The 71,602-nt window shown below is 48.2% G+C and overlaps 2 protein-coding genes across 2 annotated transcripts; one reads left to right on the top strand and one right to left on the bottom strand.

Annotated features, from left to right (window-relative positions):
• Nucleotides 1-33,694: 33,694 nt before the first annotated feature.
• On the top strand, nucleotides 33,695-39,522 carry LOC149354483 (uncharacterized). Its single transcript, XM_089577510.1, has 3 exons — nucleotides 33,695-34,837; nucleotides 36,477-36,706; nucleotides 39,165-39,522. The coding sequence occupies exons 1-3, from the start codon at nucleotides 33,695-33,697 to the stop codon at nucleotides 39,520-39,522; spliced, it is 1,731 nt and encodes a 576-aa protein (XP_089433636.1).
• A 6,322-nt stretch (nucleotides 39,523-45,844) lies between these two features.
• On the bottom strand, nucleotides 45,845-62,188 carry LOC149354482 (endothelin-converting enzyme 1-like). The gene is made up of 3 exons (XM_089575986.1): nucleotides 61,864-62,188; nucleotides 54,664-54,833; nucleotides 45,845-47,917 (listed from the first exon to the last, which is right to left on the bottom strand). The coding sequence occupies exons 1-3, from the start codon at nucleotides 62,186-62,188 to the stop codon at nucleotides 45,845-45,847; spliced, it is 2,568 nt and encodes an 855-aa protein (XP_089432112.1).
• Between the last annotated feature and the right edge of the window lie 9,414 nt (nucleotides 62,189-71,602).

Below are 71,602 nucleotides of genomic sequence, written 5' to 3'. Positions count from 1 at the left end.
CATATGCAATGGAAGCAGATGGCAACATTCAGCAGCAAGAGCTGCATTAAAAGGCAGGTTGAACACTAAGGTGGGGTGTGACCATGCATGGCAGCATTGTTCACGACTCAGTCGAAAGCAGACAAGTGCACACTCATTCAGCATAAAACTGAGAGGTTTGTGCTATCCTCCAGAGAGCGCGATTAAAGTGCGGCCAGTAGCGGCACACTTTTATGCGAGCATAGCATGCAAACAACCCAATATCAATAACCTTGCTCAGGGAACTCATGCATGAACCTCTAAACTCATTCTAGCAAAGAAGGATTTTTTTTACAACCTCATGAGCACATTTGACAGCTGTCCACTCAAAAATCATTATGCTCTCAAATAAAAAGTGTTGCAGAGTACCATTCAAATAAAAGTCTCGTGCAAGCAAGCTGTACATGAAAGGCTTCCAGGCTAGCCATATACTAAAACATTTCAGGAAGCTTAAGTTTAAAGGGAGTATTTACACTGCATTAAGGTGGATTAGTTTGTTCGGAAGCTTCATGAAATACACTGTGAGATCCAAGACACAGCATTAAAAAGAGAAAGAAAAAGAAAGGAAGAAGAAAAAAGAAAGTGCTTTCAGGCAATCGGTATGGGGAATCTCTTAATTTTAGAGCGTTCCCCAAAGCTCTTATAAAATTTGACAAAATATTTTTGCAGAAACGACTCAAAAAACCTGAGCTACTGGTGACTATTGCATGCCATACTCAGTAAAGAATGCAGGGGCTCGTTCGGTTGAATGCGAAATTTACCGTTGGTTTTATGTGCGACTATTGTTGCGTATACCTTTATGCACTCGCTGTAGTTTCTACCGGCATCTTGCTTACACCTGCGATTAATTCGATCCCGACTTTACGTATTCATTGATCACACGCGCCCTTAGGTTATTCTAAACTCAAGGTAGACACGTGCGCCGAAGCAGATGAGTAAAATTCTTTCACAATACAGCCACTGCCAGTGGCGTAGGCAGAAGTATTTTTCGGGGAGTGTTATACGTCGCTGGTGAAAAGAAAGAGACCCTGCGCTTAAACAATACCTTAGAGATTTTTCTTCTTTAATAAAGGCGAAGGGTTAGTTTTGTTCACTGCAATATCTATATAAAGATACGTATGCACACAGGATCCCGAGAACTTCATTCATAAAAAACATTTATTTTCTCACAAAAAACAACTCGTACGGAAAAACGTGGCTATTTACAATATTTTCTCATCATATACAAGAACACAAAAGCTTCTGCTCTACAACAAAGTCATCAACTGCAAACAAATGGCATTTGTCAAAACTTCTACCCCGTACATGCAAACCTGCGGGGGCCTGTGCCCATGCGGTAGCACGCTCCTTCGTTGGCTTTGAAACGCGCGCGCAATCGGCGCAGCGGCGAAACGTCAGCATGACGTCAGCCCGGACAAGATGGCGCCGAGCTTGTTTCCGGCTTCACAAAACGTCACGTGACGGCCTCTCCTCTAATTTTCCTTCCTCCATGAATCACACTTTCAACACATCTGTACACACTGCAGCAACAAGCAGTTCATGATTGTCAACCTAGACTTCACAACCAGGATCACTGAGTTACTTCGCCCACTCTTCTTTTTTTTCCGGTACTGAGTGTGTTGCTGCTCCCTCGTAATGCAGGCTTCCTTTCCTTCGTCTTAAACCGATTGTGCTTGCACAGCCGGAGGTTGCACAGCGAGGTTCGCCGCCCTTTACTGCTTCTCGGAAAGCCTATGCCTCATGTGGGAAGATATCCTTTCCTATCGCTACTTTTCATTGTAAAACCATGATGCATCATTTAGACAGGTTCATCTTCAGGGAAAAACAATGACCAATCTCCCGTCACTTCACATCTACATAATCTGGATCTATTCATGTGTGTGCGGACGTGTGTCCTACCGTTCCCCAATCGCACGCCTTTCAGAAGGTTCACCTCACCAGGGATGCGGGTCACTGTTCCTGAATCTAACGTGCCATAGTTTTCTCTACTACCGTTAAGTTCTTCTCACGCCAGCCGTTCCGTATCTGCACAAGAGGCGTGAACCGCAGGCACAATCCTTAAAATATTATCGACTTTTAAACTCCCAAAGCTGTCTAACTTTATGCTCTCAACACTTTGACCCTCTGGCTCCTTACGATAGGTGCAGAAACGACCGCTGTGGCATTTTAGCCACGTATCGTCGTTTTCCGCTTCAGTACTATAGAGTGAACGCAGATTTTGCTGCAAACGTGTGCTGTTTGAGAACTCTGCCACATTCTTAATCGACGTGGCTCTATGAACAGAATAGCGAACTCTACCTGCATCCACTTTGTTCGTGCTGACAGCTATATTCCTCAGTGCGTGGACTGGAATTTGTGTGTATGTATGAATGGGTGTCTGTGATCAAACACCAAAATTGTGAGAACTTTCTCGCGTGGCACCCTCTCGTCCTATCACCCCCTCCCCTTACCCTGTGGTACCAGAACAGTTGCCAACAACTGTCTTGAAATTGAGGGACGTTGTAATGATGTAGACTGTGCACCCAAATTCTTGGCCGATACCGCCGTGTGGGCATGTGCCATTGTATGAGTATGACAAGAACAACCTCGGAGCTAGGAGTCAAGACAGTCATGGCAGTGGGTGGCTTAATGGCGGAACGTCCTTTCTGGTGCTTGGTGTTTTCCGAGGCCAGCTTGCCTGCAGCGCCATGGCACCGAGGTCTGGGTTCTGGCTGCCCGCGCAGCACCACGCTACCCTGCTGCAAGCTGACGCATGCTTTTCTTTGGCCAGGTGGTCTCCCGACGGGCTCCTGCCTCCTGACGCTGGCCTCCCGTTAGACAGGCTGTTTCTGCAGCCCGGCTGCCTGCTGGTACCGGCATCCTGGTAGCCAGGACAATACCGCCAGCCGGTTGCCTGCGGATACCTGCCCTCGTGACCGAGCCGTACCCGCCTTCTCCTGCGCTTTGTCGCCGACAACGACCGTCAACAGAGTAGTCCACCTGTAGCACACGGTGGCAGGACGAGAGTAGCGCGAACCAAAACCCGCAGTAGGACGTTATCGTTCCTCTTGCTTAACTACTCTCTCTGTGCGTGTGTGTGCGTGTGTGTGCGTGTGTGTGTGCGTGCGGTCTAGGTATGTCTTCTGTGTCCTCGTCGCTCAAGGGGAAAAAATTGGCAGAGGCTCAGCTTGGTTAAGCCCGGAAATTGCGAAAGCAACTTCATCCCTTTCGTCAGCCCGCATCCGCCGTGTCTACCGCCGCTCTGCGTAGAATGCTGTTGTTTTTGCACCTGAGAGAAGGATGAATAGCTCACTGCTGTCTCTTACACGCATTGCGACGAGCTTTCCTAGCGGTGGCCGGCATCGTCGCGAAGCAATGTTAAGCCGCTGGTGGTTGGCACAGCTACTGCTTACTAGCGACGTGAGTTGAGCCTAATCTCTTCAGCGTAACGCCATAATTGCGCTCCTAGCGGAGAGCCCAGTGAAGGCACCGCCGCTTCCTCCTACGGCGCGAGATGGTCGCCCAGCTCTTCGGCGTGACGTCACAACACCTGTTGCGCTCCTAGCGGAGAGCGCAGGAGTTAGGCGCCGGTGAAGGCACCGCCGCTTCCGCCGACGCCGCGAGATGGTCGCCCAGCTCTTCGGCGTTACGTCACGCATGACGTCACACGAGGTTCATGGCACCGCCGCGTCACGGCAAAGGCTTGAAAGTGAAAGTAGTATTGCTTTCGCAATAAAAATGCTGAGCGCGGCCTATTTACAGCCTAGGGCTCCTGAACGGACCTGGGCCCATAACCTACATCATATACCTATACTGGCAGGCGTTGGTGTGTGTACGCCACAAGCGCGCTACTTTCGAATAACGCCAGGATGGGCCAGAATTTATTTTGCAGCAGCGCCAAGGATAATCACGTTTTCAAAATTCTCTGATGTGGCTTTGCTGAAGTCCCCCTACAAATCTGTAATCGAAACCAGGAGCCTCACTGTAATAGTTGAAAAGTTAATTGTTACAACTTACAGAAGAAGCTTGGCATAGGTAACATGATTCACTTGTACCATGACGTTAACGACCACTCGTATTACTATGCTTCAAATATACTCTTTCTAAATTTAGTGGCTGGATGCTCACAACCCGGGGCAAATCTCAGAGAGAAGGAAAAAGAAGAGCTTGGATAGCAAAGAAAAATATGGTTGACGCACTTTGTTCGGCCAATCCGCCGCAGTGGGTACGCGTCATTACCTTAAGGACCACAACAACAGCAGCAAGTAGAACACTCGACTAACAGCCGAGTCCACGTCCCTCGCTGCTGCTGGTAATTGGCTGAGGGATCAGCTGTGGTGTCTTGGGGAAGCCGCTGTACTGGGGAAGCCGCTGTACGTGTGGGGATTCGGGCAGGCCCAAGGTTAAGTCTGTAGGCTGGTTAACGTGCATTTCAGGGCGCGTTTGGCTCAGGTATGTCGGTGACCTCCCCGGGCGGAGGGTCGGCAGCCTGATTTGCCAGATTTCCGACCCAAAGCACGTCGCTGGACTCTTCGGATAAATGGAATTGACTTCATCCCTGTGGCTCTCGTACCAATCGGTGACGTCATGATCAAGATGAAAAGCTTAAAAGTTCTTCAGCAAGAGCTAAGGTCTCTCACCAACCGCTACTTACCCATCTCTGAGATGCGATCGTTCGACCATTCAAGCAATGCATGCAAGTCCTCTCACACTGCTTGCGTCACAGACCTCCTCCAGCGCAAAATTTTTTAATTATTGCCGGTGAAAGCCTTCATCCCGAAACAGCTCGCATGCTTCAAATTGTTCATGGCGTCGACCGAGCATCTTCCCCGCATGAAAGGCTGGAAGAGTTTCGGGATGCAGGTGTGGGGCTTCTTTCTGTTTACCGGTGTAGTAGAGAATTAAATGGTTTGTGTGTAGCGAGAGAATGCGTCATAACAACTTTTGCTGGCTCCTCCTGTCCTTCTGAACTCAAGGTCAGGCCTATAGTGTACCGTGTGGACCGTCTGCACCCCCGTCTTCTACAATGCACCAACTGCTGGCGGTTCGTTCACAGTGGTAAAGCGTGCAAATCGGCGACCCGCTGCCCTGTTTGGGGAGGTGGTTATTCGGCTGATCAGCCCCAGTGCTGCCTCTGCAACCAGTCAGCTGATGATCTCAACTGTTCGAAGCAAGCTGACGAACAGAGTCTGTTAGATAGAATTCAGGTGAAGCGATGCTCCAAAGCAGATACACATGCACTTCTTGACGGGAAGAATAATTCATACGCCAGCCGTGTGCGATATTCTGTTGCAGATCTGGAGTCAAGTGCGGCTGCTTCGATTGTGTCCACAGTAGAGCAGGCTCTTTCCGTGGTGGTCGAGTGAATCCTGTGCAGTTTTACAGACGCATTATCTCAGCTTGCTGCAGGCCAACCTGAGCCTTCTCAATAATTTGACCCGGCGGCGACGTCTGCATCTCTCCCAACTTGCGCTGCTAGTACTAGCCAACCTATGTTGTCTCCAGACGCATCCCAAGTCCCGCCTGCACAGCACTCCTGGCAGTGCCTCTCGCTTAGATAATTGCATCACAGATGTTTAAATCCTCTGCCCTTCCCTGAAGTGTTGAGCTTCTTCCTCACTCTCGAAGTCAATTGTTCCGCAATTCAAAACAAAGAAAGGACCCCCCAAAGTAATCCTCAGACTGATGTGCTCAAAGAGGCCGTTGCTGTCTCTTTCATCAGTCAGTAATCATGGCGGGTCTAAAAGTTCTTATGTGGAACTGCCGCCCCGTACTTTCTTCCATCCCTGATCTTAAACTTCTTCATAGACGTAATCCAGATATAGTCACATTGCAAGAAACGCGGCTCTCTCCATTCAAATCACTCTCAATGAAAAAATTCTCTGCTTTCTGAGTTGATCGCATTAACAGCAGAGGCGTCGGGTTAGTAACTATGATCTCTGCAAAAATATGTCACCGGGCATCTATGTCGCAGAACATTATGCCCCCTAACTGTGAACTGCTGGCGGTAGTCATCTCCCTTCCACAGCGCGCCAAATTAACTATTGCAGACGTCTACTTTCTTCCAGGCCTTACCAGGACAGACTTTAGATGACTTCCTGGGCGGCGCAAACACTATAGTCATCGCAGGGGTTCTTATTTCACACCGCAGTGTCTGGGGCAGTAGTTCAGACTCCTACGGCCAGCTTCTCTGGTCATGGGTGCAAGGAGCTTCTCGTTAAAAATTGGTAAATTGGTTTTTGAGGAAAGGAAATGGCGCAGTATCTGTCTCATATATATCGGCGGACACCTATATATCGTTCAGTCATAGATTTAACGTTAGCAGCTCGTGGGGTTGGGGTATCTGCATGGTCAACAGAGTACTCAGGTACATCTAGTGAGCACTATCCCTGTTTTATCCTCTCCACTCAGAAAAAGTGGTGCAACCATGAAATATGTAAGTCACATTTCGTACAAAATATTCATGCCTGCCTCACTTCCCTCTACAGTTAGCTCAAGTCAGGCAAAAGAGCTCTGCGGTCAATTTCTTTTCTGCAAGATGCAGTTGAGCCTACTGTATTCTTCGTGTGCCCTACAGTCCCTGCCAGACAGCCGTCTTCATGGTGGACGGAGGAATGTGGAAAAGCTTATCGTCGTAGAAAATCAGCCTGGAAAAGACTTTCCTATAATCAGAGCCCAGCTAAATGCACAAATTATAAGTTCTTCTCTGCATCTTTCAAAAGAACTGTCAAAAAGCAAAAGAGGAATAAAATCAAAATTTTAATACGCACATTTCTAGTCCCCAGAATAGGAAAGCTCTATATAGATTCATGCCGCACATTAAAAACTCTCTGGGCTCCAACCAAATAAACTCAATAATGTCCTCTCCTCACGTGGCTAAGCAAAACCTTGAACTTATCGCCCAGGGGCTGGCATTACGTTTTCAGATGTAGAAAACGGAACCTTTGCACGCACTCACCCCCAGCAGCTCGAACTACACTGAGGTCGACGTGTCGGAGCTCCTGCCAATTCTTTCCTCAATGCAGTCTGCTGCCCCGGGATCTGATGGGGTTTCTGTGGGCATGTTATTCCACAGATATTCTACAGTTGTCCACAGTTATTAATAACAGAATTGTTCATTTAGTTTTCGGTCATTACTCTTTATGCTCTGAATTAGAAATTTGCAACTGACGACGCCAACTATCATTTATACATGTCCGTAGGCATATGCATTGTTAAGGGGCACAGACCCTGTCAAGCTGTCTTCTTCAGGTTTTTGTCAGTGCTCCACACCTCTGTAAAGATGTCGAATAAAGATGAATGAATGAATGAAGATTTTAGTGCAATTGTTCACAACTCACCTTCTGGATATCGTAAAGGCGTCATCGGAAAAAAATGGATTCCTCACAGTTGGAAGATTGCGAAATTAATTTTGCTTTTGAAAAATGCAGAGATTAGATTTCAATTAGGCAATACATGGTCAATTTCTTTAACCTCAAATTTAGTATAATTGACAGAAAAAGTACTTTACAGTCGTCCCACAAAGTATGTTATGACGTTAACGGCCTCAGTTCCGCTCAGATTGGCTTTCGTCGCGAGTGTTTCACATGGTGCGCGCATGTGGATCTAGAAAGCCGAATCCGACTTTCAGTGCGCAAGAGGGAAGTTTCGGCCTTGGTGAACGTGATGTTGGTAAGGCTTATGACAGCGTGGAACACACGGTCCTTCTAAACAAACTTGCACAGCTACAGCCACCGCGCTACATTTATGCCTCGATTTGTGAAGTCTTAAAAGGTAGATTTTCCTCCTGCACAGACAGATCTTTTTGTTCTAAAACCTATGTTCAATTAAGAGATGTGCCGCAAGGATTTGTTCTCTCACCGCTGCTTTTTTAACATACTGGTTGGGCATGTCCCATTCATGCTAATATTACAATTTTTGTATACGCAGACGATGCAGCATTTTTCGCCTCAGCAAAAGATATTCATGCTGTTTACCAGTCTTTGCAGGCATACCTGAACTTCTTGAAGTCTGGTTTGACCAAATTAATTTATTACTTAATCTCAGCAAGTGTGGCGTCCTGGTTTTTCCGCCAGACACCCCTTTGTACATCTCGCTAGTCTACCGCTCCACTCCAATACCGCAGGTGGAGTCGGATAAATAACTAGGCGTTACTTACGACCTAAGTTAGAAGTGGCACGAGCATATTAAGAATACGGAACGTGCTATTGGCCGGTTGACACGAATAGGCAATAAAAATTTTGGCATGCGTCGCGGCACTTTACTGTTTCTGTATTTTGACTGATTCTGAAATTCGGTTGCGTCCTGTTCTCTAGTAGCGAAACTGCAAGCTGCAGCCATTAGCCTTACTAGAAAGGCATGCCCTACAGCTCTGCCTCGGGCTCCCAAAATCAGCTTCAAACGCTCTTCTTTACCTGGAAGGCCGTATCCCCGATCTATATTCCCGGTTCCAACTTTTCAAGGTGCGTACTTACCTCAGGTCCCTTGACCCTTCCCCCCTCCTCCCCCCATTGATGCTCCCATATTTCTGTCCCAACCGCACCTGGTTTTTTTTCTAATCACTGGCCACGTTATCAGCTTCCGCAAGTTAGGTTGACGCAGAACCTGTTAGCCCCGCTTCAGGTCGATGTTATCTTGCAACGAGCTGCTGAAACGCAGGCTCATGCCGTCTTCTATTGCGGCCATATTTTTCCGCCTCATGCAAAACATATGCCCCCAAATATCCTAAAAGGTCTTATTACCGAACACCTAAAAAATTTTCCTGATCATACTGTTCTCTCAACTTACGCCTCCGGGAGCTGTGAGAAGGCGGCGATTGGGATATATGCGCAGGATGTGGCTTGCAGTTATTCCATTCGTATCCTTGATGATATTCCTGCACCTTTTTCAGAGTTTTTGACTATTGATTTGGCTCTTCTCAAAATTCCGAGGCATGTAGCGCGGGTTCTTATCCTTGCAGAGTGCCTTTTAATCTCTCTCCAATCTTTTGGAAACTCTCTATTGAACCGTTCGCTAAGGTTTTTTGTTTCGCGCACAGTGAGGGAGGTCCGTTTTGTATGGGTTCCTGGTCATTAGGGTGTCTATTTTAACGAGGTGGCTGATTTATTGGCAAGGTCAGCTCTTAGTGCCCCTGTAATCTACCGGACATTAACCTCATTCCGTCGCAGACTTCCTGTTTCCAGCGGTTCGAACACAGCCACTCCAGAGACTCGCGACGCTGGCACACAGACGGTAACCGTGAATCCCACACCAGCGGAACAGCACGTAGGAATCACACCGAAAGTAGCCCCTAAACAACAAAGCCACCGCTTCACACAGACACCTACGCGATTAGTGACGCACACTAGCACCCAGATTGTCACCGACGCGGACCTCGACACCGATACCACCCCCAAACAGAAGTCCCCTAAACACACAACACCCGTCAAGAGGTCCACTCGGCACAAGCGCAGATGACTTACATCTGGCAGCACCAATCGCCCCGAACCCAAAAGACGAATTTTCCTGGTCGCCAGAAAGCTAGCCACTAAACAAACTAACTACTGATTCCACCTACACACTTACAAATCCTACTCGCAGCACAGGAGAATACCCAAAGGACTTCGAGTTAATGTAAGGTGCTCCCTCGGTGCGCTCAGGCCTGAACTCCTCGCTCGATGGGAAAAGGTTTCAAATGACGCATCCCTTTCATTCATAGCTATTTTAAAATAACATTGTCAAGAGCAGTTAAACTCCCTCGATGATCAACTTAGTAAGATAGAACTAAATTCGGACGAAAGCCAGGCACTAGCAGATTTTGTAGCCAGAAAGGAACGCAAGCTACAACAGCGTAAACAAATTAGAGATAAATTTCCGCTAGATACGAATACATCTGTACAGTTTAAGAACCGCCCGCCAATTTCGATACAGACAAAAGATACGCCTTTTCCGCCGCAGGACACTGGCAGCAACATTGTCGATATTTCCAAATCTCTAAGTGATAGCGACAAACGGATTCTGAAGCATGGCCTTACATTTTGTCCAACTAACAATAATTTTAACGAGTATGAACTTCACAGAGATCTCACAGAATTTGCGCGAAGATTGGGAATTAAGGAATTCTTTGCCGAAAAAACGAACACCCCGATTACTAACCTAGCTCTTTCCTGTAACACGTGGTCAACACGTGCTCACCCTACTGAAGTAACCAGCCTGAATCCCATCCCTCTCAAAGCCGAAAGCACGTGGACGCTGGAAGCGCAGCAGAGTCCCGAATTAGACTTGTACATTAAATCTGTCTCAAAAGAAATTATAGACCAAACAAAGCAAGCTCGAAAACGCATAAACGTCACCCCAACGGAACAGGCTACTCTGAACCACTTAGCTTCTAGAACCGATATAGTCATTAAGCCTGCAGACAAAGGAGGTAGCATAGTTATCCTGCCGGCCGAAAAATACAAAAAAGAAGCTTTTAGGCAATTCAACAACCCTTGTCATTATAGGAAATTAGATTCAGATCCCACTTCAGAGTTCTGCAAATTGATTCTGAATAAACTGGCAAACGTATTATCAAGGGAACTAATCACGCAGTCCGAGTACCACTTCTTAAATCCGCTGAACAAACAGGCAGGACGCTTTTCTCTACTTCCCAAAATCCATAAGGTTTCCGCAGAAGACTTGTTTACCGCAGATATCCCCGGCAGACCTATCGTTTCAAACAATAACACGCCCACAGAGAACTTATCAATTTTCCTGAACAACTATCTTGCAGATATTCTCACCCACTTCCCTTCCTTTGTCGAAGATACACCGCACTTTCTCCGCATAATAGAGTCTCTGAATGGCGCTTCCATTATCCCAGCAGATAGCATACTTGTCACACTTGACGTCGCCGCTTTGTACACAAATGTTCCCATAAATGAAGGTATCGACGCACTCTCCAAAATTCTAACTCAAAGTCCTCACCCGCACGAAACTGAAGTGTACTTCACGCTACTTGAATTGGTACTAACACTCAACTACTTTGAATTCGATTCTTCTTACTACCTTCAAGTATTTGGAACAATCATGGGCACTCCCTTCGCACCCACCTACGCGAACATTTTTATGGGGCTACAAAAATCTAAACTTCTAAATTCATTTCTAAAAAAACCACTTATATGCCTGCGTTACATAGACGACATTTTCATGATATGGGAGCATGGGGCTGAGACCCTGAAGGCATTCGTCACACATTTCAATTCATGCCACTCCAGCATTAAATTCACCTTCAACTCCTCGAAAACGCAAGTCAATTTCCTTGCCACTACTGTCCATTTAGAAAATAGCAAGCTCAAAACCACACTTTACAGGAAGCCCACTGACCGACAACAATACTTAGATTTCACTAGCCATCATCCAAGACACTGCAAACAAGGTATATTTGTAGGACAGGCAATGAGACTAAGAAGAATATGTAGCGACGACGACGACTACCTGAAACACCTACATTCGCTAAAAAACACACTAATCACCAGAAACCATCCACAGACAACCCTTAATAATGCGTTCCAACGAGCAACCACTTTGAAACGAGATGTAGTTCTTAAAAAACGAACAAAAGCTAACAGTCAACGACCTCCTGCACGTATAACGAAATACTCAAACGCGCTTCCAAACATAAACAATATCCTGCGGAAATACCATCCCAATTTAACTGGTAACGACCGTCTCAAGAAAATATTTCCCGACGCACCAAGGGTAACATACAGACGCAACACAAACCTGAAGGACATCCTGGTGCATGCTAGGCTCGGTAAGAAACCACCGCCGACAGTAACTTCATGCTCTCGACCTAGATGCAAGACATGCAACCATTTACAAAGGGACGTCTACGGTTAAAAGTACGGCAAGCGATTTCAGTTTCGATATAAAGACCAGTTTTGACTGCACATCGTCCAATATTATCTACATGCTCCAGTGCTCCTTCTGCCAGAAACAATATATCGGAGAAACCGGGCAAACAATGAGTGCCAGATTGAACGGGCACCGGGCTGACACAACACGGAATGAACAGAAGGCAGTGTCGACCCATTTTAATCAACGCCATCACAAATTCGACGAACTCAAATTGTTCATTCTTCAGACAGGCTTCAATCGACTAGGGACAGAAAATACAGAGAATCATTCATAATCCACAAATTTAAAACACTGCAACCAACAGGGATTAACATGTCCAGAGGAAACCTGGAATCTCTTAGGTACATTCCAGGGTTAGCATAATTTTAAATTAACAAATGTCTTGCATGTGCTCAGACCATTTCCTAGAACCTCGCATAAGTATATTATCTTTTCAGGAGGACACAGGGGCGCGATGGGAGGCACGGGCGTGGAAGTAGACAGGGACAAGCGCTTTCCCCTGTCTGCTTCTATGTCCGTGTCTTTTGTTGCGCCCCTGTGTCCTCCTGAAAAGTTATGAACCAACACGCCCAAATACAAGTACTTCTGAGTATACTATCGCTCTTAGCACCCTTCCCATGTCATATCTTCCACCACATTTCCGGCCTTCTCACCCTCTCCCTTTGTTCACCTTTTTTTTTCTCCTAATCCCCTACTATCAGTTCTCGGAAACCATGACATTCCTGTTACCCTCTCCGCCCCCACCTTTTGGCTTTCTCTGAACTCGAGCCATTCCCCCCCCCCCTGCCTTGTCCTTCCTTGGAAATGCCCCCCCCCCCCTTTCTTTCTCCTTCCAGTGCCAGCCTATTTTGTTTGCCTTGTTCTCATTTCCCTTTACCACGCTGACTAATCCTCTTATCTGAGTTTTTCAGGTCCACCCAGCGCCAACCCACCGTCCCAGCCCCTTCAAAGCCTTTGTTCATTACACACCCCCGGGATATAAGTTTTTCCACTATTGCAGCTTAACGAATCAAGATTCACCTCCCTCCCCTTCCTGACACGCATCCCCTCTCACACCACTTTCCTTCCCCACCCCCGGGGCCTTCGTCCTCGGAGCGAAGGCCCTATTTAATCCCTGCCAATGATGAACGCTTTGCCCAAACCAAGACAAGTCCCGTTGTCGAAACGTTGGCTCAAGCAACCTGAGGTTTTCCCCTCCCTTGTTCATTTTGTGATAGCCAGCTTGAGTAATCTGTTGTTGAATACCGTGGATTTTAGCACTTAAAGTACCGATGGAATGTCCGCTCGTGTAAATCAAGGATCTGTGAGGTATCAATGACGCTTCTGCGATGCAGAATCCCCCACCTGAATTTACGCTCATGCAGATCATGGGTTCGCTACGACAAACCTTTGTGACTCATGTGGAGAAGCTGAAACAACAGAACATTTTCTACTCCGTTGCCTGTGGTTCGCACTTCAGAAAGAGCAATATTTTTAGGTCCTGATTTTGAGGCTAGGCCTCCCTGTGCGTCTACAAGTGCTTATTGAGAAAAAACAGCGCTTGCAGACAAAGGACCAGAACAAGAAGGACACACAACTGCGCTGTTTGTGGTGCTATCGATTATGCGCGAAAACTCGCGCCACTTGCTCCACGAGATGGGTGCTGACGGAGGCGCGAGCAGAAGTTGAAGATGTTGCCGGAACAGACGGGCTTGGTGCTGCCATTCGGAGCGCAAAATCTTGCAAATCCGGTTTCCATGGCCGGCCGAGGGTGGGAGACCGCCGAACAGGCTCAGAACATCAGGCGGTAAGATCTGGTGTCGCACGCAGAATCCCAGAATCCTAGCCTTGCAGGTAGCGGACGAAATCAACGAGACAAGATGGCACGGATCGACACAGAACGAGAAAAAAGAGCCCCTTGTATTAGAAATGAACTTGAGCAAGGTGTGTTGCTGGGCGAGTTGGTTGGGGTACATATTGAGAAAAAACAGCGCTTGCAGACAAAGGACCAGAACAAGAAGGACACACAACTGCGCAGTTGTGTGTCCTTCTTGTTCTGGTCCTTTGTCTGCAAGTGCTGTTTTTTCTCAATATGTACCCCAACCAACTCGCCCAGCAACACACCTTGCTACAAGTGCTTCTCTAGTTCGGTGCGAGTGCCAAAGGTTTATTGTTAAGCAGTGTTTGCGGCTACCTTCATGATTACATTATTGCAACTGCATGGTCGGTTGCCTTGTTAACTATATCTAAAATTCTGCCGCGCGTCCAAAACATGTATTTTATTCTATCCCTAGTACTTCAATTTTTTAAAAATTTATTTGAACTTTTCAACAATTAATATATTTGTTTTCTAGTTTCAGTCGTTCTACTATTCTACTCCGCCGCCTCACGCCTTTTGTTCCCCGCACATGTATTTCCCTGGAATTCACTACCGTACCTTGGCCACTCCCCCCGCGGGGGTATGTCCCATTAAACCTGAGGACATCATCATCATCATCTTGCACGCCACGCAGGGGTACCTCGCGCAGTCTCGAAGACAGCAAGAATATCAATGCGCAGGCTCCGCAGAAATCTTCCACCAGACCGTTTCTGCGAGTTACCGCAGCTGAAGGTCCCGGACAGAGGTGAGCGAGGCCTCGGTGCAGAACTTCCGCGCGGAAATAGTTTCCGGATTCCTGGACTACGAGCAGCTGTGGTCTTGAGCCGGGGACAACCTTTTGTGGCGACTGTTATTTCTTTCCCTGCGTCTGCTTTGCAAGGAGTTGCTCCCTGTTCCCTTCGCAGTTCATAGGTAAGACACCAGTGCCAAATAGGAGGCTGGCGTTTCTTACCAAACTTGCCTACTGAGCCATATTTGGGAATTTACGCTCCATTTCTATCTGAACCCGCCATATGTGCTTTCTTTCGAAACCTGGCAAGGCTGTTTAATTTATAGGCCCTGCAGTGCAGGTCGGAAAGCATTTGGACAGCTTCTCATCTCTAGGAGGTGAAGGGAAGATTTCTATGCGCCAGTGCAGACTTTTGAAAAGCTAGCGCTGCAAATAGACCTCGGACGCAGGCCCGAGACGCTTATTCTCGGTTTTGGAAAGTTTTGAAAAGGATGGCCTTTCAAGCCCTTAATAACCGACCTCCGACATTTTTAAGTGAACGTAATTAAGACGAAAAGTGTCCACACATTAAGACAAAAAAATATTGTATCAAATGAGTTAACCTCATAATTTTCGGAATCATCACCGAATTGTATTGAGCTTGTCGCGTGCCTTACACACGCCGACAGACGACTTCAAAATGTCTCTTTGAACACGCTCCGAGCGCCTTATGTCTGGCACGCCCTTTCTGTCCTGCTGTCCAGGCTATGCTCGCTGGACCCTTCGCTGTAAGAACGAGTCTTTTGTAAATAATATTGCCGTGATGTTGTGTTGTAACTAATTGTTAAGTACTTGAACAATGTCGCTTTTGGCGTAGGTGTTTCTGATATGATGAACCTTAAGAATATTGTGCCCTCTAGGCATAGTAGGCTTACTTCCTTTTTACAAGCCGCATCCTGGCGCCCTCTGCAATGGACATCAATGTCGTGTATTCTGGGCATGTCTGTTAAGGGAGTAAAAAACTGTACAATAGGGCTTGAAACAGCGTCGTGTGAGTACGTGCGCCTTCAACGGACGTTCGTGTGAGTCTTCGCGGAACTGTGCGCTTTCTGCAAGTTGTATCCGAGTGAATATCAGTAAACGCATTTTTACGGCATTAACCGGGTTCTGTACCTGTTAAACCAGAATGTATAACAGCATCTTAGCAGTTGAGGAAGAAAACACGATACACGATGTACAGTCGTCAGCACACTTGTCTAGAGCGCTGCAGCGGTGCCTTCGGGAGCAGTAAAGGGAAATCTTGACTAAGCTGCTCCGAAACTAGTACAGTGACATTACCTGGGCAAATTATATGTCTATGTGGCTTCACTCCAGCGCAAGCCTAGTCTTTCGAACCGAACACCTCCTTAAATGTTATACTTCCTTTGTATGACAGGGCGCCTTTCGAGTGCTCTAGAGAGCCGTGGTGACGACAGTACAAGCAGACGGGACAAGCACTTTTCCTTGCCTTCTCGTACCTCGTACAGATTCTTTTTTGCGACGAGGACTGTACTCTGACAGTATGACCCTCGCAGGCTAACGCCTCAACAATCATCATTTGCGACCCATTTAAGCCTCTACCAAATAGTGGGCACCGTTGATGTTTGAATGATATTTTCCGAGCAAAGAATTGCTCGGTGTTTTTGTGTTGGTATTTCAGTTCTCCTATTCCCGTTTTTTTTTTCTTGCTGACAGTGCGGTGCTGACTGTGCCCGCGTGAACTGTGACTTCTGGGACGCCCTCTGAAGGACTACGACAGCTTGCAAAGAGCAAGGTTTGGGAACACCTCTTCGTTGGAGCCTGTGTTCTATGTGCGCAGGTTTGGATACTGCTGTTGCTAGCTCCGGTTCTGTTCAGCATGCTCCCGACTGCAGAGATTTCCAGCTCCAAGCTCCCATAGTTTCACAACGTGCCTCCAATCGCTGGCCTGCAGCCTTTGTTCGTGTTCCTCTCCCGTTGCGCCCACCTCAGCTTGGAGATGAGCAGTAAGCAGGTTTATGTTAAGGACACTTTTCTTTTTTGCGCCAGGCGAAGGTTCAAGGCAGTTTGGTTTTTTTTAAAATTTATTTGGAGCTACTTTCAATCCTCTGAGGGATTTTTACAGAAGTGGGTTAAGGACCCGTATACATTTGCCCATACAGCCATACGCACGTTTGTACACAAGAGTACGCGAAGTCCACTACAACAAAAAAGAGGCAAGCACATATGAAAAAAAGAAAGCATTAGAAATACCATCATTCACGCACTGACATTATCACAGATTTACATTTATGCATAATGCGGTAAGCTTTAATGCGCACACACAAAGGTCTAAATCGCGTTTTGGCCAAAAAAGAAGTGCTGAACTGTGTATATATTACGGCCGGTACTTCAGAACCACAACAGTTGTTTTCTTTTCGTTTCTTTTTTTTTGCGTATAAGGTGGTCTTATTTCTTGCAATTGGCAGCTGCACATTACAGCCTGTTGAAAATAAATGTAGAAAGCGATGGTTCACTTTGTTTTTTTGTTACTGGCGGACAGCGGTGACAGGGAATTGGCTGCTTGCCACTCACCGATTCGCTAAGTGTCGCCGTTACTTATACGACATCACATAAGCTCGTAAACAACGGCAACGATATGAAACTGCGTGTACTTGCTCAACCCTAACCTTTACAACTCACATTCGATACGTATTGAAGCTCGTAGTATTTGTTTATGTTCTTGCACAGCTGCCAGCCGTTTCGGTTGCATGAAGCCTTTTCCTCACGCAAAAGAGTCCATCCGCTTCGTCACTGACAGCGGCGGTGCTCTCAATGGCCTTAGACCACGCCCTGCGCTTCAAAAATCGGGTACTATTGCAGTGGGGGTCTTCTCGCGCGATTTTCGCATGCTGCTATGCTATGATTCACCCCCCGTTAGCCTCTTTCTCGGCAGTTAGTCTGTTTATTTTGCGCACGGCGCGCATTTGGGGCAAGAAGAGTGTCGTGTGCAATTTAGGGACTAACGAGCCGTTTTGAGGACTAAAGTTGTCTTTACTCCCCGCTGGGCCGGTTTTTTTCTCAGAGTGTACAGAATTGCCAGCAAGTTCAACAAATTTATCAATAGTAGACTGCGAAACCACTCTCTGATCTAAAGAATTCCTATCACGCGGGAAAAACGAAAAACTCTATGTATTAATGGCACAAAAATATTCTTGGAGTGTGAATTGATGCTTATGACGGGTTTCTCTGGAAGTATTGAAAGAAATGTAGGTATCAGAATTTACTTTAATCATGTTACGCAAGATAAGGTACAAAAATTACAGACGTTGTAGCTTCGCACGGCTGGTTAGTGTATGAAGCCCAATTTCGGTCAGCACCTGCGTGGGTGAGTCGGTGCGCTGGTGCACAGATAAAACACGTGGCCTTCCGTTGGACAGCTTCGAGCATAGATATTTGATTTTGGACAAACGGAAGCCATGTCACGTTCGCATATTCCAAGATCAGGCGAATACACATCACATAAACCAAAAGTATGACTTCCCTCGTAGAGTACCGCGGGGCCAGTTTTAGATACATTAACTTGCGCATCACTATGTTTGCCACATAGTCTACATGAGCTGACCATCCCAGATCTGATGAGACCACGACGCATAAGTACTTATACTCAGTGACTGTTTTGAGGATCGTGCTGTCACATCCGTACAAAAAACACAGCTTAGATTTCTTTTTTGTTATAAACATTGCTACTGTTTTGTTAAGGTTTATGGCCATTTGCCAGTCCGGGCACCATTGAGCTATCAAACCAAAATCCTTGTTGACAGCAATTTATTCTTGTCGGTTCAGAACTTCTCTATACAGGACGCAGTCGTCTGCGAATAGTCCTATCTTGGAATCTACCTGATTAGTTATGTCGTTTATAAACAAGAGGAACAGGATAGGCGCTAAAACGGAGCCCTGCGATACACCCGAGAAGACTGGCACTGCTTGGGAAGCATGGGCGCCGAACTGAACAAACTGGCGGCGGTCAGATAAACAACAGCGGATGCATTGCACAACTCGCCCATCCCCTAAAATATATTTGAGTTTCAAAAGCAATTTTGCGTGGCAGACGCGGTCAAATGCTTTTGAAAAATACAGGTCTCGTTCTCGTTCTTTTCTTGTGGTATGCATGGCTTGGCGCTATTTTTTCTCTAATTCAAGTATGCATCAACTAGCCGAAAAAGAGGTGTTAGTACAGGTAAATTACGTCTATTTGTGTTTGGTCATTAACTGCTTTAGCAAAATCATGTAGAATCTCAACAAGTTGGGTGACAGTAGACAGACCTCTTGTGAAGCCATGTTGGTGAGAGCGAAGAATGTTCTTTTCTTCAACAACTGCGTAATAAATTTTAAAGTTATATGTTCTAAGATTTTGCAGCAAGTACGCGCCAGAGACATGGGCCTATAATGTTACTGGCAAGAAATATCTCTCGACTTGAAGATACTATTTTTGCAATTTTCCAGCCCGCTGGGAGGTATTGTTCACTGATAGATTTATTGTAAATAAGGCGTAAATATTTGGTTACAGGTTCCGCATAACGTTTAAGAAAGCAATTTGGGAGCCCGTCTGGGCCATTGCAATTTTTTTCATCTAAATTTAACAGCAGTGAGAACATTCCTGCTTCAGTTATAGCTGGTGCACCTAATGCATCGTTTTGCTGAATAATTTTTGGCCTGTAATCATGCATCGCGCCATTATCAGGAGTAAATACGGAATGCAAAAAGACATTGAACACTTCAGCTTGCTTCCTTCCTTCCGTCGGCGACAACGGTTCTCGGGTGTTATCTTTGTTACTAATATAGCGCCAGAATTACTGGGGCGAATCACTGATAAAATTGCTAAGCATTGCACTGCGAAAGAGTTGTTTGGCTGCCGCTGTTTGTTCCTTTATTTGTCTGTTGAACGAATTTTTTTTTTGTGGTAATCTAGAACTGGGGGTAATTTATTACATTTCCTTAACCTTTTAATTCTGCGTTTTAAATGGATCACTTCACGTGTAATCCACGGATTGTGTTTATTTATACTCTTTATTACCTGCGGTACAAATTGTCTCAAGCCATGCATTACATGTGCTATGGAATGTAACCAGATTTCATCAATGCTAGCAGAGCCCTCTGTAAAGAGTTCATGGAAATCGTAGTACTCGTGGGCAAGGTAAGTCATAATCATGCATCATTATCTGCTTTGTTAAATGCGTACACGCGCTTTCTAGCACTGCGTTGGCAATTTGATTTGAAATTGACAGCGTGCACAGAACCATATCATGGTTAGATAACCCTTCAAGTATACAAACATTAATCTTTCCTTTTAAGAAGTAGTCACTGACGAAAATAAGATCTAGAATGGAACTTTAAGTGCCCTGCACACGAGTAGGCTTAGAAGCTATTTGGGTTAGGTTGAAGATAAACAGAAAACTGAGCAAGATGTTGTTTGTAACCTTCGATGGGCTCAAAGAGCTCCAGTTCACGTCTGGGAACTTCAAATCTCCTGCCATTATTACGGCACTTCCCCCCGTATGCCTGCGCATACAGTCTAGAAGCTCTTCAAGATAAGATACTTCAGCCTGGGGGGGGTCTTTACAAGGCAACGACACAGACGTGGCTCCGGCCTGTCTGGATCTTACACCAGACCGCTTCTACACTTGGGATATCTAGCATTAGTGAGTAGCTTATGCCTTGTCTCAGGACCAAACAAAACCGCCGCCTCTAGATGCTCTATCTTTTCGCAGAACTGTATAGCCCGGGGGAACCAGTTCGTGGTTTTCAATGTCAGCGTGCAGCCATGTCTCAGTCAGGCAGATAATATCAGGCGCATGGGCGATTAAGATCGACTCTAACTGTTCGATTTTGTTCACAAGGCTGCGCGCGTTCACACTGAGGACAGTTACTGCCGATGGCGGTTTCGAGTTTGCTTGGCTGGTCCCTCGTCCATGCCTCCGTTTTTTGCAGCTTCCACTATGTCATTGGTTTGTTCATCCCAGATGTACAAGCGGTTACTTATTTTGACTGTCATAAGAGAGAAATACTTTCTCTTTCTGATCCCGATGAACTTTCGTTCTTTTTCATAGCTTCTTTTAACGTCCCTTACTGTTCGCGAAAAGTCCCCAATCACTGAGTATTTTGATCCTTTTAGCTTTTTGCAATTGCTAAGTATGTTGGCTTTATCGCGATAGTCGAGTAACTTCCTAATGACAGGTCTGGGCTTGGGATTATCAGTCTCTTGCTTTCGGCCAAGGCGGTGTAATATTTCGAAACCAGCCGTTTTTATTCCTAACTTATCTTCAAAGATTGTTTTCTCGACAGCATTCAGTAGATCTTGGTGAGTTTCATTTTCGTGTTCTGTAATACCATGTACGATAAGGTTAGATCTGCGGCTTCTGTTTTCTAATTTGTCGATTTTTTAGTCAAGGACAGAACCAGTTTTAAGGCGGAAGCCTTTAATGCCTCATCGTTGTAAGCAGGAGCTGTCGACAGAAATGTCACGCTTTTCAATTGGTCGAAATGGTCGTGACGTCACAGTGCGCGAATTTCAAACGGGGCCAATTGTACTTCGGCTACTAACCATGCAACCAATTAAAGGGATCGTATAGTGATGCTCCAAGTAAGTTTGACTGAGTTTAGTTAATTGCTTACTTAACCAATTAGTCTCATTAACCTTTCTAGTCAGACCAGATAAATAAATAAAACCGAGTAAGAAATTGGCGGAGCTTGCGAATCGAACCCCGGTCTCCGGAGTGCGAGTTGAGCACTCTACCACTCCGCCATGCCAGCTCGATGGTTTGGAATGAACAAAGGTGCGTCTAGTGAATACGATGTCTTCGTTCACTCCCATCTTCCTGCCTTCCCGTTGCGGCGAGGCTTAGGTGTCCACCGAGATATGAGAGACAGATACATTTCCTTTCCTCAAAAACCAATTTATCAACGAGCAAGGCGTATTTGTGTGCATTTCAGATTGGTCCAAATTGTCGTGACGCCACCGCGCGCAGATTTTAACGGGTGTCCACCGCAATATGTGACAGTTACTGCGCAACTTCCTTTCCTCAATTGCAATTTTCGACTAGTGTCTACTGAGATATGTGAGACAGCTAATGCGTAATTTCCTTTCCTCAAATACAATTTTCATTTTCTTCATTACGGCCCCTCTTTCTTCTTTCACTCACACTTCCTCCCTTTCTGTACGGTGCGGCTCAGGCGTCCACCGAGATTACAGAGAATTTCAGCCCCATTTCCTTTCCTCAAAAAGCGTTGCGGTCAAAAGGCAACGTATCGCGCCGAACGGGTGGTGGCGTTCCTTGTACTCCGTGGCAGTGCTACAACATGCTGTCGCGTTCCACTCCTAAAGGCGAAGCTTAAGCGTCATTAATTGGCAGTTAATTAATGCACGAACAAAATATGCAGTGAGCAATCGCGTAACAGCATGCAGCTCTCAGGCTTTCGCCTTTCACCACTTTAGCCGCTAATGTTCCTCGTAATTTTTTCGATATTGTCTACCCTATCCACACATTCTGATACCTGTTTTTCTGACCCACCGCGGTGGCTCACGGGTTACGGCACTCGGCTGCTGACCCGAAAGACGCGGGTTCGATCCCGGCCGCGGCAGCCTGATTTCGATGGAGGCGAAGTTATAGAGGCCCGTGTACTGTGCGATGTCAGTGCACGTTAAAGAACCCCAGGTGGTCTAAATTTCCGGAGCCCTTCACTACGGCGTCCCTCATAGCTTGAGTCGCATTGGGAAGTTAAACCGCAATAAACCTAAACATAAACCTAACCCTGTTTTTCTATTCTTCCTATTTTTTCTAGCTTTTTGTCTACCGCGCCTAGATTGGTGACCGCTTTTTCATTATCGCTTGGATGTCTTTCGCAGTTGCTTTAAGTTGCTCAAAGAGTGTTGTATCGTCGGGTCCAGGGTTAGTCTCGACATCCCCTGCTAGCACTAGCAGAAATCGCAAAGAAATTAACAGACCACAAAACCATTGAAGCAAAAGGTGTGGGCACGGCAGCACAAGAAGGCAGACATTATTGCTCCGGAAGGATTTGCCAAAGCGCTTGCTCACCTGGGTTGCAAACAAGAACGGGTTCGTACGAAGCATCTTGGCATTGCTGCCGCGCCCACGGAATGTTCCGTCGCAGAAACAGTTCCTTAAGTAGCCATCTCGTGACGTCATGGTCAATCCCACAGATAGCGTTGCACTCTTCGGGGGGGGGGGGGGGGGGGGATATCCGTTGGCTCCTTCTAGTATTAGATCAAAGTCCCAGTCATGAGCCGGGATCACAGGCAGCCGGAACAATTCCTTCCTAGAATTGCTTGTAGAAGTCGTCGAAGAAGGTCCGGAAGAAGCCAGCAGCAATCCAAGCGAAACCTGGGTTGCACACAAGAACGGGCTTGAACGAAGCATCTTGGCATTGCTGGTTCCGTCCGGTTCCGGTATAGCTGCCGCACCCACACTGTCACTCGTGAGCTTCCTCTCACTCGTTACTTAGCACGCATCCTGGAAAGGTCAGCAACCATTACCACGAGACCGTTTGATTTGAACGGAAATTCTAGCGTCTGCTAGCGCGGAGACCATCATCTCGAAGGTGCCATTCACAGATTCCCGCGCCGTGAGCGCAATATTGCAAGAATTAGGCATAGTGACGCCCTTGAGCCCATCATAAGAGAGTGACGTGACCTTTCACGTCCTCACAACCTCCCCAGCGTGGCTACCTGGCCACCGGACTGTGAGCAACGCGCCCATCATAGCAGGTGGCAATTAATGATCGCTTGAGAGAAGTCCCGTCATTGTGTGATGTCATCACAACCCTCCTATCAGGTTGTGAGCTGCCTATTTTCTACATAACCAACTAGGTATCATTACGCATAAGGCTGAAGATACAGAATACTACTCGAAAGGAATGGATGAATATGAGCTATTTAGTTCAGTAAACAATCTAGAAAATGTTCTCAAAAATCAGAAAAAATTGAAGGGGACACTTCAGCTCCGCCTTTATGGTATTACTGGATAGCGTAATGGGCTAATTCCTATGTGGAGATGAATGGCAGACAAAGTCGTTGTCGGGTCTCCGCATATATATTTGGCAGGACCCCCTCAGCTAGGCGGGAACGGAATAGCGCGCCGCCGGCATTCAGTTGAGCAGCCACGAAATCCAGACTGCGCGTGCTTGGCAGGCTTGCTGGGGCTGTCGTCGTCGTCTGCGACAGGACCACGATGGCACGCTAAACCCATAAAGGTAATTCTCTACTTTATTTACAAGTCACTGGGAGTCCTCATACTCCTCCTGGCGCAGTGGTGCCGCGGTCAAGCGATGCGCCACTGCAGGTGCTCCCAGCGGGTGGCCGTTGTGCGACCCAGGTTGCTCTTCCCTAGTGACCAATCTTTAATTTATCTGTAGAAGAACGGCAGTTTGGGCTAGTTGGTATCCCTTCACTGTTATTAGAAGGGACAAACTGACTACTACTATCTGCCCCCTGCCACGATGGGTACTAGCCGGTGGGCAGGTTGCAATGATGCTGCAAGGTCACGTGACCTAGGTGGCCCACCTGCCTCCTAGGGTTGCTCTCTGGACCACCTACCAGAGCCATTCTCGCGATTTCTCGAGAACGGGACCTTTAACGCTGTCGCGTTGAAATGGGATGCATGCAAATTTCGGCACCGTCACAGCATAGCGGATGGCTGGTACTGAAGCTAACAGCTCGGGGTATGGCGGTTGATGGACAGACAATTACAACGAGATTGACACCAACGCACGCAAAAGTTGCAGTGATCGCTGCGACAGATGTTGAGTCTAATGATATCAGATACCACTCCTAAGGTGGCTTGCCCCGTAATTTTTGTGAATCTATACTATGTAACAACTATCGAAAGAAACAAAGTACGTGTAGAAGGTCACCTGACCAGGTTTGGTCCTTGCAAATAGACAAGCCCAGAGTGTTACTCGGAATTTATGATCGTCTCTGCAAAATATTAAGAGCCAAGCCCAGCCTGTAAGGTGGGATAAAAATCAAAGACCTTTCGGGACCTATTTCGACCAAATCAACCCTCCTCTTCCTCTACGCTGGCACGCATAACCTCGTTGTGACGGCGCAGCAAACCGCGTTTTATTAGTTCATTCTTCTGGTTCACGGACGAATGTCGGAGTGTCTCTGCGCTAATAAACGCCAGCGCTAATAAACCCTAATAAAGGCGCTTGAAATCTTTTCGTTAGTCCGCGGGACGAAAATACACGCTTGACCCGCCCGCCGCTAACGCACGATTTCAGTGGGGGCTGGTGCTAGCACGCCTGCAGGTGCCTTTGTTCGGCGGGGTCAGTTTAATACAAAGCGCCATTTATTTGGTTCCTTAAATCAATGAACGTTCGCCACAACTCATTCAGGCTAGAAATGACTACGCTCGTTTCGAGTCATCGAACAGAAGAGTATGCCTTTTCGCTAAAAACAACATCCTGCCAATGGGGAGGTGTTTATTCATAATTTTCAATCATATAAGGCATATTTACATTACAGCAGCGAATGACACCACACTCTCAGTTCGTGTGCTTCAGATACGCGAGCTTACGGCTACTTTTTTCGCTTGCGAACCAAGAATCGGGACATTTGTTGCAAGATAAATTACTAACGCATTTCTGCAGATCAGAAGAGATTTTGTGCTTTCGAGTGCTGTTTAAAACGATACTTTTTTTCCTGTCCTGCGAGCGTTCTGATAATCGTGACGTGCGTACGATGGTGTTAAGTCTGCACGTGTAGAACCACCTAGGAAAAAAATGGCACAAAGAAATATAAGGCTTACATCATTTAATTTAATTTCTTGCATGCATATAGCAAATGCATTATTATTCCTCACCACAGCGCCTGTACGCTACTATAGGAAGAAACACAATGCGGCTGTAATCTGATTACTATTTTTCAAGCAAACAATTTCTCTCGAGCCTCCCGTGTGAAGGCGATTAACCACTCTGGGTGGGACTGAATGTTCATGTGCACGCGAGCACCGGCACGAGAAATTGCAGACTTGCGTGGATTTTAAGTGCACGTAATTCACAAGTTTGTTGGAATTCTTTGTCGGTTTTTTACCGCGCTTGTTTCAGACGAGAATAGTACTTTGGAATTAAGCCATGCCTCAGATTTCTTAAGAAATATTTCTAATAAATGCAGCTCGCTGGGACGCTAAGGGCAGGTTTTGTAAACTGAGACACTCGTATTTGTGAAATGAGCTGCTGCGTGGTGCTAACTGTGGCTGCGGTAACGGCGAACAGTCGCACACCGTATGACGGGCCAGGACTACATTGAAAGAGCAACGATTCTCCACGCCTCTTTGTTTTTTTTTTTAAGTTAGTGTTTCCGCGATCGCAGTCCTCGAGGCCGCTCCTTCCGGCGTGGGTGCTTCCCAGCATGGGCCCTACCGCGGAAGTCTCCAGCTTCAACGTACCGCAACATGGCTCCCATCACCGTCACGCGGCCTTCGGTCGCGTTCCCTTTCTGCTGCATCGACCTCGCCATGGAGATGAACGGTGAGCCGGGATCCGTTGAAGGCTACTATTCTCTCACCCAAATTCAGGCCTCTGTTGCCTTGGACGGCAGGCGAAGCGAACTGAAATATTTCCCGGGGCGCGATCAGCGAGCCTATCGCGCGAGGACAAGAAAAGTAAGGCCACCTGAGTGCAATTTCTACTTAAAACCACCAACATCGGCATACTTCCCGTTGTGCGTGCCACGAAGAACACGAAGCAGATGACACAGAAGAACCCCTCACGCTCTTTGTTCTGAGCTCCTTCGCTCGTCCGATATCAGTCTGACATTCCGCTTCCACACCGCCACCGAGAATCACTTTTGGTTTATGGCGGATTAACCTCCCAAAGCCACTCAGGCTATGAGGGACGCCGTAGTGAAGGGCTCCGGAAATCTCGACCACATGGGGTTCTTTAACCTACACTGATATCGCACAGCACACGACCTTCTAGAATTCGCCTTCATCGAAATTCGACTGCCGCGGCCAGGATCGAACCCGCGTCTTTCGAGTCAGCAGCCGAACGCCGCAACCACTGACTGAAATCCCTTTTACAAGAGGCAAAGCCCCGGTATGTCTGACCTACCGTTCCTATTGGACAGGCACCCCCGGCTCACCGCCTGGGCTCCGCCAAAATGAACGCCGTCTGCTGTCTGCGTTCTTCACTGCCGGCGGCAATGGCGTCGGCCTGTGCTTTGGAAGCAGCTGGCACACCTCGACCCGCGTGGCGTGCTCATCTGGACGGCCACGGATCGCCGAGCTCGACAAGCGCCTCACAGCCTCGGCCCGACTCTGCGACAGCGCGCACGGAGCACTAGACGGAGGGAACTGTTGCCAGCCCCGGCGTCGAGGTCAAGGGTCGTGGAAGGCACAGGCACAGGGAGTACGCTGTGTCTGGAAGAGTCTTCAGCCGACCGCCCAGCCACGACCAAGATAACTATTGACCGAACGCTTCTGTGCTAAGTTCCTTGGAATATATGAGTGTGTCGAAAATTCACGTGACATAACAAATCATAACATATACTATCTGATTCCTCGGTCATCTCATCCTGTTAATATAACGAATTTGAGCCAAATAATGCAGCGGCACCCGTGAAATGGCACTGTATGGCCTATACAAGCGTAATTCAACTTTCCGCTACTTTCCGCTCTATCTTACAATGCAACAGCCCATCAATAAACCTTGCTTCCATGCTCCTTCTAGCTAAATCAGCTCAGCTTCTTTTCTCCTTTGCTTCTTGAAAAACCGCGGATTTGTGTGGTGTGCTAAAAAGATTGGCATTTAACTCTCTCGTTTCTTAGTAACGTTACTTGTGCCTGCGGAGAACGCTTTTGATGTTCTCTTTTAAGGGAAAGCTTTCCCCGCGATCGAGCCGCCTTTAAGAGAACGCGTCCGTTTGCTGTATTCCTTTCTCCTTTCAATGCCAAGAATAGTTTTTCGCTTGCTTAGTGAAGCCCACGTGGGAAATAGACTTCAGGACTCTCCAGTTATTTGTGCCATAGCGCCGTGGGCTTGTTTCTTGGGACAAGACCACCTTGACATCACTAGTTCCGAACCATCTAAGTACTGTTCCGCTTCATTTTAATTTGTACGCATTTCTTGGTCATGCGTGGCGATAACAGAACGAGTTAACATAAGTGTCAGCAGAAAGAATGAGCACAAAGTGTGGACACTTCCCCGAGCATACTCGAGTTATTCGGTAGTGACTCGGGTAAGGTCGAGGAAGTGCGGAGGTCGAGGAAGTGCTTTAGAGAAGGCTACACCGACTTTCACCTCAAGTGTGGTCAATAATGCAGCTATTCGATTGTTGCTCGTGCATCCTAGGGACTTTTGCCTATGTGTGTTTGTGAGGGGGCGCGCGCGATGTGTGTTTGTGTGTGTGTGTGTGCACTGTTAGCAAAAAATACCCAAAAGGGAGTTAATGGCTAGTCATCTAACGCACACCCAAAAGGAGTTTTTTTTTACTCCATATGTATGGTGTTTTTTTATTTACTTCCTTATATAAGGGAGTTATTTTGGAGTGAAGAGGGAGTAAATTTTTTACTACCCACAGAGATGGAGCCCAAAAATGGCGTCATGTTTATTCATCCTCATTCAGGCTCATTCTTACAGCAGTGACAGCGACAGAAACGGGCAGTAGCTCCGCGGGCCACCGGCAACCCAACTTGGGAAACTGCGCTGCCCTAATGTGACCCCGCGTCACGCATTCTTTCCGCCGTCTGCTAGCCCAGCGGCGGCGTACGCGGCAGGAGTCGTCTGCTTGTCGCCTCCTTTTGCTGTACGAGCTCGTTTCGTTGGCCATGTTCGTAGATAACGGGATGTAACATTATAATCAGTAGTTCAAAACTGAAAAAGAGACGCTGGGTAGTTTTCACGGTCATGCACCGCGCTATATTTGACCCAAAACCAGAGCAGAAAAGATGAAAATACACCTGATGGTAGTTTGGAATGGCAGTGTTTGCTTTCATATTCACTTCAAGAAGGCTTGGATTTTAAACATGGCTGAGGAAAAATGTGGCCTCACGAGCTCAATCAAGAGCTCAGCGCTGACACTATGTTCTATCACAGTTCCATGTTCATGCAACACATAAGCTGCTGTAACGCATTGCGAGAACCACACTGAAAAAAGCCTGTGAGAATTGGGCCTAAGCGGGGGCTATAACGGGGTGGCGACACAAGCAAAAGAAAGTCAGGTATCGTGAGAGCACTACAGGCTTCACAGGAGAAATTCAATTATGTAACATACTGAAGCGGAAAACGGCGACAAGTCGATATCTTGAACCGCGGCAGGCGCCCGCGAAGGAGCAGAAGTCAGCAGAGATCCAGCGACGATGATAACCAAGCGGTCGTCACTCACCGCCATTATCCGACAACTGACCAGAAGCAGACGAGACGCTAGGCGGCGGGGCGGATTGCACAAAATGGTGTTTTTTTACTCCATTTAGGCACTGGTGGAGTATTCGGCACAATTAACTCCCTTTCGAGACGGGAGTAAATGGTGGTCAATCCTCATTTTTAATCCATTATTCACTCATGGGAGTAAAATGGAGGACAGTCCTCCTTTTTACTCCCCACTCATGGAGTAAATGCTTTCACAAATGGAGTAAAAAGGGTGGCCGCCACCATTTTTACTCCCTTTTCCTTTTGGGTGTATTTTTGTTTACAGTGTGTGTGTGTGTGTGTGTGTGTGTGTGTGTGTGTGTGTGTGTGTGCGTGCGTGCGTGTGTGTGTGTGTGTTTGTGTGCGTGTGCGCGCGTGTGTGCGTGTGCGTGCGCGTGCGCGTGCGTGCGTGCGTGCGTGCGTGCGTGTGTGTGTGTGTGTGTGTGGGGTTTAACGTCCCAAAGCGACTAAGGCTATGAGAGACGCCGTAGTGTGTCTGTGTGTGTGTGTGTGTGCACGCGCACGCGCGCATCATCAGTAGGATATAGAAAATGTAGGAAGTTTCTATCGCTGCATACAATCTAAATTATGAGTCTTCCATGGCGTTCCGTGAAAAAAATGCTGGTAGAGTCCCTGCTGAGCAATCTACGCCATTACTAAATAATGTTTTATTAAGCTCGGTTTGAACCAGAGCAGACGAAGACACGGCCTCCAAGACAAGAACGACTCGCAAACATCAGTTGTGCCTCCCTTTGTGATCTTTTCGGGCTGGTCTAAGGCCTGAAGCACATTACTTACGCAGTGCAAATAAATATGGACAAATGCTTCTAGTTTTTATGGCTGCCACCGCGGTCGGCGTGGCACTAAACCCTCATAATTTCCGCGGGCAATTTCGAAGACTCGGTACATGCCATTCATTTTCTATGGTCATCTGGACTGATCGATGTGATTGTAGGAAGCATTTTATAGGTTACAAGATTCCACGTTTAACGTATACCACCGGCTGAAGTTCGCTGTATTCGCTAATGGCAGCCAACAGGTGACTCTAGTTGCTGATGTCGAGGAAAACTGGGCATGGCTTCCCGACGGTGCTTCTACCCATGATTGCTCACTCGATTGGTCGAGGTTGCGGATCTGCGACCGTTAATTTACTCATGCTAAGCAGACTTTGTCTTGAATGCAACAATAAACAAATGCGGCGATGAAAGTTCCTATGCCTGACTTTGGCCACGAATTACAAACGCTAGCACACATTTCTCCTTTAGTTACGTGCATAACGGATGAGGCACGAGTTAGGGTCTCGGTGGGATGGAATTAGACGGGATGGAAGTTGCTGGCGCTTTCCTCCATGGGGAACAAACCTGAACAGCAAGTACGCGCCGCAAGCCTTTTCACCAGCGGCCTGGGCAGCCAGACTCCCAAGCACTGAAGGAGGGAAACATCGGCGAGCTTTGCAACGCTCGATAAAGAGCAGCGGTCCGATCGCACTGATCTTCAACGATTATCATTTTGGCACTTTGCCGCAAATTACAAGAATGAATTCATATAGGTGTATTCACGTCCTTGTGCTTGGATCTCCAATTTTGGATTGAACTTTGGATTAAAAATGAAAAGATTACCCACACTCTCCCTGGTGATGAAAGTAGATGGCAGAACATCAAAGAGCCGCAGGACATTCTGCGAGAGGGCGACTAACGACCGTTAACAAGACCACCCGAGCTTGGGCTCCGGCTGCAAAGCTATCTAAGACGATACAGCAGCGAAGCGTTCGTTTACTATCGCACTTTAAGTATTTCAGGGAGCGTGTTCTCGGTAAAAAGTAAGTTGCAGCTTTACCTCATCAAGTCATGCGATATTCTTACCGTCGGCTAGAGCATGCACGTTCCCTCATACATTAACACATTTCATGCGACTAGATTATATGACTGCTCCGATATTATTTTTGTTTCCCACACACTCGCGCCACGTAAACTTCTAATAACAATAGCAGTCACTACCAGCTACTATATGGAGGGGGGCGTAGAAATGTTCAATAAATAATTTCACTCACCGTGGTGGCTCAGTGGCTTTGGAGTTTGGTTTCTGAGCCCGGAATCGCGGGATTTTCCCGGCTGCGGCAGCTGCATTTTCAATGAGACGCAATACAGAAGAAGTCCTTGTGCTGTGCGATGCCACGTTAAAGAACACCAGGTGGAATTTAAATTTCAGCGATCTTTGAGAGATAAAATGATTTCCCTATTTATTTCACTTTGATTAACAGAGCAAATAAAAAGAAAATAAGCATTCTCCTATGCTTCTTGGTTTTCGTGACTTCACACGTATGTCATAACGAGCCCCTCATTTCTCTTCCCTTTTCAATACGGGCCTAAGCGTTCACGCATAGACTGCTGAGACCTGCATGGACTCGAGTGCTAAAGTGTGAACTTTGAATTTCTATATACGATTTTTCTAAGTGCCTCCGAACGCTTGCTCGAAAGAATTTCTTCCAGCCAAAGTAGTTCGTTTATGTTTATGTTCGTTTATGCTCCTGGCTACCAAATGTGCTCTTCAAAACTTTTTGGACCTGCTCGTAGTTCGGCGAAAACTGCAGGCCTTCAACACACACTGCTTCGCGTGTGAGAGACATCATCAGGTAACTAAATTTTTTTGCGTTACTCATATTCTGTCAATTCCACACTCTAAATTTTCCTAATTAGCATCACGAAGCATAGGCTTTTCATCGTGAGCATTTTGACACCTTTCAACGGCATTTTTCGAATTTTCCAATTTTTTATTTGTTTCTTTAATTATTCAATTAATTACAATGGTTTCATTAACTGCTCATCGCCCATCACACACCAGTCTATCATCAATCACTAGAACCACAAATCACCATAATAAGATTTTTTGTACGGAGTCCCCGACGATTTTCGACACACGGTGTCGACTACGCCGACGGCTTTTCGATCGAACGAGCTGTGTGCGCTACGGCGCAAAAACAGAAAACTAGTAAACTGCACGTAGGCCGTCCCTCTTGATACACGCACTTCTGATGTGAAGCACGCGCTGCTGCACGCCAGCTATGTATGATACCATGTCTTCTATGCTGAAGCGGGATTCCGTGATTGCAGGCATGGAGAAAGACCTGCACAAGCGAATAAAATTAGCAGGGTGATGGGCTTGACATCATGTACGTCTTTGTTTGTTTTCTTTTTTCAACACACTGCATTTACTCAGAAGCAATATACGACGACCGCCCTAGTTCTCTGTGCTCAAGCGTCCAGTTCTCTACTCTCGTCCACGACCGCTTGAATGCTAGGAATTATGAACCTTGACGCTCACCTACAGGCTCAACTCTAAGCGCTCGCTCATTTCACCAGAATTACAAGGCCTGGTAGGTTAAATCCGTGCATCGAAAATTAAAGCAGACATAACTCCTGCAAAGGGACCATAACTGATGCTCCACTGCCATGCTGCCCAGAGAGAGCACATTTTCTATTTCGGGCCACAAGTCTCTTAACAGCCGCCACGGTGGCTCAGTGGTTATGGCGCTCGGCTGCTGACTCGAAAGACGCAGGTTCCATCCAGGCCGCGGAGGTCGAATTTCTATGGAGCCGAAAATAGAGGCCCGTGTACTGTGCGATATCAGGGCGCGTTAAAGAATCGCAGGTGGTCGAAATTTCCGGAGCGCTAGCTTCACTACGGCGTACCCGATAGTCTGAGACGCTTTGGGACGTTAAATCCCCAATAGACAAGTCTCTGAGCGCAGTTTTGCTTAATATTCTCCTTCAAAGCCCGTCTAAGATGGCCGATGGAGATGACGACGAAAGAAAGCGAAAGGTCGCAAAAGCGTTAGTTGCCGAAAGACGCAACAAAAAACCTTAAGTTACGACGAGACAGGCAGCAAGCGGCGGGTTTTCGCTTCCAAGAGCTGTGCCAGGTTTCATCATTTGCATGCTGGCTGGCCTGTGTCGTTACTCAACGCGATCCAGAATTTGCATGGGTACCGCATGGCCCCCATGTCTTTTGATGCTGCGATTTATTACAGCGAATGGGTTCTTACCTATCTCAGCCTTCCTTCTTTTTCCACCTACAGGATAGGCTTATATTCTTTTTTCTTGCCTGTCGTTGATCCTCCGCCTCGTGCCATGAGTGCCCGAAGGCAGCCTTGAATCAGCAGGCCTAGGTTTTTATTCATCAGCAAGGCTGTGGCTTGCACTTCTCGCGTTCATATTAGGTTTCCATTAAATCATCGTGCCCGATTTGTGCTTTTTTCATTTCAGGATGGGGCAAATTGGAAATCTACGGCGCAGTAACCTGTGCGTTAAAAGACCAGGTTCGCGTCCTTTACTCGCATCATTTGTACTGCGCTAAGCTTTGGTTGCAAAAAGCCAATGTTTACGGACCAAGGCGCGAAACTCGTCGTTTAAAATGTTGCTTCGTTTTTCACGCGCTCCTAGCAGCCACAGTAGGCCAGTTTTAATCCCGCTGTCAAGAAACTGCTGAGCTTTCTGGGCACCACAAGTTGCCCAAATCGCAGACACTTTGTTAGTGACAAGAAATTTCAGTTATCGTAGTGAATACGCTTTACGTAACTTAGCCAACTTATGCTTTGCAATCCATCAACAACCGTCGCAGGAATTTTCTGAATTTCGCCTCGTAGGTTTCTGCAGAGCCTCTTGGCGTTTAATTCCAACCTCCAGCCTTGGGAATCTGCCGTTGCTGAAAAAGAAGAAATGAGCGGCGTGCTTGGCTCCCGCGTGGCACGAGCCTGCGGAGCGGCCATGACGCGCTCTTGCCCTGCAGCTCGCAGTGATAGCCGCGATCTTCAAGGCGCAATCGGCAACCTCGCAATGGAGCATTCCCCTGAAGAAACACAGCAACAGCCTGCCGCAGATGAGCATCAAAACAAGCCCATCGCTGAGGTGCCGCCGAAGCCGTCGCGCCCCGGGATCTTGAAGTCGACCCAAAGTTCATTCGAGCCGCAGAAGCAAGCATCCACGAAGACTTTGAGGTTTCAGATGGATGAACCCGAGAACCCACTACCTCCGGCATCTTTGGCACCAACAACGCCTCCGGCACAGAATACAGTCTCTGAAGCGGGCGCCCAGACCGCTCTGCCCACCCAGGCCGCTCCGCCCACCCAGGACAAACTCAAGGAAAGCAAAGAAGTGGGAAGCAAAATCGACATATCACCACCTATGTCCCTGAGCATCGAGGACAGCCTCAGCGAGAGCCGCAGTTCAAGCACTTCGTCTTCGCTGTCGCAGGGCAGCGGTGACTCTGACAGCCCAGAGCTGTCGGAGTTTATGGAGGGAAGAGGAGTCCCCTCGGCAGCGGGCGCGGCGGTGCCAGCAAACCCGACCGCGCCGATGTTCAACCTGCTTGGAGGACACAAATTCAAACTACCTTCCTGGTTCCCCGAAGACGTCATGCGCTACTTCGTAGCCCCAAGCCAAATCCAGGGCGATAAAGCCCGAGGCGCTGAGCCACGCCGCCCGCACGCGGAAAGTGGGGACGCGGAAGAGGAGGATGACTCGTCTACGTCGCTGCCATTTGAAGACGCGCCCTGGCGACCGTCGCTTCCCCAGCAGACGCTGATGGCGCTTCTCGGTGGCCTCGCGCTTGTTTTTCTCGTGTCGGCAATGGTGCGCGATAGTCGGAGAAGCGGCGATGTAAGCACCAGGAGGCGCCAATTTCAGCCCGACGTGGCCGTCAGTACTCTGAATGCCGACGAAAACCAGGAGTCCATGCCTTTGCCGCAGATCCCCCTAAACGATATCGAGGAGACCCCCAGAGGGACAGCTAGCCCGGACAAGCCTACCACGTTTGCGGAAGGAGACGCGGACTCCCTCCCCGTACACACAGAAAACCTGGCCGAAGCTGTAGCATTCACTGAAGCTAGCGACTCTTCAGATCGGCCAAAGCTGCAAGAGGTCCTTGGAAAGGTGCGCCAAATCAGGAGCGACACTTCGCGCCCTTTGCGTATACCAAAGGTGAGTCCGATTCTCGAGAGTAACTAGTTCGGTACAATTGCTTATCTTTCGAGATATCGCCTGCGTTAGGCATTCATGCATACTAAACTGGAGTTTGTTACCACAATCATGACAGCGAAATAGGGGGAGAAACAATAAAGCAGATAATCGCTGAATCATTTGCTCACTTCGGGTGGAAAACAGCGAAAAAGTTCCTTGTCCACCGAATAGGGATACTTTACTGAATCAGTCTGGAAAGCAGGTTTGGGAAAGGCTTCAATGTGGTATTATTGCCGTACTGTGTTTGCCGTCTAAAGACTGCTGAGTTTGCTAGGATAAACACCTTCCATAAAATTTTTTTATGTCCTTCCTAACTACGACTCCCCTCCATGGACAAGCATGTCCGGCATTCTTGAACAAAAATTTTGTATATTTGAAAATTGCAAGGTACTGTTGTGGAAATACTGAAGGTCGCAGGTAATTCTTCTGGTGCGTGATAAAATCTTTCTTTTGAACTTTTCCCATTGCTCGCATCGAGCTGTTCCTACTACCATAAGAAACCAACGGGGAACTTTTTTGACGTTAGCAAAAATGTTAATAGCAACAAAATGCAAGCTGCATGCAGACAGGGTTTCTGCCGATATGTTGACTGTTGTAGTGCAATCTCAGAATATATGAAAAAAATTGCATTCGTAAACTGTTTCCCGTTGAAAAATGATTTTGTCTAGAATTTCTGGAAGTGAAAGACACGACTACATATCCCGAGCGACATATGAGGGTTTTTTTTGTGTGTGTGTGGGGTGTAAGTGGTACTCACTGGCATGAAATATTGGTGCATTGCAAAGATATGGAGACGTGAGCCTAGCAGAAGGCTCTGCAAGCAACTGTGCGCATAGTTCGCTATAAAAAATTGGTTGGAGGTGCTTAGATATCTCTTAAGTGCGGAGAGGCGAAAGCCGTTTGCGACTCATTGCACTGATTTGAATTTGCCGCGCTAGAATTCATTTCACTACAGACGAGAAGAGCGTGGCATGAGGAAGCGGTGACGTCACACTGCGCGTGCGCTGCGCGTCGGCAGTTGTTGCTTGGTGGCGGATTACACAGCTTCAACGTCCTTTCGTCTGATCTGACGTCATCATCCGGTTTTCCTCGTGTTTGAGCATTTTTACCTAAATTTTACATCTTTCGGTGGTCTTGAGTACTCATTACGCTTAATTGCAGATTTTTCAATCAATCTAATTTGACACAAATCCGGTGTTTTTCCGCCCATTCTGTGATAATTTCCACTAAGCTGTAACAACTTCCGGTGGATGTGACGTCACACCTTTCTTGTCAATATATCGACGCCCGAGCGACGCATTTCGTTGTTTTCTTTGTTTTTTCGCTATAATTGGCTATAATTAAATAACTAATCACAGTACAGTACTCAAACTTGGCATCGGGGTTAAATTTTGACCCTCTATCTGATGCTACCATTGGCTTTCTCCTATCCTGATTAGTTGCCGCTTCATTCGTGGAAGAAAGCGTTACACCGGACGTGACCTTGGCCGCGAGTGTGAGCCATAAAAGGCTTTCGCCTTAAAAGGCATCTGCTGACACGCAAGACATTCAAGCATCAGTATTATGACACATGAGCTGCAGAACAGCGTCTTCCTTTCAGACAAAACGTGCCTGCGGCCCTCCCGTCTTCACGTACTGCCGCGCAACGCAGCCGGAATTTTACTACAACAATTCAACAGGACACTGTTCGGCGACATCAAAACGACACCAGCTTTGCAACCGCGGTCCTAACAGTTTTCCGTCGAAACAGAGCTGTCGCCTCAAGTGCGTGGAGACCAAGCGGCCAGAGAAGTCCTGCTTCCGTCCGGCCAGCTTCGTTATTTGTGTCAGGTGAGATGGCAAGCCAGCTCATGCGGTCACGCACTTCAGATACACCAGCTGTCGGCTGCAGAGAACCAGTCACTGAAGCGCTGCTAACTAACAAGCAGAAAGCCTGACTAGAGGCTAGAGTGCTTCGTGCAAGGCAAAGTTTGTAAGGAGAAAGAAACCCGCAGCGGAGCCGTAGATAAAATAAATTGCTTTTTTTCTTCAGAGTAGTAGCTTTAAATGTCCATTTCACATTGGTCCCGGGAGCGGCAGAAAAATTTAACTGATGGGGAGCCTTCTGGAACTATAACGTGACCTTGAGGAGCACTAAAAATGTCGGCTAAGGACTGAGTGCTCTCTAGGATGTCGTGTGGGGTCATGTGACCAGCAGCTGGTGCTATGAAACGCCGCCCACAGTCAGCTGCGTTATCTTGCTGAAATGGAATCTCTCGCACCGTATTTAGAGAACGTAAAGGCGGATATGAATACGTGGAAAGGACAGAAAGCACACTCGTCTTCACGTCCGTCTTGAGGGAATGGTCGCAGTGCAGCGCACACGCCTCTATGTCGGCCCAAATCACTAAACAACTAGCCCTTGCTGGTCGCGTGAGTGTCTCGCGCTTGTTTTTTTTTTTTACTTTGGGTGCTTGCTCTATAGCGTGAGAACAACGCAGTGAGCGATGGAAAGGAAAATCATAGAAATAACATTTAGAGACTAAGAGAGCAGCGGGTGTCAGGGAACAAGCACGAGTTATTTGACATATCCTAACTACACTAAGAATTTGAAATGGGCAAGGCCTCTAATGCAACGAGAGGGCAACCAATGGTAGGTAACGGAGTCTATTCCAAGAGAAGGCAAGCGTAACAGTGAGCGGCAGGAAGTCAGGTGGGCGGATGAGATTAGGACGTTTCCGTGTATAAGGCACGGCCGCATGCAGCTGAGAGCCTGGCGCAGAAAAGGGTTAACTGATGGTCAGTGGGCGAGGTCGAGGTCTGTGCAGTTAGACTGATTATGATTATAATATCGCTGCGGTTTCGCAATTATGTGCTCTCAGTAATGGTGGCCGCCTTACAATCTAATCATGGGTGGAGGTTTTGTACGGAGGAAAAAGGGCAGGGGCTAATTGAGGTTACCTACTCAGATTACTTTTTTGTTTTATTAAAAACTGTTGTTTTCTTAGGAAGATTTTAGAAAGAGGCAAGGCGTGGACTTGTACAAGCTGCGTTTAATAAGAATTTTTGTACAAAAATAAAAGATGGAGTCTAGTACGATATCAAAGACAAGCAGGTAGTAATCAAGTCCTGATTCGAAACAAGTCAAAGGGATTTCTGAGCATAAACATTTTAGCGCCAGCTGTGTTAAATATTAACCTCCTTCTTGCACTATGGAACATCTTTTGTTTGTATCATCCTCCCACTCAGGAGAAAAGAGCACAGCGCAGTGAACCTGGCAGCAGGTCTGCCCTCCATTTCGTTATCACAGCTGTCGTCCGGATATTTTGCACTGCCAGTGCCCGGCTGTGTGTCTCGAACAAAAACGAAGAGTAATTTTTTTATTATTCGAGATGTTTGCCATTAGGAATAATGAGAAAGGGAGAGGAAGTTAGAAGAAGGAGTGTAAACAAGCCTCGCTTAAAAAGTGACAAAAGCTCTCTATAAAGCGATTATCATGTGTCCGCTTGCGCTAGTCGCCTGCAGCATCCCATCGCAGGCCCACCTTCCTTAGAGAGCGCCGTCTCACGGAGGCTGTAGCCGGGTAGGTCCACAGCAAATGTTTTTCTTCACACAGGTCGGGCGCAGAACCACAATCGGGACACTTGTCAGTCACTTCTAAACATTTTTCACGCCACCAATGACGCTAAGAGGGAGTCAGAGCCGCTCCTCAATGAATCCGGCGTGCAGATACCTCCTCCTCCTGGGTGAGGCTACGGGGGAGAAGCCTGTTTCTCGGAAACATGGCACAGGAACGGATCTGAGGGAAGAGGGTAAAGTGGCGAGATATGTGATGTGTCAACTTGTGTCATTGTATCCACATGAATATTATGCGGATAGTGAGCATGGCCGCGAGTTCCGTGTATACGCACAAGACAGGGGTATTTTGTGCACAGTTGGTGAATGGATTGTGTAATTTGGAATGTGCGCCGGACAGCCTCAATCTGCTTAAGTGCGGCAAGGGAGTCGGTGTAAATGTGAACAATATCAAACGTGGGTAGGAGTGGATGGAAAGCAATTGCATTGTGTATCGCTTGAAGCTCCAAGGCAAGGGGGGTGAAGTATCCGCGCTATATAGCAGGAGTTAAGGTGAGGATGGGAGGGACCGTAAACTGCGGCAACTCTCAGCAGCGCTGTCTGTGATGCATCGGTGTATATTATGCACACTGAAGGTAGATGCGCTGCTCATATCGGCAGCGAAGCAGAGGAGCGATTATCTGAGTTGACAGTAGGAAGAGTCTTCGAGTCTGCGTTCGCTATTCCTTTGCAGAAAAGACCCCAGCGATGCCCTCCGCTGGTACTTTGATGGAAAGCGATGCCTCCAGTGGCGCTCCCGGCCAGACCGATGTCCGTCGCATGGGAGGCAGTTGTTCACCACTGCGCAAGACTGCAGGAGGAGCTGCGAAGTAACAAATTCATCCGAGTGCCGTGCCCCAAACTCGACGGCATGCGGGTCCCAGCTGAAGGGCGCTTATTTCGCACACAGGGAGCCGAAAACGGGACTGTTCCGCTGCATCGGCATGTCGTCCGTCGCAACCGGACGCAGCGGGAACGTCTGTCTCAAGGGAGCCAACCGATTCTCCACCCTGCAAGCTTGCAGAAAGGCTTGCATTTACGCCGAAAGATAATGTGTGGCGTTAGTGGGCATGTGAAATACAAGCTGTCGGCGGGCGGGCATCTTGCGTGGTCTTCTGGGACCGTAACACGGGGAAAAGGTATCTGCATGCACACAGAAGCAGCGCATAGGGCTTTTGATGCGCTGTCATCGACATTCGTCAGGATTACACATTGGTGTAATGCTGCAGCCATTTCAAAATGAACCACTTACGAAAAAGCGCGCATTGGGGAAAACAAGAATACAATATATTGAATTCGCCTAGCAGATTAACACAAATTTTCGTCATGGTCTTCGCAACCACATCGCCTTGTGCAATTCATCGCTGTGGCTAACTGCAAGTCCAGAACGCTAGGATTCTGCATTCGGAAAAAGTTTCTTCCACCCGAAGTGCTGGCGTTTTTTGGGGGCTTCTTGCCCTCAGTCAGCCATGGCACAAGGATGTGCAAATTTTTGAGAGCGGAGTGGCTACGACAGGCCAGGTTGTGCCAGGATCACCTACGGGTTCTTCTTCAACTCTCCAATCAGCCAGCTGGTTGGAAGAATCAGTGGCGCGAACTAACGCGCCTCATCCACAACACTACTGACGTCTGGTGGCAGCAGCAGCTTCCCGCGCTTCGTAACCTCGTCCCGAAGAAACATCGTGGGTTCGTAGGCCAGGTTCACAACTTGAGCGGTGCTCCGCTTCCGGCCCATGTGCGTCATGTGCTGGATCTTGGCCCAAAGTTCGCCGTTGAGCCCCGAAAAAGTGCACCAGAACTTCTTGCCATGGTAAGGCATATTTCCGGATGTGCTCCAGCTCCTGAGGCCAGCAGATGCATCTCAGAAGGTGTCGACGTTCTATCGCGCCCTAGGAATCCGGCTAAGATCCTACCCATCAATAAGACTGTGGACTACCTACGTGACAATTCTTTGGTCCTGTTGACTGCAGATAAGGAAGGGGGTTTTGTCGTTCTCTCTAAGGATAGTTTCAACAAAAAAGCAATGGACGCCGTCCAGTCTGTGTGTAGGGAGGGCAGAAAAACAAGTCTTTCGAAGTCTAAATGCAAGGTCAAGAAGTTGTGTAAACAGAATAACTTAGACAAGCTGTTTACCTCGATAAATACCTGTAAAATAGCCAGCTTGAGCATGTTTTTTACTGTTAAGACACATAAAACTGACGTGCCGTTCCGTGTCATTGTTTCCGAGAAAGGCTCTTGGCAAAAATGTTTAGGACAGTTTCCGAAAGAAAAACTAACACAACTACCAGTTGACGATCCCTTCCAGGTTAAGAATTCCCTTGACGTGATTAGCAATCTAGACTACTACCATGACAAGCAATTGTGTGCTTTTTCTATTGACATAAAGGACTTGTACTACTCCATTCCGCATGACAGTCTCCTTCTGTGCATTAGGGACGTAATTGAAAATTATGGTGCCATTCGCTTTCAAAACGCAGCCGGCATGTCGGTCGAAAGCTTTTTAGAATTGTTATTAGCCTACCTTGAATCCACGTATACAGAGTGGGAAGGTCGAATTTTTATCCAGAAGGAGGGCATTTGCATAGGCTCCTGCATTGCTCCAATTTTGAGTGATTTCTTTTTAGCAATGCATGACAGAGAACTAAGTAACCACTTAAATGGCACAGCTGTTGCGGCAGTTTGTCGCTTTGTAGATGACTATCTTGTTTTACTGACTTGTGACCGCGAAGCTTTTAGTAGGGAAGTGTCTAAAGTTTGTGGTGTATTTTCCGTTGTTCTTGCCCCTTTGGAAGTAACTCATGAAGTTCCTGTAGAGGACACAATTAGATTTCTAGACTTGAGCCTGAAGTTTTCACCTTGCAGTGTGTGCTGGTCCTTCGAGCCTAGGGCTAATAAACCGTTGCTACCTTACAGTTCCGCGCACTCGAAGCTTGTTAAAAGAGGAATTGTCATGTCAAGCTTCAGGAGTGCACTTACAAAATCCTGTCTACATCTAACCGAACGCAGCTTTAGTAAACAGGTAGAGAGGCTTACTGCTAGTGGCTATCCGCTTCACGTGCTTTCTTCTGTGGCCGAAGTTTTGTTGAAGAAGCTGAAAAGCCCCGCCAGTTCTGAACGTCAAACAAGTAAGCGAGTAGCAGCCATTCCCTATATCCACAAGATATCACATAATTTGAAAAGTGTTGGTAAAAGAGTCGGAGTGGATGTTGTTTTTTCGGCCCCCGTTAAGTTATCAAGCTTGTGTACGCGTGTCAACAACCCAGGGAAAACTTCCCCCGATTGCCCCAAAAACCATGAATGCAAATTTGTGACGTGTCAAAAAAATGTCGTGTATTCCATTCCTCTCACTTGTAATAGGTTTTATATTGGCCAGACTGGACAGTGCTTAAATGATAGGCTCAGGCAGCACCGCAACAATGTAGATAACAAAGAGTCTCGTAACCTTAGCATGCATTGCCGTGAATGTGATTGCACCCCACAGTTTAATTTTTGCCGAGTTGTTGCTAGGAACAAAGACCAGCTTTGCCGGGAAATTATCGAGGCTTCGAATATCAAGAAGTATGGTGATACATGTGTAAGTGCTGCATCAGTGTCTTTATCACAAAAAGAACTTCGCTTCCTGAATCGCACTTCTTAGTTTGTGTTTGCTTGCAGGGATCCTGGTGCATGAATTGCTCTATGCGTTGTTTTCTATTTTGGTGCCTGAATGTATTTATACGCGCAGCGTGCCAAATAAACGTCAGTTGCTAGTTCAGCGCTGTGTTGTCCATTTCCTCCTTTCCTCCGCTCTCTTTTTTTGGCCTTCGGCCTTGCGCTGTTTCAATCATAACAAATGACAAGTTCGTGCATATACAGCTACCCTGCTCATACGAGCAAACGAACATATTTAGATTGTGCTAACTTTTTGAGAAATCCAAACCAGGCTAGAGAAGTAAAGTTAACAAAGTTTGAGCATAGCGCCATCCGTGTTACGCTACCCCGATCCGATTGCGCAAGGACCTGGTTGCGCGTGCGCAGTGACAGGAGTGCGCCTGAAGCTGGCACTTGGGCCATCTGGCTCTCGCAACTGGCGCCTCTATGAAAGGGATTGTGGTAGCAGAATGCCGATCCTGCTATTCTAAAATGCACTACTGCTATTCTAAAATGCACTACTGCTACAAAGCACTTACGTTAGTTTTTACATTGTAGCTCTTTGGTACGAAGTTTGAGTCTTCGCGTTGGTGTGGTTCGCTATCCGAGTTTCGTGGAGCCGCCGCATGGCGCGCTAGCCGCCCAACCACGCGACAGTGACGCCACAGCTGGCCATGGCCCGGTTGAAGCAGGGCTTGCGTCATTCTCTTCCGGCGGGGAAGAAGACGGCGCTCCTCTATAGGATAAGGTAAAGCAGCTCTGCGTCTCGCGCGTGATCGAGAGAGTAACCTCTAGCCCGCGCGGATCCGGAGAGTCGTGCCACAGAATCGGCGCAGCAACGGCACGCTGCACAGGGCCGTCTGCGCATGCGTAGACAGCCTTTGAGCCACCGCTGATTTCGCACATTACGCCATAATCGCAAATGGCATAGGATAGGGCTAATTGGAGAGAGATTAGGGAGTCATTTGTCCTGCAGTGGTGTTAGTTCAGCTGTTGATGACGTCATAAGCGTAAACGTCGCCAGTTTTTTTGTTGACCAACTTGGTAATTGACACGTTTTCCTGCTTCCTATCGTATGCCTCCCGTAAAACGGCAATTTAAAGTATTGCTGTGAGGCTATGCAGAAGCATAATTGTTATAAAGTCAAAATTTAGCAATAGCTCTACTTTTATAATTATTATAAACGCCCAATACCATCTCGCCATGACGCCCAGCTGTGCCAGTGATGCAAGTGAGTCAGTTCACACAGAATGAACCATAGATGGAGCGAATTCGAGCCGGCCGTGTGTGTTTGGGCGTATGCGCTTCGCCCTATGAGCCACCCAACGGACTGTAGAGAAAACAGCTCCAGCATGTCAAGCTGCATGATCCGAGACATAATGATTCACGCTCAATGGTGCGCTGTCATCGAACCACTACCCCACGACTCCCTGGCCATCTCAGCAGCCTCTCAGCGCGTCGACGTTCAGCGAGCAACGAGCGCTATTCTCGAAGTGTCATAGTCTTCGAGAGTACCACACCAGGCTCTACAATAAACGGACTCCCGCACCGGCGGATGCATACTACATGTATTAAGGCGAAAGCCTTTAATGGCTCATGCTCGCGGTGTCCATCCGTGCGCTGGAATCGTACCAACTGTGGCCTCTTCTCCGCGCAGCGGCGCAACTTCCTCCGTAATTTCCTTTCCGGCAATTTATTTTCTTCATTACGGTCCCTCTTTTTTACTTTCACTCCCACTTCTTTCCTCTACAAACGGATGGCGAGTGTACACCTAGATATGCGAGACGGTTACTGCGTAATTTCCTTTCCTCAAATACAATTTTCATTCCCTTCACTACGGCCCCGCTTTGTCTTTCTTTCACTCCCACATCCTCCCTTCCTTTACGGTGCGGTTCGGGTGTCCACCGCGACGGTAGCTAGGCAACGGCTCATACGGCCGCATCAACCAACTTTTTTAGATCTAAAACCTTGGCATCAGCAGCACAACAGCGCGATTCAGGCGTCCACTGACCCAGGGAACCAGTTTGCGCACTTCCTTTCCTTAAAATGATCGGAGTGTAAAGCGTCGACGCCAACGCCAATGAACGCAATGAACGCCGAACCGGCAACGGCGACGCCGCGAAACGGGCTCCGAAGAGCTGCGCTCTGAAACACAATAAAAAAAGCGACCGCAGTCGCCAAGGACAACAAAAACTGCACATGCGGGAAGCCCGCCACGCACCAAGCGGTTCGGGGAAGAGGCAGTGGGTTGACCACAAGGCTTTCGCCAAGCACACTTTAGAATTTCCAAAGTGTCTTCGGTAATTATTTGTTCTGCAAATATCTTTGCTACTTATCTGCGAGTAATGTTGATAGGGTCCCTTTCTGTATTTTAATTGCTCTCTTATGCGTCGCTGGTTTTGCATGTGCGCTTCTTCTTTCGTATACACGAATGCTTCTACCTATGCCAACCCCCGTGTTTTTACAAGGTGTCGGCGTTGCTCCGTAGGCCACTACCTTTAAACCCCAACCACCAAACCTCTACACAAAGGGGAGGGGGGGTTTGCCACCTCTGTAGTGTGTAACTGCATGGCGCTGCACTGAATAGCCTAACTGCCTAACTTCTGCAACGCCTTTTTGTGTCTGCGCCAAGCCACACGTCGAAGTATGGCAGCCTTTACTAACAGCCATGGGTGAAGCCCGCTTGGTCCTTAAGATAAAACCAATCTAACGAAGTGTAGTGTGCTTCTCCCAATTTGCATAGACTTGTTTACGCAGAAGCAATGCTCACTTGTAATGCGGTCAGGTTGCAAAATCACATGTGGAAACAAATTCAACGAGTACACAGACCATTGTCACAGAACCCGACGCAGTTCCGAGCTCCGCCCCCAGTACGTAACTGTGCGCCATAATCCAAAAACGGAAGCTTCACGCGTATACGTATGCGGCGCCATAAATGCAAGAAACAAGGACAGAACGTTGGCGGTTAAAGAAACTTCATGCGATTTGCAGCGCCAGTGAGTGTTTGAAGGGGCAGTTTTCAATACGACTTGATGCGGCGAGTATTTTACGGTTGTATTTTTATGGGGTGCATGCTCGCAAACCCCGTAAAGACGACTCGTTAACTGATTGACATGAGCACACGACCTATAAGTGGCCTCCCAACGCTTCGCCGACGGCCGCTGATTCAAGTAGCTCGTTCATTTCACTTAAGAAAGCAAACAAAAAGTTTCAAGCGCGAACTTTCCAACAGTTAACCTGAGCCAGGAATCTTACCTCGCTAGTTGACCGATGTCAGGAGCAAGACTGTCTGTGAGAGGAAACACGGTCTTCATGCGCAGCAAGCATGGTATCTACTACTATAGGTTAACCACGATTCTGGATCGATTTCCTAGGAGCTAGTGAGCTTGTCTTGGGGACACGCCCTGCTAGCGCATCATTGTTAATGACCGTTAAGTCCTTGCTATTTCGGTGTGTGTGTGTGTTACAACGCATTCCTTACTTCGTTATTCATGACCCCATGCAGTTCGAATGGTCGAAAGTGATCACGAACATTTCCTACCCTTGTTTTCTGACGGGTAGCCTGAGCTGTCCTGTACGCTCTGGTTGCTCATCGCGTACTTTTCTTGCATTTAAAAATTTAGACACGACTGTTTCCTGCTAGAGGCATGCTTGACAAATCAAAACAGGTTCTGCAAAGAGCTTCGAGATGGAGAGCATGGCGTGAGAGGGCACAGTGGCACGAGAGGGAGACACACAGAACAACTAGTAAAAAAAAGAGCACTTCGTGTCAGGGTTCATGGGCGTGCGGGGGCCGCAGTCGAAGGCTCGGGAGAACTTGGCAAAGTTTGCGACAGCCTTGTTGCAGTCGCCCCTTAGTGAGCTGAAGTTGCGCGACAGGTTACACAAGCCGAGGCAGGCGGTGATGAAGAACACCTGATCTTCGGTGAACACCTTTGTGACGCGTCCCGGCTGCGGTATGTCAGCAGGTGCCGCCTCGTACACGGCGTGGGCTAATTCTAGCGCCGGAACCTCCGGTAAAAGACTCGCTCCCGAAGACGACCCAGAGCACTGGGCCGACTCGTTGGAGAGCGCGTCGATCCACTGCTGTGGCACCCACGAGTCTGGGTTGAAGTTGCCGTCAGCGTCCACTCTCAGTCCTGCCTGGTCGAAAGCCTTCACCAGCTGCAGAGCGTAAGAGAAACCTAACCCGCCATATAACATCGCCCTTGTTCCTTGGCCTGAGTTGGTGGGCAGATTAAGGGCTGCGGCCGATATGAGCACTCTATTGGAGAAATAATCGTATCTGAACAATGGCTGCACGTAGTCCAAAGGCAAGTCCAGTATCTCTTCGTACTCGGGTTTTCTCTGAAGTGCTCGCTTGGCTATCATGGAGCTCAGCCAGTGCTCGACCAAGGACGTTTCACTGGACGAGAAATTAGCGTGCACACCGCTCAGACCATCTTCGGTTAGCAGGTTTTCTGGTGGCCACAGGACTACCCGAGTGCTGTCGAGCTTTGAGGACGCAGTGCGTCGGATGGATTCGTCGGGAGCCCAGGACAGGTTGGACATTTTGTCACGTGCCAGTTGCGTCACGAGACTGAGATAGCCATCGATGGCCTTTCTGGACGCCGCTGTAAAACTATTAGCTACGAAGAGCGACTTGATCAGGAGCTGATACGAGCCGTCTACCTGAGCCGCACATAGCCTGTTGCGCCTAAGGGCGGACGGCCAGTCCTCCTCCTGTCGTTTTGGCAGTAGGTTAAGGTCTCCAAGTGGAGCAAACGCTTGTATGAAAAACCAGGATACGTGCATTAGCAAAGAACGTGCGTCAAACTTAGAAAGGATATTATCCACAGATTGCAGAAGTGCTACATCGCTGGTCATAATTAAGTCTGATGGATCGTAACCACCTTGTACTCGTGCGTTTAAGTTCAGCTCTCGTGTCCAGTCAACTGAAGACAAACTGGCCGTGACATTAGGAATGTCTTTTAGCAAGAACTGAGCCGGCGTGGCAAGTTCTGTGTCAAGGATCTCTTGAAGCTCTGCGAACACGCTCCGTTCGACACTTTCAATCTTCTCGATTTCGCCATCACTACGCCGAGGCTGGCCCACGGCGAAGGCGTCGTGGAACCTATTCCAGTAGGCCACAACGCCCTCCGATTTTATAACGAGTTCCTTATAAGCGATCCACAACGGGGCGAAGTCAGCTGGCCTGAAGAGCAGGGCATGCTGTGCTTTCTTTGGCGTCCTTAGCCGTTTCAGCCGAAACCAGATATTCAGCCCCCAGTTGTACGCCAGGTCCACGAGGACCCCGAAAGGGCTAGTGCCAGGGAGGGGATCGTCTGGCCATGGTATCTTTCGCTGTAACATGAACTGCCTCAGTAAAGAAGCAGAAGAACCATTTGCGCCACTGTTGGTCAGGCAGGCTTGCAGCATGGCTTGCGCCTTCGTTACCGCGGAAAATCGATGCGCGCCCCTCACTACCAACGAGTGGAATCCGTTGAACCAGGCCGCGACGGCGTGATAGGCCAGCGCCGATCCGTACGCGTGAGGGTCGTCGAGCGGCGGCCTCCACTTGGAGCAGACGAACGCTTCGAAGTCGCTGCACGGATCAACACTCCAGTTCACCTTGGCCAAAATGAGCTGCCAGTGATAGCGGCACTGGGGGCTCAGACACAGGTGGCCGTCCCGTTCCTGGGGCGCGGGCGTATGGGCCAGTCGAATGTAGGCCACCAGCGCGGCACTGATCAGCACGAGGACCAAGCAAGCCACTGCCGAGGCCAGAGGCACCTGCGGCCCAGCGGTGGCCGAATCGGGAGACGCAGCCTTCGAGGCCTGGAAAGAAGGCGCAGGGTAATGAAGCGGTTTCGCAGTTCTTGCTTTATTGCATTTACGTACGGCGTGCAATCAGCGAACCAGTGGGCCGGGCAGCTTGTTAAATATCTAATCCAAATCTATAGCAAGTTCAAACCTACAGCAGAAAACGAGTTCGTCGAAGCCTAAATATCTTCCGCCAGCGGCGACGCAGTAAAAAAAAACACTAACGATAGAAGCGCTTCGTCTTGGTCATAAGTGTCTAATGAATAATGAATAAGGTCGAGATGAAGAGATGAGGTTGGCCGTACAGACATGGACAAGCTGACCTGAACTGCCGTAGCGACTGTGAAAACCTCCCGGTCTCTCCGTGCAGACACGAAAATACGAATCAACAGAGAGATGACCACACATCGAGAAGAGGCGCTTCCTTCCACCCTCATGCCGGTGTTTCCCTCGTTATCGAGATATATGCTCATCTATAGCTTCATAACGCCACCGGTAGTTGTCGATCATCGCGCCGTCAGTTCTGGTTATCTTCTCCGTGATTCTACAAATTAGCAATAGGCTTTAAAAGACAGGAACTTCTAATCCTCTCTGCTCCTCTTCTTCGCCTTGTGTTGTGTTTCAGCCTGTCGAAGAAATACACGTTTAAGTTCGCTTCGTGCATAAAATCTGAAATTCAGTGATAAAGCGTAAGCGTTGTGACTTCCTTTTAAATTTTCCGCCCCTTTCACCCCTTCCTTAATCCCTATTTTCACACTACTGTACAGGTGCATATCTACAACAAGGCTGCCGCCACTCCTTCCCTTATAACTGCTTAAAACGCACGCCCTCTGTGGCTTCGGCACAGCGAGGACGCTCGCACCTTGAGCAGCGCAGGAAGACGCGCAAGTTGTCAGTTTTAGTCCATGAAATATCGAGCACAGACTTGCAGACGTTTGCGGCCAGCGTCACTGTCGCGTGCTCCCTCCGTGCATCCCGTCCGCCTGTTTGGGGGCAGTCACCTCCCGGCTACGTGCAGCGCCTGAGAGGCGTCTGAAGCGTTCGGCGGCGTCTCACGACCGCGTGCCCCACCATACACTTTACATGAAGCGCGAGGCTCGAGGTGCGTCCAGGGGTGTGTCGCGTGTCCAGGGTGAGCTCGCGCCTGTAGACGACGAAGTCATAGCGAGGCACGTGCAAGGGCCGGTCAAGTGATCGGAGTTGGTGGACGAACTTGTCGGCATCGGGCAACGACGCAGATTCAACTCTCACTGCAGTGCTTAGAACCCAGTTGCACTCTCAGCAACCACGTGGGGCTGGAAACGGAGAGACACAGTGGCGCTGGTTTGTACTATCGGGTATCGAAGTCACCAGGATACGGAAAACAGATGATCTGTGCGCATAACTGACTTGTCTGCAAGCGATCACGTCATTTGAATACCGCACATCACAGCGCGTAACCCTAGCGCTGGATTAAAGGGAAAGGGCCTCACCTCTGACGGCAGGAGAAGGGGGCCCATTTATTCTAACCTGCTTAGTATTTGGAACCACAGGCAATGGAACTTCGTGCGACACGTATGAAGCGAGAAACCCGGGACGAGGAGACGGGCCCCCCCATAATGTAACTTCGTTTAGCCGAATCAGCTGGAGACAGCCGGTCGAGTTGAAAAAATAGGAATTCACCGCCACCCCGGAGGAAGGGGGGGTGGTGTGGAGGGGGGGGTGTGGGGGGGCTTTTTTACCAAGCGATATATGCGTTTGCTTACGGATTGCAGCAGGGTTTTCGTGGTTTCCATGTCTATCTTCCCGTACAGTGGCATCTGAAGGTGTACTGTGTTTGAGAATCCTGGCGTAGACATAACATCCGCTTTTACAGAAAGCCTCGCGGCCAAGCATTCCGCTTGCACTGCTTTCATATCCCCTTAAAAAATGATTAATTAATTTTTAAAACCATAAATATATCCGCTAATATGCGATGCGGTGCTAGATGTAAAAAATACTTGATTTGCGCCCTCTGCGTGGCTTAGAAATGTCAGGAAATGCAGCGCTTGAGTGTTTGGTTTGGTTTATTGGGGTTTAATGTCCCGAAGCAACTTAGGCTATGAGGGACGCCGTAGTGAAGGGCTCCGGGAATTTCGACCACCTGGGGTTCTTTAACGTGCACTGACATCGCACAGCACACGGGCCTCTAGATTTCGCCTTCATCGAAATTCAGCCGCCGCGGCCGGGATCGAACCCGCGTCTTTCGGGTCAGCAGCCGAGCACCATAGCCACTGAGCCACCGCGGCGGGGTCGCTTGAGTGTCACAAGTATGATTAGAGCAGGGTAGGAAAAAACGAAACCAGAATGCGCTGCGGCGTTTGAAGAAGCGTCTACTTGTGCGAGTATCATATGCAGGCGGTTGAGAAAATAAACGCGTGCAGTAGAATGCTTCTCTCAGCTATACGGGTGGATTGTTCGAGCTCGAATTTCGCGCAGATTTGGTCGTCAGAGCTTTAACAAATTGAAAAACAAATCAGGCTGGGCTAGCTTCTTGGGAGTCCCAAAGTTCACTTTGTGCTCCGGCGGCCGCCAGGAAAGCGAAACACTCGTTTATGGGTATATGTTTAGGTTCAAGGAATTTAACGTCCCAAATCAAGTCCGGCTATCGGAACACCGTAGTGGAAGGCTCCGGATAATTTCGACCGCCTCGGGTTCTTTAAAGTACACTGATATAGCTTAGTGCACGGGCCTCTAGAATTTCGCCTCCAGCGAAATGCGACCGCCGCGGCCGGGGCGATTTATTTTGTTCGTTCTTTTTTCTTGGGATTGGTTTTGTAACGCCAGGTCAACTTGAATTTTTGAGGAAATAAACGGCGCCTCACTTCTAGGTGGACAACTGAACCTCGTCTTAAGGGGAGGGAGGCAGGTGTGAATGAAAGGAGAGAAAGAGGTGCCGTTGTGGAGGGCTCAGGAACAATTTAGACCGCCTGGAGATTAACGGGCTCTGAAATCGCGCAGCTCATGGGCGCCTTTTTGCATTTCGCCTCCATCAGAACTCGGCCGCCGTGTGGCTCGGTTTGAACCTGGGTACTCGGCTCAGCGCCGAGCACGCTGACCAGTGAACCAGGACTTAAATCCTGCTTTTAAAATGTGCCCCACGAAGGCAGTAATAAACATTCATCGTGTAATCAAATTAATATTATTAACTTTTAATAACGCCCTCTCGGGGCGTTAATTAACGAGCGTTTCTATTCCACAGTCACTGCCGGAGTACCCAGCTCAACTGCAGGAAGCTAGCTCAGCCTTTTTTTTTTATGCGTTAGCGTTAAAACAGTGCTGTGAATGAAAACCAGTCTGTTGGCTTGTGTACGGCGTCACTGAAAGAGGAGTGGAGGCGACGCGCTCCAATGCAGCCCCGCAAGTTGTCGGTCGGCTCACGTGCCTCTTCTGTGGCGTTCGGCGCTCGAACACAGACGGACACGTGTCGCGCGTTCCAAGAGTCGTGTTGAGTTTTGTGCGCTGTAAAGCTAGTCCTAATGCGTTACTGTTGCATGAATTACATTTATTGCACTTCATTCCTTCCAATTTGGTGGAATTACAATGAAACTTGGGATATATTCCAATAGTGTAGGGGGCAGGGCAATCAGTGGAGGGAAAGGAGAGGGGGCCTACATGCGCATTAGCCCAGGGCCTCCATTTTTCTTAATCCGGCCCTGCGCAGCCCTGACTACGCAGGGCGTTCTCGCCATTGGAACGATGTCGTCATTGGTAGCCGCTCACGCATCCTGGAGACCTTTGTCCGCCATATACTTGAGTGGCGGCCTCTTCTATTGGACTCGCGTGTACCGCGCGTCCCACACTCGACGATCGCAAAAGAGCGCTTGCTTGTAAGTCTATACTGCTGATGCCACGGCGGCACGATACACACGCCGGCCACTGATGGCGAAGGAAAGCGCATCCGTGCATCGTTCTGTGGAGCAGCGGGCAGCTGTGCCGCATGTGGCCCCGCAAACCGCTTCTTTGCCTTAGCAACCAGCTTCTACGTGGACGAGGACTGGCGCTCCCTCATCCTGTGACGCGCCGAGTGTGTGCCGAACAGCGCTGTACGCACCGTTCCAAAGCGAGCGTGCAATGAAGAGCTACCGATGTTAGCGCGATAGGGTTAAGGGTCCCGTTCAGCGGAGAAACCGTCGCAGTTGGCGTCGGCGTGTCGTGGAAATCGGGATTGGTCGAGAGGGTCCTGGCATCGCAAACGCGTGACCTCGCTCTTCTAATTCGAACACCCCGCAACGATCATACAGCACAGCAGTGAAGATGTCACTGCACAAGTACTCGACGTCATTCGTGATGTTATTCTGCTGCCCTTACGTACGGCCTCTAAGGAAGAAAAGCAACTGCGTTGTAGAAAAAATGGTCGCGCTTCGATTCGATCGCTGCCCCTCTACTAATGAGGAACGTTCGCTCGACTTCGCTAAAGGAAGGCCGTGTATGTATTTTGGCAAATAATAATAATAAAACAAGATAAAGCAAAACGAAATAACGAGAAGTGTCCGTGTCTGCGAAGTGGTATGAAAAAGGAACCTCAGGCAGCTGAAGGGACCCATTAACTCCAACGCGTCATACTTTCAAGGCTTTCGAGCAGGTAAGGTTTGTTACATCCCGCAGCCGGAAAATTTCGTTTCGTTAAATAGACATGGAAGCCGTAAAATTTCTGAAGGAACTTGGAAAAGGGCATCGTGTTTTTGCTTTATAGACTGTTTTCTATTAAGACTTATAATTAGTGTTCAACGTTTTATCCACGACGGCACGGTGCTTGAGCGCTACGTTTCCAACAGTGCAATGGTTTCTATACCCTGCAGTTTTCATGCGCCTTGCGATCGTGGCTGGAAGGGCTAGCCGGTAAATTCATGGCAGCGAAACACGCAAAATAGCGCAACTTTTAAGACAATCTGCAGAGAAAGGGCGAAAAAGCACCAACGCGCGGTGGTGTTCGTCTTTTATCTGGTCCTTGTCTCAAAAGTCGCGCTGGTTTCCATTTTTCGCTGCTTTGCATATGTTTCTCGTTGCAACCGAATTTCTCAAAAAACGCAAGAGTTTGTTTACCGTCCACGCGAATAGAGGCGGGTGGTGCCCCGCGAGTGCGTAGTGTCGTTGTGTGCTGCGTTTCTGTCCACCGCGAAGCGTAAATGCTCGCGAGTGCGCATTGTGGCGTGTGTGTACCGCAACAGACATATGTTAAATAACTAGCAAGGAGCAACAGTGCCGTGCATAAGGAACGGCGTCACCTCTGCTTGTAAAACAGACTTCGAGGCTTCGTTTTGTTGCAAAATATGAAATTCGTCTTACTGTACAAGTACTGCGTGCAGAGATGCCGGGAAAAATACGGCGGAAGGCCTAAATGACGGCGTTTTCGTCCCATAAAGACAGATGCAAATTGATTAAAGCAGCTTCAGACTGCGCCTACAAAGTCGCCAGCTCTGTGCAGTAGAGTAGCACCATCTGCAGGCCATTTTTTTATTTTTCTTTGTTAGGCAGTGTTTTTCCACAGTTATTTCAGGCCCACAGCCCCGGGCTAGAACGAAGTGCGGCCGGTTCGTCTGGGCCGTCTTAAGAGTAGCATACGTCACATCAACCCTAAACGAACTCCTCTTATGCATCGAGTGCACAGGCGTCACGGTTGCGCTCGCCACTGCACAAAGTAGGCAAAATGACATACGCTTTCACCAACTCGAAATCCATTGCTTACTTAGGGTCAGTGCAGTGACATGCGCAATATATTTAGGGGAGAAGATTTCTTATACATTGCTGTTAATAACATTTTCAAGCAATGAATTTCAAAGAGAATATGGAATTCTGTCCGATGTGCTGCGCAACACCTGAGACACCTGGCAGGTGGCTGTAACACCTTCGAACTGGAGCCACCGCTTTCGCCTGGAGAAAAATGATGTTGCGCAATCATGACACCGGAATGGTGATCGATTTAAAACTGCCTCATAGTGGAACAGTTGCGAAGAAGGAATGTAAAGCGGACTGTGAAAAGAAAAAGTAATTTATTGGCTTTTTGATGGTTTATTCCGGTTGCCAAGGCAAAGTTCGCATGATTTTCTGCAAACAATGAGCCATTCCGCTACCTCAGTAGTTCGAAATATCAGAAGAATTTCATTTGAAAGTGTTTCATGCCCTGCTTTGGCTCAGTGGTTATGGCGCGCGGCTGCTGACCAGAAAGGGCTCTAGGAATTTCGATCACCTGGGGTTCTTCTGCACGCCGCAGAAACTATCGATACCTTCAATCGCGAACATTGGCGGTCGGCAGAAATAAAAGCGATAGGGAAGGGCGATAAGTCATAGGAAGTACAGATTGTAAATGACAAAAAAAAGGATTGTGGAGAGGTAAAAACAAAAACAAAGCTATTTACATCCTATTTACATATTTCTTCCAAACATGCAGACTCGAAAGTATAAGCAACTGCACGAGTAAAAGTGCCGTATCCCAGATTTACCCGCACAAGTTCACTGACATAAATGTTTATGTGTATGTGAGGAACGGAAAGGCGCAGACGCTTCCTAATGAAAGAGATCAAAGAGGGGCGGAATAGGAGACAGAAACAGGCACCGTAGTGGAGCGCTCTGGAATATTTCGACCACAGTGGATCCGTTAGTGTCCACTGACAACACACAGTATACGCGGGCGTCGTTTGCATGGCATCCGCCGAAATGCGGCCGGGATTCAGTCCTGCGACCTCGTGTACATCAGCAGAACGATATCACCACTGAACGGGTAACGCTTATAGGAGACTCACGCTGTCCTTGCTCTTGGCCCTACGCTGCGACCCCTTCTGGGCGCCGCCTCTGCCAGTGGCGTTGGTTCCGCACCGGGACCGTCGGACAGAAGGGGCGCGATCGGCCCGAGCCGAGGACGCGTCTGCCGCCGACTGCGCCGTTGCTCTCTTGCTGCTGCCGCCTGTGCGCTCTGGAAGCCATCGGGCAGAAGAATACTGTCAGCGAGGAATGCACGACTCTGGTGCACTCGGAGCCACACATCGGTAAACTGGAGCTGAGTGCACCACTAAGTCCTCACTACGATCGGTACAGTCCGTGGGGTCATCGCCTACAGCCGTAGCCGATGGCCTTGTGCAGTTTTGTTTGTTTATTAATTAGTGCGAGATATATGTCGCAGTGCCACAAAAGCCGGCGCCCGGAATCTGTGGCACGAAATTCGGAGGATGCCACAACACATCTAAGTGAACATGCATAGTCATGAATGATAAAACGTAACGTACTATCACCTATGAAAGTCCTGACTCAGTCATTCTGCGACGTATCATGATTCAGCACTTTACAAGTAACATTCAGTAAGTTGTACAGAGTTTGTACAGAGTATGCGTAGTGATGACGCATAGTCATGACGCATCACTCACCACTTTACTTATGCAATGTAGCATGACTCAGTACTTCACAAGTAACGTAATGTGAGGTGCATAAAGTTTGTACAAACATTACGCCTAGTTATGCCTCGTAGTCACAGTCATGACTGATGATTCAGTCATTCTGCAAGGTAGCATGACTCAACACTTTACAATAAACATAACGTAAGGTATATAGAGTTATTACAAAGTATGCATAGTCATGGCCCATAGTCTTTCTGCAACGTAGCATGCTTCAGCAATTTAACGCTTTCGCATTTTCACACATAAGCGGTCTTAAGTGTCTGTGCCGAATTTTTATAATAACCTCAAGGAAGTAATCATCTCTTTTGAGGAACAAATGGTTGTGGCAACGCACTTAGTCCCCGGAGTACAAACCATTGTAGCACATCTTTGGTTTTTTTTTTCTAGGGTTAGTTGTGCGCAGAGGTGAGGTGAGGTGCTGTGCAATGGCGTACTCGCGAAGAGCGAACCGGTCTCAGTAACCTCTCGAGCCTCTCTATAATTTTAGCCGTTTCCGCAGTCACCTTTGCTTCAGCCCTAGGCGAATGCGACTGAAACCTGCTACCCCGTCAATGCATTTAGAAAGGCTCAGTGGACCGAGCTAAACTGGTGGGATTAAACGGCGACCAGGGGCGGTAAAGGAGCAATCGATAAATATGGCTCCTCTGTCATCCCGAACATACATGGAGCGGTGTTTTTTAGAGTGTTAGCTCTTACTACTTACTTTCATCAAGGACGCGTCGGTCTGCAATGGACGTCAAATTCACCTGAACAGTAACCACGCGACCACGTTATATCACACAGCAACAGGGGGCGCGTACCGCCTCCATTCATGCCTATACTTACCATTCGTTACGTATATGCCAGTATGGCGGCCACCCCTCCCCCCCCCCCCCCCCCCCTGGACCACCATTCGCGTAAATTTTGAAAGCCACCCGTTTGACGCAGAATGTACCAAGTGGTGTCAAATGACTTGGCATGTCCAGATGGTAAAATGACTAATGTAGATGAAGCCCAAAATATGTGCGGGATTCGCAACGACGATCTCTCCGCCTCCGAACTGCGCATCCCGAGGACCGCCAGACGTCCATTTCGGCCGAACCATTTGTCGCAGGGGATTCCGGATGGTATCAAACGAGTCGTCGTGTTGTGATGTACACGTTTATGGAATTTATCAACTATATAACGAGGAAATATACCGGACATAGCGAAGGTGGCCGTAAACAGCGTCCTGCAACGCTGCCAGGGAGTTCACAGAACGCCATCACCCGTTCGGCTCTACGCCTTGCTCGTCGGTAAATTTGACTTTGAGGAAAGGAAACGTATCTGTCTCGCATATCTCGGTGGACACCTGAACCTCGCCGTAAGGGAAGGGAGGAAGATGAGAGTGAACGAAGACATTGTATTTACTAGACGCGCCTTTGTTCATTCCAAACCATGGAGCTGGCATAGCGAAGTGGTTAGCGTGCACGTCTGGCACTCCAGCTGACCCTGGTTCGATTCCTCAACTCGACCGATTTCCTACTTGGTTTTATTTATTTGTTTAACTTGGAGCATCACTATACCATCTCTTTAATCGGTTGCATGGTTACTAGCCAAAGTACAATTGGCCCCGTTCGAAATTCGCGCACTGTGACGTCACGAGCATTTCGACCAATTGAAAAGCGTGACATTTTCGTCAACTCCTGCTTACAACGATGAGGGATTAAAGGCTGCCGCCTTGAAATAATTCTGCAGCTGGTTGCAGGCAAGCAGACTAAAGCAACGCCAATGCATTGAACAGGCCAGTCTGACATAACCAAAAAATTTAAAAAATTGCATGCCCAACAAAATTTCACAAAATGTACCCCGTTACTAAATGCAGTGAAATGACGAATGTTTAAAGGACCTTGAAAGTACTCTTACACGTTGATATTATTAACTTGCCTCATTTTTAGTAAAAAAGCATTATCTTTTGACCTTTATAATTATAATAGTTGTTGATTACTGTGGTAGGTTTTTCTGCCTGCTTCATCCTTATTGTTCGGAAAAAATAAATTAGCGTTCCACTTTGCTTTCTTGTACTCCTTCTTCATAGATTCGGCTGAGGTCGCAGTATCAAAACAATTCGCGACTCCTGGATTATTTTGAAGCAGAGGTTATAGGCTGATTCGCTGTCTTCTAGCTGAAATTATTCGCGGCATCAAGATTTGCGAAACTTGTCCGCATGCGATTTTTGCCTATCTTATTTTCCCTATCAAGTCGCCGACGCACTTCAGCCGCCGACCTGCCACATGGCACTGCTTAGTAAAACGCTTTGCCATTTCCAGTGCGGTTGCTGCAGTTCGGCGCGTCGCACCCAGTCATAGCTGACGACTGCGTCCGTCACTACCACTGGAGAATACCAAACCTGACGCCACAGGTGTGCGCGGAAAATGTGTGAAATGCGCGGGCTCACAGCAGGCGTCGAGCTGACAAGGGTTCACTCGGCACTGCGCCTGTGAAGTCCGCTTCTCCGCGAAGTGTTTAACACTTCACGCCACGAAAATCGTGTGATCGCCTCTCGGCGAATGGCGTTCGGAGCGGCGAGGGAAAACAGACGCGCAACTCTGCTCCCTGCGGGAGCCTATATAGGAACACTGCTAAGAAAGGATGTTTCCGGAGAGGTAACATTCGAGGATATCTGGATTTGGTCTTCTCGACGTTTGCTGAGCACACCGTTGTAAACACTTGAAGCTCGCGTAGCTAACGATCTTAAGTAGGAAACTGAGGCTGTGTTGGCTGAAAATTTTTTCTATGCAAACAGATTGCGCAGACAAAAGCAACGCCGCTAGGCTTATTGCTTTTGATGGCCTTCTCCCGTAAATACATTCATCGAGCTGCCTAAAACGTCACTTCTGAATCCGAAAAACTAGGCGGTGTCCTATCCCGCGCTTACATGCCAGTCACCATTTTTCCGCGAAAAGTATTTCCAACACGCTTAGGTTTCTCTTCTTAAATTATATCGATTTTGTGCGTAAAGCTAATTACTATAGCAGAAGTTGGAAACAAATTGGAAGACGAAACGATTTCATGAGACGGCTTGTACCTGACGCTTTTTCGTGAAAATTGGGTATCGAGCATATAGACATGACTAACATTCCCCGCTGAGATTTCAAGAGCAGTGAAGCTGATTAACTGCGTTTGTTTCGTTCTTTTACTGTCTAAATGTCCGCAACGCTGATTTCACATCACAGGTCGCTGAGAAGAGCGTGAGAGACGGTAGATGGTGGTTTCGTCTCGGAGCATCATAAAGCATGAAGTGGCAGCTGAGAAGACACATTCAGATTGAGAAGTTAAACATCCAGTGTCAAAAGCCAACCTAAGAACCGAGAAAATGATGCCGGTACACTACTTACTGGATAATGTAGAGGAGGGATCAGGGTGCAGTCTATCGCAGTGCGATGCCGCTTTAGAAAATAGTGTGACTCTGAATATCTCGGTTTTGTCCCTAGATTCTTTGAAATGCATTGTCCGTTCTGGACAAAAAAAATGCTTTGGCGGCTAGTAGTGTTGCGCACGCGTGCTTTCAGTCCCGTGCAGAAAAATTGGAGGGGACACTTAAGCTCCGTCTTAACGGTATAACGCGATAGCGTAATGGGTTAATTCTAACATGTGCAGAAGGTGAATCTCTACTTTACATTCATAGATCCGTGGGAGTCCTCGTACCCCTCCTACTGCAGTGGTGCAGCGGTTCAGCGATGCACCACTTCCCTGCGATGGCAGGTGGTGCTCCCAGCGGTGGGCCTTGTGCGGTCCACGTTGCTCTTCCGGAGCGACCAATCATTAATTTAACTTCCATCTGCAACGGCGGGCAGTGTGCTCACAAGCCTGTGGGCGGGTTGTGATGACGCGGCAAGGTGACGTATCCTATAGGTAGCCCACCTACCTCCTATGTTTCTCTGAGCGCCACATGACGGTGTCATGCTCGGGATTTTTCGCTCGCAACGCCGACGCCGGATTTTCTGAGTAAAGGGGCCTATAACGCTATCACGTTAAACCAGAGCAAAATTGGCCGCCCCCTTTCAATGAGAGAATTTCTTTCTTTGAAAGCACCAATCCTTACTTAACTGAACACTATAGCGCATCCCCCACTAACCTCGTTTATGATCCCCGCTCCACATTCCCATCCTATAGCGCGTGCCCAGATTGCCCCGTAGACTTTTACCCTCCCTCATAATCCTTATCCCTTATCATAAAAGGATAAGTGCTGGGGTGGCCCTTATCCCTTCGTTAACGTGTCGACTCTCAAAAAGACGCATACAGAACATGTCCGAAATGTTCCACGCCAGCCTTTGAAATGGACGTCCGGCCCCAGCTATGGGCGTGTCCAGGAACAAGAGCCTCAATGACAACAATGCTTAATGAATTTTGGCATGCCATGTCCTCTCCATGCGGCTACAGGACAATGATAAGAGCAGGAGCCTGCCCAGATTCCTGCATGAGGATAGCCTTGATGATGTAGACCGTCCCAGCAATGCCACATGGCAAGTCCTCGAACTGAAAAGAGAGCATCGCATTAGCCATTCTCTTTGAAGCGACAGCTTCACTCTGCTAGGTAAAGCCGGTTAACGCCGTGTCTGCAGCACGAGCTTCGGGAGCGCTGCCCACCGGATAGTGAGCAAAGTGCCCACCGTGGCAGGTGGCAGTTCAATTAATTATTGGTCGCTAGGGAAGAACAACCTGGGTCGCACAAGCCCCACGGGTGCAGCACCTGCCATCGCAGAGCACTGGCGCATCGCTTAGCCGCTGCACCACTGCGCCAGGAGTGGTACGAGGACTCCCAGGGATCTACGAATGTAGAGTGAGAATGATCAGTTCCGTATATAAGGGCATTAGCCCATTAACGCTATCGTGTCATATCCTTAAGGTAGGGATTAGGTGTCCGAATTTAAACTAAGCAATCATGTTGAAGGACTATATAGACAGCAACTTTTTGCCTTTCTTTTCTTCTTTAAAACAATGCGTTAGACATTAGTATACATGGATCACCCCGCGGTGTTCGCCTATGACCTTTAATCAATGTATAATTGACTTTCTTCTCTCATGCTGTTTCGTTGTCGGATACATTAACCGAACGTTGGTTGTGATGTATAGTTGAACTTTAGGTCACGTGAGGCAAAAAAGGGCCATATAACTGCTGGTACGTCATTTGTTGTTATTCTACCTCTTGAGTCTGGTCTAAGTGCTGTAATTAGTTCAAACCGTGTATCAGTGTATATATTGCAGTTCTTCGGTGCCTCAGGCGACCTAAACTTCAACTGTACATCACAGCCATGGTTCTGTTGATGAAATAGAAACAGCGTGAGAGAAGAAATACAATAACAAATTATTTAGTGGTTGTAAGCGAATACCACGTGGTCATCCGCGTCTATAATCCTCCAAAAGCACCACAAGTGATAGCGCGCATATGTTACGTTTGTTTGACCTAACCAAGCTAAATCGTCTGTCAATTTCTTTTTTAATAAACAAAAAATGGTTAATGCATGCATTGTGCTCGTAAGACCCAAAAGTTGCCCCTAAATCCGCCCCAGGCAGGTGTGACCTTCGTTTGGTCGAGAACGTACCTTGATGCATCAGCATCGAAAGGCATAGCAGAACGGATAAAACATTAGTACAATCTCATTAACAGCACTCGAAATAAATTTAATAGGAATTACAATTATTCCGTATTGCATCCGCATTAATTTTTGCTTGAACGATCACGGGAGGAAAAATAATCGCCAGGCACGCAAAAAAATTAGCTGCGGTTTAACAACTGCTGAACGTGGTTAAATAGCGAAAGCTATGGCGTATCGGGCAACTGTACGCGGCTTGGCGTCTATAACGTCAAGTCCGTTCCGGACACCGGATAGGCAGCGCGCCCACCCTGCCACCCTGGCTGGTGGCAGTTAATGGTTGATGGCGAGAGTTTGCTCACCCACACCGTTAGCGCTGTGGCTGCTTGTCTGCCACAGCGCTAAAGCATTCAGCCAGCGCCATCTTGAATTCAGCCCACATCTCTCTCTCACCACCCCACCCCACAATGCGCGATTCACGCGTTCACTGACCCAGGGAGCCAGTCATCCGCACTTCCTTTCCTTACATTCATCAGAGTCTGAAACGTTGTCAACGCCAACGCCAATGAACACATTGAACGCCGACGGCCTATGGCTTCAGTGCCGCGTTTCTGACATAACGGTCGTCAATGCCAACGCATGAAGCTAAAATCTGTCACTACCGCCATGTAGCTTAAAGCTCGACTGAGATGTCTACTGTCCCAGAGGGCCAGTTATGCGCCTTTCCTTTGCGTTCGAAGCTCCCGATCTTCATAGGTTTCGTCGCTTAAAGCGCGACTAAGGTTTCCACTGTCACAGGGGGCCGGTTATACGCCTTCCATTGGATTTGCTTTATCTGAAGGTCAAATGAAAGTGAAATCTCCAGACACGGTGACCTTGGCTTTAGCTAGCGTAGTGAAATTTTCGGTTCAGAAACTTGATTCATTAACTGATTGGAGTCGAACTTGGTGAGTTCTTTCTTCGCAGGTCATGCGGGCCTACCTGGCAATCCACTTACCAGATCCATGCTGGGCGGCAGCCTGCGAGTCGGCGTCGCTTCCCACGCCGCGGACAGCTTCGGGCGAAGGCGATGGCCTGCAGACCGCCGACGGCCGAGCAGGCGCCACGCGTCCTGCGGCGTCGACACCAGCCAGACTCTGCGCCAGCGTCGACTCGCGACGCTCGCTGGACTGCGGCGAAGCCTCGAGTGGCTTGCCCTGCTCAGTTGCTCCAGGACAGGTTTCCGGTGGCTTAATCATGGTCAGTTCACCGCTCTTGCATGGTGGTCTCGTGGACCTTCTGCGCTTGTCATCTTTGGCTTGCGTCGGGTCAGGCGGCTTCATTTTCTTCTTCTTTTTCTTCTTCTTCTCGATATGAAAATGGCACATACCCCAGGGTTGCCAGATGGTTCCGGCCTCTGGTAGCCAAATTGGCCTGCGTAGTAGCCCAAACGTAGCCAAAAGCGAAAATTTTGCGTAGCCCAAAAGTAGCCATTGGATTGGATTGGAGTAAACTTTATTTGTGCCTGCAGTTGGGCGCTCGCGCGCCCCGACGAGGGCCTACGTCGTCTACGAGGCTGCCGTTACTCGGCGCGGGTCTCCGCTCGCCGTTGCCGGCTCGCTGGGTCCCTGCCTTTCGAGCGCCCCGAGGACCTGCTGGACGGCCCATAGCTGTTGGTCATGGTCGTTGCTCTTCGCTGCTGCCTCCAGCCGCGGCGGGATTGTTCCTGATCTTGCTTCCCTTGGATTTCTGATGCAGTCCCACAAGATGTGTGTCTGATCTGCCGGCTCCCTCCGGCAGACTCTACACGTATCGGTCGGGTAGGTCTCGGGGTAGCCAAAAATATTTGCTTTTGGGACGACATTTCTTAAGCATATTGAATTAATTTTCGGCAAGAATATTTACATATTAGATTTCTTTTCCGTCTGAGGTGGTGCCCACGGTGTGTTCTTTCCGTTGTTACATTTCGCATCCCTCATGCGCGCTAACCACTACGACTAACCAGGTGCGCTAACCAGGTCCTCAAGATGTGTGCGGCAGTAGGCCATATCACCTGAGGCGGTTTACGACAGCCAGTCTGCACGCGGAAAAGAACGGCGGCGCTATATAACGCAATCGCAGCTCTGGATTATAAATATTTCATCTTTAAAATGATCGCGCGCACATTACACACATCGACAGTGAAAATACCTTGCTCTATACTTACGCAGCCTCACATTTCAATTTTATGCATTAAGAGAAAGGTTCTTGCTGAGAGCGTCACCTCAAAGCACCTAGCATGCGCCTTCTTGAAGCTACATTCCACGATATGCATGAGCTCAGAATAAATTAAGGATATGTGCCATTAGATGATAATCTATGTCGATTTCATCTTCAGTCTAACAGTACGTTCACAATAATGAGAAAAACATTTTAACCTTGAATTCCGGCTCCTATTTCCATTTCTTTTTGTAGTTCCGGATGTACATAGCCAACTTGCCCATTCTGATTAAAGTTCTCGTAGCGACGGATCTAATGCCATGTCATGCCACTAACTTCCGCCGTCCTCGTTCTTACAGTGGGTTCCGCGCCGCGCCAAAGGATGACGCCATGGCACCGCATGAATGCACGTGGATTACGCAACGGACACGGCGCTCTCGCGTAGTTCGCGATGAATATCGAGGGCTGCACGTGTTCCGCTTGAGGCTGCAGAAAAAGCGTAGGCTCTTGCGAGTGGCGCGCTTGGTGTGTCCACCACGAGATTAGGAAGAAACAGAAGAATACCTTATTAATGCGTAAGAATTACTTGCCTCATGCGTATCTTGAGCAGAATGTGTTCGCAGAACCAGAATAAACAATACAAGAAAAGAACATGCCTGGCGGTGGGTTTCCAACCAGCCACCTACCGCAGCCGAAGCGGACCCCCAAACCACTAGGCCACGTCTACGGTTAACGATTAATACGTGAGGATCACGAAACCGCGCAACAGAAGCGAAACAGTAGCATTTAATGCTTACGCATTCGTACCACGTAGGGACTTAAGCTCTCTTTGTGTTTTACCTCTATTCTGGTACCATGGGCACCCGTGGTACACCGACAATGGGAGAACGCTCACGTGTGCAGACGGCAACAGTCTATGTTCGGTGGCGCGCGGGCGTGGGTGGCGTTAGTTCGCGAATTAAGTGTAATCTATAGGCCGTGAAGTGTTTCCTGGGGGCAACTTTCACGTAGTGTCCACTGTTTATAAAAGAAATCGAAAGGCCATGATCCTTGGCCGCCTGACACACACAAGGTTTCTCGAACACAGCGTTTACAAATTGTCATTTTGTAGCAGACGCGCTTAATTTCTTTAGCCTGCAATAGCCTGCATTTTGATTCCAACATGCCTTTTATTTCTGTCCCTGCGTTATTGTAACAGAGCACATTATAACTACGTTAACTTTTTTTTTCACGCATAAAAAAGATGTAGCCAAAAAGTAGCCACATAGCCAAAACGAAATTTCTGACGCCAACTCGGACAAAAAGTAGCCCAATTTGGCTATTAATAGCCCAATCTGGCAACCCTGACATACCCGCGCGGGGGGATTGGCCAAGGTACGGTGGTGAATGCCAAGGAGGTGTATGTGCGGGAAAAAAAGCTAAGTAAAATAGTAGAATGTTTGAAATTAGAAAATATGTATGAATTGTTAAAAATCTTTAATTAATAAACAAATTAGATACATCAGGAATAAAACAAAACAAACCAAATCAAATACGCTTTTTGGACATTCGGTGGAACTTTATATGGATTTAAAAGGGTAAGCGACCAGTTGCAACGATGTAATCATGAAGGTAGCCGCAAATAGTGCTTAACGAGAATCCCGTGGCGCTCGCACCAAACGAGAGCAGAACGGGTAGAGACAAAGGGAGTCCTAACCTCGAAAGAGGGACTTCCAAATACTGTTTTCTCTGAAATGCGAACCGCCGGCAAGAGAGGAGATAATGGTGAATTGTTTCAAATTCTCCGCATGTGTTACAAACGTTTGTAGTAGCGAACCCGCATCTGCATAAGTACAAGTTGAGGTGGGGGATTCTGCATCGTCAAAGTGTCATGGACACTTCACACCGCCTTGTCTTACATGATCGGACATTCCATGAGAACTTTAAATGTTGAAAGTCCACGGTATTCAGCAACGGATCACCCAAGCTGGTTGATATATGTTGGAACCGCTGGAAACGGGAGGTCTCCAACATAATAAGGTGCGGTACGGGATATATTACAGGGGCAGTGAGAGCTGACCTTGCCAATAAATCAGCCACCTCGTTGAAATAGATTCCCGAATGACCAGGTACCAAGACAAAGCGGACCTCTCTTACTGTGCGCGGAACAAAAAACCTAAGGGAACGCATCAATAGAGAGGTGCCGGAAGATTGGAGAGAGACTAAAACTGAAAGGCAGTCTGCAAGGATAAGTACCCGTGCTACATGCGTCGGAATTTTAAGAAGAGCCAAACCAAGTGCCAAAAACTCTGCAAAGAATACAGAAGTGTAATCCGGGATACGAACGGAATAGCTGAAAGCCAGATCCTGTGAATATATCCCAATTGCCGCCTTCTCACCACTCCCGGAAGCGTCAGTGGAGAGAACAGAATGATGAGGAAAATGCTCTAAGTGCTCAGCCAGGAGACCAATTAGGATATTTGCAGGCATGTGTTTTGCATGGGATGGAGAGATATGGTCGTAATAGAAGACGGGATCAGCCTGCGTGTCAGCAACTCTTTGCAAGGAGGTCAGATCGACCTGAAGCGGGGCCAACAGGTTCTGCGTAAACCTAACTTGCGGGAGCTGATAACGTGGCCAATGAGTAGAGAAAAACAGGTGTGGGTGGGATAGAAAAATGGGAGTATTAACACCGGAGGCCGGGTCAAAGGACGTGAGGAAAGTACGCACCGTGAGTAGTTGGAAGCGGGAATATAGATCGGGAATACGGGCTTCCAGATAAAGGAGAGCATTGGAAGCCGATCTTGGGAGCCCTAGGCATAGCCGTAGGGCACGCCTTTCCAGTAAGGCTAAAGGCTGCAGCTTATAGTTTGCGCTGCCAGAGAACAAGACGGAACCGAATTCCAGAATTGGTCTCATATAAGCCTTATAGAGAAACAGTAAGGTGTCGCGACGCATGCCAAAATTTTTTTGCCTACCCGTGTCAGCCGGCCTAGAGCACGTTTGCTTTTAATAACATTATTCTTAATATGCTGGCGCCAGTCCAAACTTGGGTCGTAAGTAACAGCTAGGTATTTAACCAACTCCACCTGCGGAATTGGGGTGGAACGGTAGACTAGCGAGATGTACAAAGGGGTGTCTGGGGGAAATACCAGCACGCCACACTTGCTGACATTAAGTGATAAACTAATTTGGTCCCTTTCCTCTTCGTCGCCTTCGTGCGTGGTGATCGCCATTTTTTTTAATTCAGAGGTTACATGAGTTGAGCACGAGAATGCCACATCAAGTAAAAATCCTCTTTTTCGTGCTCCGCGTTAAGTAGACTGCCAGTCACGGATGTCAAGCGTGAGTGCCGAAGGCTCACCACGCCTAAAACAAGCCTGCAAAAAATTGCGTTCAGGCACGCTTTGGAACAGTTAAGCATCCCGTGAGTCATGCTTAGGAAGCGTGATTATTACAGCGTGAAAATATGCCACGCATAGAGCAAGCGTAAAAAAGCCACCGACACTCACGCTTGTTAAGCGTGAAAAACTGTATAGTGTACTGGTAGAAAACTAATGCACGTGGAAGACGCAGGAGCGATCCGGTTCCATGAGGCGCCAACTGCGTCTGCGAAAGGGCAAGTGTGTGCTTGACAGCTGCCGCCATCTGTCGCGTGCTTCTGTCATTAAGAAGAACTGCGCGCGAGGAGTAGGAGCTGTCGGTTTGTTTTCAACCAGTGCAGCTGCCTCACGTGCTCACAGCGGCTGTGTGAAAGGTACAACAGGCGCATCATGCGCGGATGCTGTGGTTGCGGTACTGGTTGGTGATCGAGATATAGGTCAGGGTGATTTACGGGCAGCGAGCGGCTACACTGAATCATTGTGGGCACTGCCAGTTGAGCCGCTCCTGTGCCTTGCTGTAGCCGCACGGTTTGCGGTGTGCAATGACCTCCGGCGATGCTTCCGCGGTGCCAAATGGCGCTGTGTCATTCGCAAATAGTGCTCATACAGTGATTCAGCACCACAACTCCCTGTCCACAAATCATGCACGCCACGAATGCCGCAGCGTCCACACTCGTGGGGCTCTCGATCAACTGGTCTTCAAACCAGGGCTTCAGACAGAAGTCGCAAGCGCAGCTCGGAGTTGCTATTCGGCACACTAGACAAGCGTGATCGGCTCTGTACATAACTAGTTTCCTGTCGGTTTCAGTTGCTTCTGCAAAACTTGGAAGGGACACTTAACCTCCGCCTCAAGGGAATGACGCGATAGCTTAATGGTTAATTGCGACATATATGCAGGTCATTCTCTGCATTGCATTCATAGGTCCCTGAGAGTCTTCATACACCTACTGGCGCAGTGGTGCAGCGGTTAAGTGATGCGCCACTGCCCTGCGATACCAGGTGCTCCCAGCTGTGGTCCATCTGTGGCCCAGGTGGATCTTCCCGAGCGACCAATCATTAATTTAACTGCCACGTGCTAAGATGGGCAGTTTGCTCACTATCCGGTGGACAGTTTGTGATGACGCTGCAAGGTCAGTTGGCTGGTCATTTTTTGCTCACAACGCCGGCGCCAACGCCAACAGCGCCGACAACAGGGCTTTTAACGCTCTCCAGAAGCTGCTGTTCTTCCGGGCGAGCGAGTGAGTACTTTTGCTGCGTGGTGCACAATCACGCATGCGCGCAGAAGGCTGTTTTAAAGCGAAGGCTTTACTAGCCTAGCGGCGCCGATTTTCCTGTGTCTGCACGAGTGACCTTGACCAGGAGCAGTGTAGCTGCGTAAGTAACCACGCGACGTACTACGTGACTAGCAGCAGCTGCAGCCGCGCGCTCCGCCGTCACCGCGGACGCTGCCCGCTGCCTATCCAGTGTCTCGCTATGGAACAGGCCTGGATACCCGTCTGTGACCTACCTACACTACTTACATGGTTTACACAGTTTACATGGTTTGCATTTGTGTTTTCATGTAGCCTCTACTCCAGTATGTGTTAATGACATGTGTTGGTGTGTAGGTTTCAAGACACGAGTTTCACGTCTACTCACCGCGATGCGAGTGCCAGCCGGTGTGTGTGGACATCACCCATGAAACTCATTGTATTATGCCATCATCAGCTTCATTCGCACTTTCTCTTTTTTTCTTTCCCCTTCCCCTGTGTGCAGTAGCAGGCCACGGCCATGTGACCTCTCCACCTTTTCCTCTCATTAAAACTCCCTTCTCTCTCTTTCTCTCGCTACGGCCGAGCCAAGTCAGCCGGAGCCGACTTCCTCGAGAGTGCGTACTCGCAGGCGTCAGGCTGAGTCTAATCATCAGGTGGACATTGCCAACCGTGCGAGGAATTTATCAATCGAGAACTAAGCTTAAACGCGCCAAAAGGGCAGCCGAAACCGATGAAGAGCGGGAGCTCGAAAGCGAAGGCGTACAACTGGCCCCCCGGGACAGGAGACACCTCAGTCGCGCTTTAAACTACGTGGCGCCAGTGACAGATGTGCACTGCATGCGTTGGCATCGACAAAATTGTGGCAGAAACGCGCCACTGAAGCTATAGGCCGCAAGCGTTCATTGTGTTCATTGGCGTTGGCGGGGACAACTTTCTAGACTTCGATGATTTTGAAAATAGGAAGGGCGCATAATTGGCTCCCTGGGTCAGTGGACGTCTCAATCGCGCTTTAAAGTACGTGGTGGTGGTGAGAGAGAGATGTGCGCTGCATGTGTTAGAGCTGTCTGCGATGTGGCAGGTACGCGGCACTGCAGCAATTGGCCGCAGCGTGATTTCACGTTGGTTACAGAAGCGTGACTTTCGCTAGCATAAGCAGGGTTAGCTGAACTAAGCCGCAACCATTTTTTAGCTCTGCAATGACTATGCATTGAAAACTTCGGATATAAGTGATGAACCTCTAGTTTTTTTTTATCACTAATGGTCCGTACTTTTCAGAAATCTAAAAAACAACTGGCAGAGTCATTAAACAGACTGAGGGCACCACCATCAAATTATAGTCCTCAGTATAAATCGATTATCTGGCTGTTTCTGGCTATGTTGACATTTTCCCGGCAGCGAAAGACGCAATTATCGCCTAGCAAATTAGATTTAAAAATCTTCCTGCCAGTCGATTCTTACTCGTGACCTCCTTGCCGAAAAGGACACGTTGCTAACATTTGCCAACAAAGGCGACACCCGTAGTTCGTTTCTTTTTTGCTTTTTCTAGCTTATAACCGCTGTTTTTTCAGTGAGAATGGCCTCTTTGTAATTGGAACGCGGTGCCCAGTCTAACACTGGTCGACTTCTTATTAACGAAAATTTTTTATGGCACAATAAATATACTCTAATAAGGGAGTAATTACTCATTGACGTCCACCCGAGCGCAGCCATACGGCCACAAAGGAAAGCTATACAGCTTTCACAGAATCTCCGTAGTTAAAGAAAAATTCGTCCTGGTCCGGGGTTCGAACCCGGGACCACCGCTACACCGGAGCAGTCGCTCTACCAATTGAGCTAACCGGGACGGCAAGCTTGTGGTAGGGCGAGAGCGAATTGATCTATAACTCGAAGTGGGAACAGTGTTGATCAAATATTTAGGGGAATCCCCCAAGGTGGAGTAGATTTGTAATAAGGGAGTAATTACTCATTGACGTCCACCCGAGCGCAGCCATACGGCCACAAAGGAAAGCTATACAGCTTTCACAGAATCTTCGTAGTTAAAGAAAAATTCGACGTGGTCCGGGGTTCGAACCCGGGACCACCGCTACACCGGAGCAGTCGCTCTACCAATTGAGCTAACCGGGACGGCAAGCTTGTGGTAGGGCGAGAGCGAATTGATCTATAACTCGAAGTGGGAACACTCCACCTTGGGGGATTCCCCTAAATATTTGGTCAAATATACTCTAATTTTGATGACATCTGAACGTCCAAGGACTATAAAAGCGCGCACAGATACGCAGGCGCATACAGTAAATCAAGAGTATGATTCAAAACTGTTAATCACTTGCCAGTTAAGCATTACGAAATTCGAACAGTAAAGGTGTCCTCGTTTTGGCTGCAATCTCCGCACCAGTTCACGAGGTGCAGCGGTCTCGAAACCGATTTGACAGTACAGCTAGCGCCACCTGCATTTCGGCACTCGATTTTACTTTGTGTTGCACGAGTTCTGCACTTCTGCACAATAGCCTCCCGGCTGGTTCTCTTCTCGTGCAAGTAGTGCAATTGGTGCTTGGCGAGCACAGTAGCAGACAAGTAACAGATGGCTCCGTGGCCATGCTTGTTTTAGTGAGTGGCGTTGAGAAGGCCGCATACCCGTGCTGGAAGCGGCATCTGTGCAGTGCACTCATCAAACAGCTGAAATGACAGTGCGCGTACTTGCTTGCGTGTGGTGTCTGTGTACGCGTGTAAGCGACTGGCTGGCAGAAGCACTGCGTACGGTTTCTCGCATTTCAGCCTCGCACGTTGCTTTACAGCATTTCTCTTTTGCGTGAGAATATTATTGCACGCGCAGCACGATAAAGCGTTTTTATAGGAGGCAGACGGTGAGAGGTTTTTTAATGCGTGGGTGACCGCAACGTTCGTGGTGACTCGCTGCCACGTCATCCGCACCTCCGCTTACAGTAGCGAGCTGACTTTGAAGTCGCCGTCAGCCCATGCCTTCTCCTGTGAGTCAGTCTGGGGTAGTCACTCCGCCGCCAGCCTTCGCCGACAGTGAAGTTGAGTTCAAACAAGTTCAAGTTATCAGGCCACATTCTTCTGCTGTAAATGGGGCACTATCACAGATACTTTTAGGATAGAAGCGCGTCACCGTGAACCACGCTCATAAACTGTCAAAGGTCGTCTCGAGCATAGGTGTGAGTAACCCCTTGAATTCACTTTGTTGCCTCTTCAAAGTACCCGTTCGCTCGGTGACGGTCGGCCTGCGCCACTTTGCACAACGCGAGAGACGAAGGCCGCTGTCAAACTAATTACCAATTTTTAAACTAATACACTTCATGGCCGCTCCACGAGATGCGCCACTTCGAATAAACGAACACCATACAATGCAGCTAGCACAATCCCGTGCATATCTCATATATGTCAGTTCAGGTGACAAACGCCAACACACGGCCGCAGCAGACGAACGTTTCTGCCCTTATTGCACTCGATGTGGCCGCTGCACCGAGAACATTAGTGTCAACAACTGGCGCTGCACTGGCACGGCACTTTTGTGAACTAGTGCAGAAAGCGCAGCCAAATCGAGAAAGCCTTAGGTTTTAGTCCGTTCTGCAGTTAGCGTTACCTTTTGCATCAGTTTGCCTTTCAGCACGCTTCCTGCATCTCTGGCACTTCGACATTATTTCAATAGATATGTTCGACCACTTCTGCTATGTAGTTCTGCAAGTAGAAATAGAAATTATTCAGATTTTTGCACCTCGTAACGGAGTTGATACGTCGGCATATGGACACCTCCGCGTTTTATGCAAGCGGAAGTGTGGGTCCGCAGAGGCTGCTTTTCGTTTGTTCATTTTTCACGAATTAGGGCTAACAGACCTAAAATATAATCTGCATTCTTTTTCCTGCAGAAATAAGTAAAAAAAAAAGTATTATGCTGATACCCTGAAAACAGTGCAGAGCCACACGC

Source organism: Amblyomma mixtum, chromosome 3, assembly GCF_055824585.1.
Source record: "Amblyomma mixtum isolate Tamu chromosome 3, ASM5582458v1, whole genome shotgun sequence".
In the NCBI taxonomy this organism is placed as follows: Eukaryota; Metazoa; Arthropoda; class Arachnida; order Ixodida; family Ixodidae; genus Amblyomma; species Amblyomma mixtum.
The sequence above is the reverse complement of the archived record's forward strand: the minus strand, read 5'-3'. Positions and strand labels throughout refer to the sequence as shown.

What these genes read in the sequence shown, in the direction of transcription:
- LOC149354482 (XM_089575986.1), bottom strand. Translation starts at nt 62,188, where the DNA reads ATGAAGCCGCCTGACCCGACGCAAGCCAAAGATGACAAGCGCAGAAGG. An exon ending in TGCCGCCCAGCATGGATCTG is followed by an intron (nt 54,834 to 61,863) that starts GTAAGTGGATTG and finishes GATGGCTTCCAG; the next exon opens with AGCGCACAGGCGGCAGCAGC. An exon ending in GGGCCAAGAGCAAGGACAGC is followed by an intron (nt 47,918 to 54,663) that starts GTGAGTCTCCTA and finishes CCTTCTTTCCAG; the next exon opens with GCCTCGAAGGCTGCGTCTCC.
- LOC149354483 (XM_089577510.1), top strand. Translation starts at nt 33,695, where the DNA reads ATGGAGCATTCCCCTGAAGAAACACAGCAACAGCCTGCCGCAGATGAG. An exon ending in GCCCTTTGCGTATACCAAAG is followed by an intron (nt 34,838 to 36,476) that starts GTGAGTCCGATT and finishes TCTTCCTTTCAG; the next exon opens with ACAAAACGTGCCTGCGGCCC. An exon ending in AGCTTCGTTATTTGTGTCAG is followed by an intron (nt 36,707 to 39,164) that starts GTGAGATGGCAA and finishes ATTCCTTTGCAG; the next exon opens with AAAAGACCCCAGCGATGCCC.